General features: G+C 50.4%; 2 protein-coding genes across 2 annotated transcripts in view; both read left to right on the forward strand.

The window, feature by feature from the left end:
* LOC119097938 (bifunctional arginine demethylase and lysyl-hydroxylase JMJD6-B) overlaps positions 1-14,686 on the forward strand; it is a 19,881-nt gene extending 5,195 nt beyond the window's left edge. Inside the window, exons 2-7 of the mRNA XM_037220881.1 lie at positions 1,798-1,922; positions 4,471-4,632; positions 8,344-8,433; positions 8,917-9,052; positions 12,334-12,463; positions 14,544-14,686. Of these exons, the coding sequence (XP_037076776.1) occupies positions 1,798-1,922; positions 4,471-4,632; positions 8,344-8,433; positions 8,917-9,052; positions 12,334-12,463; positions 14,544-14,629 (729 nt within the window). The 3' untranslated portion in view covers positions 14,630-14,686. The remainder of the gene's footprint in view (positions 1-1,797; positions 1,923-4,470; positions 4,633-8,343; positions 8,434-8,916; positions 9,053-12,333; positions 12,464-14,543) is intronic.
* Positions 14,687-32,602: 17,916 nt separating this feature from the next.
* LOC119097939 (bifunctional arginine demethylase and lysyl-hydroxylase JMJD6-B) lies at positions 32,603-59,299 on the forward strand. The gene is made up of 7 exons (XM_037220882.1): positions 32,603-32,887; positions 42,565-42,689; positions 45,242-45,403; positions 51,632-51,721; positions 52,205-52,340; positions 55,625-55,754; positions 58,309-59,299. Exons 1-7 carry the CDS (start codon positions 32,603-32,605, stop codon positions 58,392-58,394), a joined length of 1,014 nt encoding a protein of 337 aa, XP_037076777.1. The 3' UTR covers positions 58,395-59,299.
* Positions 59,300-63,575: the final 4,276 nt, after the last annotated feature.

Consider the following 63,575-nt stretch of genomic DNA (forward strand, 5'->3'; position numbering starts at 1 on the left):
GCGTCACTGCAGCCCGTATCTCACCTAAGAGCACTCGGGCTGGGTGAGGAAATAAATACTGCTATTTTCGCTTGCAATCTGTGTGGACGGTAAAACGAATGCTGTGGGAGACCCTTCACCATTTTACGCGTGTTATTGGCCGGTCCATGGCGCCATCAACGAGCTAATGAATGCGCCCATCCGTGTCAGGTGCTACTAAACGCATTTGACTGGCGGGCGCCTGCTTAGAGACAACATTTCTGGCATCGATTATTTGTCACGGAGACTGCTTTCGCTCTCACAAAGGCGAAAACAGTTTTCGCTGCAGGCATGCCTGCGGCACCATCTGTATTTGTATTATAAGTGTTCACTTGTGTGTTCATTTGTATTATATAAGCACGAGCATCACGTAGCGATCTCGTGGGCCATGTCTGCGCACTCGGCCGAAAACCGCGTCACCGGTTTTCATATAACTGAATAGATGGTGAGCCGTGTATGACATTTCCGCGGTTTGACCGTTCCACACACTTCAGTGCCTCTGTGCGGGCCAGGTACACACAGCTCTGTAATGTAATGCATAACATTTTGGATTACGATGCGTATATATATATATATATATATATATATATATATATATGCAAGTTCATGTACATCAAGTACATATACATTCAAACATTTCAATTACCTTGCATATATATATATATATATATATATATATATATACGACCAAAGACAGTTTTATGGCAATATGCTCATTCTGCAGCTCCCAAACATCAAAGCTTGGTAGACGGCTTATAAGCTACACGAGATCCCAGTTATTTGAAGGAAACTGGGGAAATGATGGGGACCCAGTAAAGTGAATACTTACAGCCGATAGCGCCGACATACAAAGGAAAAACAGCAAAAGAAGTCTTGGGCTGGGAGGATAGCGAGGTCCACAGGGTGCATGAACACTCGGGCCACACTCTTTACCAATGTCAACACGCCGTGTTTGTCCCTGTTGTGGTTTTGCCAGGCCATAGGGCTCCACATATGATGCGATTTTGGAAACCCCATTTTGACGCCCTTGTCAGCGGACATGCCCTGGAGCCCCCCAAAAAAAGATCCTAGTGTCCGTTCCAGGGATGCCATAAGCCTGGAGCCCTATGGGATCCCGGACACGCCCGTAGGGTCCAGGCGCATACCATCATGTCAGTGCTGCCATACGCGCGTGTAGAGCTGGTCCCCACTCTGGAGAGCGGCCCTAATTGAGGTCACCGAGCTTGGAACTGGATGGGCTGGTCTTGCCTCAAACAGGTTTCCCCGTTTAAAGCACTAGTTGTGAAAGTCGATGGGATGGCATAAAGAGCCGCTGCACAGAAGGCCATGCTTACGGTCGGTACTACACTGAGGAAGTACACGCCGGCAAAACGGGGACTGCACCCTCGAGCACTGGAGACCTATTCATAGCACAAAGTGCGGTGACATCCGAGACCACGCCCACGGAACTGCAAAGGGAGCACGCTCATACCACACTCAGGGCTGCTATGGAGACCACGCCCAAACTCTTGGCCGCACCCCAGTTACACGGAAGGCCGTGCCTTCTCTAGCATCGCCGGCTCGAATTTGGGCTCACATGCAGGCAAACCGCCATGCAAGCGCATACTGGGTGTTTTTCGGCAATGCGCGGTCGCAATGCTGCCGCTACAACTGACTAGCGCAAGTGATGTCAGGAGTGTGCGCCGGGATGTTGCCGCTGCTCTCACTTGCACATGTGCTGCGGCCAGTTCGTGCTGGAGATGTTGTTACGGCTGCTGACGCGAGCTGTGGGGTCGACAGTGCATGATCGAGATGCATCCGATAATGGCCGACCTGACGGCGACGCCAAACAACTGCAGCAGGTGCTCAGATGTGCTGGACGTGGACCGGGTCTCCAACATCACTCCGCAAGAGTTCGAGCTCAAGTAAGCAAAGCTCAACTGTTGACATGGTAAAAATAGACACAAACGCCTTCCGTATTAGTAGTTCTATTCTGATCACGTCGCCTTGCCTCACGTCCAGAAACTCGTATGCGTACATCAGAAACCCGATCCTTGACCTATCATGTTGTGAATCACACCGGATGGTAAGCTATTAGGCCCTAGATACGTCTTGGAACTCACACAAATGTCTTTAATGTTTATAATCCGTTGTTCTCGAGGGCTTAGCACGCAGACTTATTGAAGAAGCGATCCCATCTTAGTTCACGGACCACACCGCCAAAAGCATTAAACCATTGGGTCTGGACAGGCTCGGCGATTTAGGTCTGCGAAACAAAAGATTACGATTTATGTTTTCGGCAACCGTGACCGAAATATTTCCAAAAGAAAACACTTTGCGCACATGCTGGGCAGAGCGAGCCTGACTACCCACCCCCGTAGTTTCACGGTCTACCTCCACTCCATCCCAGAGACGGCGCAGCTAGCGGCCCTCGAGGCCGCGAGGTCTCGGAAGAATTGACATTGAACTTTTCTCGATCGATTTCTGGCGTAGCAGTGGGTTGGACAGTGTTTGGAGCATATTGCGATGTATAGATTATGCATTTGTCTATGCTGTGCAGCTGAATTCATGCATTTTTCCTCTGTCGATATCCAACATTAATCAGGAAACATATTCAAAACGAGCGCATCGGTGGCCCGCGTCCGAACGTCCGAAACTGGCTGCGCTCGGGCCCCACACGTGGACCCACATATGAACTCACAAATTAACCCACACATGAGCTCACTTATGAACCCACACATTAACCCACGCATGAACCCACACATTAACCCACGCATGAACCCACACATAAACCCACACATCAGCCCAAGCAAACGACTTTTATGGCCTTCATCAAATGGTGTTGATCACGTATCGCCGGACTGCCTTGATTTGCCTTGCAGCCTGTTTTTGCTTCGGGCTTGTTTCCCGACCGTGTGGTACATCCTTTTGCAACAAAGAAATTTCACATCCCAGAGTGTCAACGGGAAATGTTCTACAAAGTCGGCAAGCGGCATTGCCATTAAGTACATGAATCCACGCAAAGCGTAGACCATCACACAACCCAGCGTCTTCCCTGTCCAACGTTTTTCTTCATCGTTAGGCTGAATATTGCGCTAGATGTTGCCGGAAGAATGCGCTCCGGTGCGAGTGGCCGGCGTGTGGCGCAACACCTGCACCAGTCCAGCTACCCTGGGGCAGCGAGCGTCGCTGCCTCTGGCGGGCTCGCGCGTAGTGCACCCGGAAGCGCTCACACGCCTGGTGGCTCAGCTGGCGCCCGGCGGGAGGTGGCGCCCCATGAGCGGAGAGCTGACGCTGACGGTGTGGCCACCCGCTGGACGACTTCCTGCACTTTAAGCTGGGCTTTCGCCTACGATCTGCAGTCGTCCCCCCGACTGGAGGCAGCGCTATTTCCGGCACTGGCTGCTGGATTGTCCGGTGGGGACGTCGGGCTGTTAGATCGCTTCATTGGGTGGTAGACGGCGATGAATCGTCTCGGTACAGATGAATGTGTCCGGGAAGGCGCTCAGGGCGAGTGCCTGTACGATCAGGGCGCGATTCCATGGTGAGGTTTCGCTCCAGAGCCCATTAGACCCAAGGTAAGAAGCTCATGACTTTCCCGGTGTTTTGTGGCCCATGACCGCACAATTTCCCTTCAAAACCGGCCAGTCACTCGAGGACCCCAAGGTGACTTTTGCATAACGCCACGTACACTCGTGCAAAATAAATATGTGGATTCCACCATCCAGTGCAGTTATGAAGGAACAGAGCGATCACCAGCTACAACGTGATGTGACGTACTCTGGCCAAACGCCAGCACACCTGCGGAGCGGTCTGGTCTGAGCGGAGCGGCGCAGGCCGGTCGGGACAACGACGACGATTAGGGTACTTATCTACGGCTCGGCTGGATTGCAAACACGAACATGCATTATCTGAGTCACGACAGCGACCAACGGGTGCCGGGTCACCGAATGCTTTGTCGCAATGTTATGGCGGGGGGAACTTACGCCACTTGTTTTGGCTTCCTCGCCTAGCTACGACTCTCAATTTGATGTCCGACTTTCGCCCTCATTGCCCACATCGTATCACACGTTAATACTATATACGCATCTTGTCCTGATCACCCAGTGTATATATATATATATATATATATATATATATATATATATATATATGCATACATATAGCTGCACCCACAGGTTTACGCCGGTTTCAGTTCCTATATCTGCGACCGACCTGTCGACCACGCACATTTACATATTCAGATGAGGAATCGTTTAGTACCAGCCGCTCCTCAAAAGCCCTTGACTGCGTCTGTCTATTTGTGCCATTGGGGCATTTGATATCACAGCATCGTGTTGAACGAAGCGGACTCACACAAAGGCAGTATGGCTGTTTACCATCCTGCTTTGCCATCCTGCATCACGCCAGACGAGTCGATATCGGGCGGTGTCCGGCGTGTGACCCGGCTGACCTTGACCCTTGGCGTCGCAGGTACGCGTACTCGGGCCGACCCGTCATCATCACGGACGGCACCGCCAACTGGACGGCCCCCGCCGTCTTCAACTTCCAGTTCTTCAAGGAGCTGTATGCGGAAAGCTCGGGGAGACTCGCGGCGGACAGCACGGAGAGGGGCTGCCAGTTCTTCCCATACAAGTGAGCCGCTCCCGGAGAGCTTCGGTTGGCGCTGGTCATGACTGCACCCCGGACAAAACTTCAGAACAGACAGTACAGGACAGATGGAACTTCAGGTTTGCAGCGGTCTGAACAGTTGGTAGAGTGAGATCACGCACGATGATTTTCTGAGACGCTGAAGTCATGATGTGGACACGTGATCATAACATGTTTGTGACAGAACCTCGGTGGTGTGGTTTGGACCCCGGTAAGTTCGAAAGGTAACAGAATGGTCGACGCAGGCGGTACGGTGAGAACTGACGCCCCTGCCGGTGATCCATGGACTTCTCATCCCCGTCATCCATCTCATCAATTTTTTACGCGCATGAATGTCCCTGAAAAACTGAAAATGCATGCAAAAAGAAGTGACAGATACGCAACAAAAATGAGATTGAAAACATGCAATTATGTTATATGCCCTATAAGCAGCTCCCATCACGCCAACGTAGATTTTCCGTGAGCGATTTTGAGTTGACCCCCCCCCCCCCCCTATTGCGATATCCTGCGTGCATAAGGACGCGGGAAGGGGGCTGGGGGCAGTGGGTGCAACTCACCTCCCAACTTGCAGGGCCTGTAGAGGCTCATGCTGGTCTGTCAAGGGTAATTCTGAACCGTAAAGAGATTATGGAAGCATGTAAAGGCTCATTCTGACCTGTCGAGGACTTATTCTGGCCTTTTTAGGACCCATTCTGACCAAAGAGGGCACTTCTGAGCCTATCGAGGGCCCATTCCGGCCTGAACGAAGCCCATTATTAGCTGTGAAGAACCCATTCTGGCCTGTAAAGGCCCAGTCTGATCCGTAGAGGGCCTAACATTAACTGGATGGCGTATTCTGGCCTATAGCGGGCCCATTTGACGTGTAGAGCGTCCTGTATTGACTGTCGAGGGCTCATTCTGGCCCGTACATGACGTATTCTGGCCAGCAGAGGGGCCCATTCAGGTTCGTAGAGAGCCCATTATTGACTGCAGTTCCCATCATGCTGGCCTGTAGGGGACCCATTTTGGCCTACAGATGGCCTATTATTGACTGTGAAGACCCAATTGTGGCCTTTAGAGGACCCATTCTGATCTGTCGATCTTCTATCACCGACTTTGGAGGGTTCATTATGACATGCGCAGGGGCTCCTTCTGGCTTGCACAGGGCCCACTATCGACTGTACAGTGCCCATTCCGGCCCGTAGAGGAGCCATTATTGGCTGAGGAGGGGCCATTCCAGCCTCTAAAGAGTCCACTCTGACTTATAGAAGGCATATTATCGACTATGGAGGCCCATACTAACCAGCCGAGAGTCTCTTTCTGGCATATAGAGGGGCCCTTTTGGCTTGAAAAGAGCCCGCTCTGGCCTTACACGGGCCCATTTTGACTCGTAGAGATCCTATGTTGAGTTGCTTTTTACGGTGGCTGCTGTAGGCACTGTAAATAAGGCCGTCAGTTTGAGAACCACTAAAGCCAGCCGTGAACACATTTGCGCGTCGGTGTGCACAGTGCAGTCGCGTTATTGGAATATCACTATTTGGTCACCTGGAACCTGGCTCCATTGGGTTTTATCAGACGCTTGCGAAACGATAGTTGAAATTATAGACGGATGATCATAAACAGGCAATAGGTTGGTCGTGAAAATTTTTTTCATAAGTATATATAGCACTCAGTTTGAAGGAATTAGTGAGACGAAGTAACCCGGATGGAAGAGTTGTTTGGACTATAGTCTTCATCTGTTGTGTCAGTATGTACGCAACGTTTAGGGCATTTCATTATCCGGCCGTGGTCAGGTTCGTCAGTCGCGAACCAAACTTGACAACGGCCAATTTTTTTTATAGAACAATTGTTTGTTAGCTAGATCCTGGATAGAATACACCGATTCACCCCAAGGAGAAGACTCGGGTTTTGATGCGTGAGTGGGTGGCAGCTGAACACCACCCAGACATCCTCAGAACTAATGACAGCTGACGCCGGCCTGAGCGGAAGCTGACCGAAGTGCTTTGTGCATGGGCTTTTATGCCAAACGATGACGATTGCACGAAAATTGCCATTTGGGATGAAGTCCATCCGCAATATTCGCCTCCTACCGGTACTGACTGACGCCGCCCTTGTTCGTGTGCATATAGCGTATACGCCTTTAAGGTGTGGTCATTCTCGATTTACATGATCCTGTGGGTTGGAAAAAAACGATGCTACTGGACGGCTATTCCAAATAATATGTATATATATATATATATATATATATATATATATATATATATATATATATATATAGTCTTCGCTACACCTCACTTCGGTCAAACACCTGTCGGGTGCAGTCAAAAAACATTGGACGAGACAACCGCCTTCAGCAGGCCGTGTTTCATTCAAACTTGTCTTCCAAACACCTGTCCTGGAGCTGACTCTGGATGATGTGGTGAACTCAAGCTTTGACAAAACGTATGCCATCAACCCCCCGATAAACTTAACCAGTGCCAGAGCGCCAGGCTCCGACGTTTTGAATGCGCTTGCAAAAACCGCTTGGGTAAACATGGAAAGTCATTATGACACCGCAATAAGATAGTCAGAGTTAATTCACTCGCAAATGAAGCATAGCATTGACTGACCGGAACTTTGGCGTCGAATAAGTGAGCAAGAGTGGTGTTAGCTCCTCAGAGCTATTTCGCTTATTTGTAGTTCTATGCTGTGGCCACGCCGAGCTGATGCCTCAAAGTACTGAAAAGGCAACACGTTTTCATGGTTGCGGGACCAAGAAATATAATTCAACGTGGTATGAAGGTAACGTGGTATCTTAACCAGGCCATGCAAAACTGCTAAGGATAGATTCTGGCATGACAGTCCTATCGAGAATACACCTGTGCGTACATGTGGAACAGTCCACAGCTGTTCGATTGTTGGCTCCGGCACAAGTCTCAAAAGAACGGGAAGGATAGTATTGTCCAATTCGTAGACTATCATATTTGAATACGTAGGCGGGGTAAGGACCTAATGAAACAACGATGATTAAGCATAAGCATAAACAACGGCCAGCGACGTCCGCGTAGCGGCACGCAGCACGATTACGACGTCTGTTTCACTGGGTGCCTGGAAACCCCGTACACCGCACAACGCAACTTGGTGCGCTCACGTGCTTACGCTCCCCTCTGGCATGCAGGTAGGATGATAGGTAGGTAGGCAGATTTTCGTGACACAGCATATCTCCTGACACCCGGCATTGTCCTGGTCAGCTCAGCATCTGAAGTCGTCGGGATGCGCTCGATGGTGGAACGCTTTGGAGCAGACCTCAGAATAGTTCAGATCAGGGACAGGAACCGGTGGTAGTTTGACCGTCACTTCCTCTGTCTTTACCTACGGTATCAGCCCACATGAGTGACCTACCCCATATCAACGACCTAACCTTGTTCAGCCTCGCCTGGATTTTCACACTGGTGGTGTAAAACATTGATATGTCGTTCGGTTGTACACATGCGTCTCAGCTGTTTCTGAATTGAACGGCTTTCATCTTTCCCGCAGCAGCAAGGCCCAGTCCCGTTATGTTTCAAACGTCAGTGCCATAGCCCCTTCACGTTACACCCCCACATGTTCACGGCTGTCGACTCCAAACACTCCAAAAATGGCCTCGGCCCCAGCCTGAAACACACCACGCCGCAAAACGGCAGCCGCTCCGTCCGCCGTCGACTCGCGGACGCTCATGTGCCGCTCTCCGTGCTGCAGGACTGACTTCGACGGCCTGAGTGACGTGTTCTCCATGTCGGCGGCCCGGGCCAACATGCAGAAGGGCGAGGAGCCGTGGTACATCGGCTGGTAGGGGTCACCTTCGCCACCGCAGCGGCGCCGGCGGGGCTGACCGCGGCCGTGCGGCCAGTTCTGCACGGCAGCTCAGGCTAAGCCCTGTTTTTACTTTAGAATTCAAGCCTGAGGGACACGTAGCTTAGTGGTTTGCAGAACAAAATCTGTGGTTGTGGGATTTCCAGTGGATGTTCCTTCTGAGATACAGCTGCACGCTTTATTATTAGTATCCTGAATTGGGGAAAAATACACCAACAAGGTAAGGAAATTGCTGTTACAGGTCTGTTTCAACGTTATGCTGACTGATGCGTCGGATATTGGAAGCATCTGTATGCACCTTAAGTGTGCCTCATGTGTGTCAGTAAATGCTTCGGTGAACACTTCGTGGGCGCATAATGCATGGTTAACGCGGCAACGTTGCCAATTTAGCGCTGCTTAGGGCCAAACCGAAATATTCATCCACCGGAAGATTCGAGCCCAAGACCTTCTGCTGGGCAGGTCTAGCTGCGACTCGGCGGCGGGGAACGAACTGCGCCGCCACTACACCCGGCCTTACTTCCTGCCGGAGACGGCCGAGTTGAGCCGACTCGACTGGATCTTCATGGGCACGCCCGGATTCGGCGCACATTTGCATGTTAGTTGCACAGTCACTGTTGTCCCTTTGCAACATGTGTTTGACACATATAGCAAAGGACTCCGCCACCCTAGTGGAATTTAACATTACTTCTATGGGCGTCGCATACAGAGACAGACCCTAAATCTCCGATGAACCCTCCTAACTTTGATCCAAGAAGGAAACCCAGATTTTTTTTTGTTTTGGGCAGCCGTAGCATGATAATAATCATGGACAATTACCATCCCAAGCAGCCCATCCTTAAAACACTTCCTACTAAGCCTACTTAAGAGACCGCCCTGTATCGACTGTCCGGTATTGCGGCAGCCATGCTGGATAAATTTAATATAAGCGCAAAAATGCCAGTATAACAATGAGCAGAAATGATGTTCCTTTGCTCAATCTGAAAGATCTATTACACATACATACCCACGCAAATGTACACATATAGCATATACATGTATACACACATCATATATATATATATATATATATATATATATATATATATGCATGCTTGCGTTTTGCTACTTTGGTATTGATAGTTGTACATGAAACATCCTATTTCTGGTGCGGTCCTTCATCAGAGATGGTAAGGACCAGCAAAACAAAGTCAGAATGCAAGACGTTTGGCAGTTTTGTTGACGAGTATAACAGTCCTCAATGATGGGTATATACGCATGCCACATATCGGTCGAAACAGCTTACGAATTCTTTAAATAAAACGTCGTCAGTGCAACTGGACAATACTTTCAGCTTGCGCGTATCTAATATGGTAAAATTGTCCACACCATCACTCGAGCTAAGCAATTCCGTAATCCTACAAGTCAGTCGCGGTTCGTGACGTATTTTTAATTTGTGTGGACTATCACAGGAAACAAACAATGCGATCAGTAGCTGAAGTCAGTTACGGTGCAGTGTAAGTTTAGTCAGCCTGCTGCGCATGCGTCTCCGCGGGTGTGTGCGTGAGTCTGCGTGTGAGACGTCTGTGTACTTCATGGCCGCCGGTGTGAGGGAGGGCAATGGGCGAGTGATTGTGCAGGGGTGTGGGTGCAGGCGTCTGTATGCTATTGTGCATGTCTTGTTTGAGTACTATGCCGTCTTGTATGGCACAGAGGCGACTGGGCGTCGGGAAGGGTTCTGAATGTTGTGGTTGGGCTAAGAGTTCTGTGTTTCTATTGACTTCGTAAAATTCAGTTTGCAACGTCTTTGCCATAGTAGGGGCATTTTTATACAAAGATCGGTGGTTACGGTACAATGGCGAAATCCATAAGGAGCAATGGCCGGAGGATTCTTGCCTCTTGGAATTGTCTTGAACGCCTAACGTGTCTTTTTTAACGATCGCTCTCTGCTGCTTTTTCCGATAAGCCGCAAGGTATCAACCTGGCAGGTGTCACAAGCTGTAGGGATGAACAACTGCTGAGCGCAACAACAACCAGCCAGACCTCAACTGCAAACGTTGCATCATGCGTTAAACGAAAGATCTTTTGACGAGTCTGAGCCATATTTTGGTGGCCATTTGAAAGCGTTGTACCGCTCTGTGATGCCACGAATTGGCAGCTCAGTAGATTTATGAGATGCATTTTCTCTTCCTGTCAATGTGCTGTCAATAAATGGAATGGAAACAGAGGTGACGTTGTCAGCATTAGGTGGATCCATTCCAGGCAAACTTCTTCATTGCCTAGAACGGGTGATAAAGCATGTCTAATTCTTGGGATAGGTCCATGGTAAGCATAGGTTTCATAAACTTTGCTAAATTTGTAAGCTTAATGAGTCTAATAACATTAAAATAGCTTAACGAATTTTGCTAAACTTAATGGGTTAAGTAATAAGCTTAACCAAGTTTTATCAGCTCTATTAAGTCTCATTCTTTAAAATTTATTCCGAATGGTTTATATGGGTGACTTCGGATTCAGAGTACCTGCTTAGCATAGCTTGTTGCGTATACCCCGAACCCACCACCCAAGCGTGCCGTCCAGTTCAACAGCTAATTTCGCCTCCACCCTTTCGCCAGACAGGAATGCGGAGGGTTTTACGTGCCACACAATGCTGCGACACGGCCGCCTCGGGTATGGGTTGAACCTCGTTGGCTTGTTGCCAGCTGGCCTTTCCATCTCAGTCGGGTTGAACAATGCGCCCACTCTGGGACTCGTAGCCAGTGCCGCTGGATTACGAATCCAGCATCTTTCCCCAAGACCACGGAGGCGGCAAAATTCATTAGCTTCATAAATTCCACTCAGTTTAATAAGTTTAATAGGCTTAATAGGCTTAACAAGTGTGGATATCCAATGTCAAAGAGAAAGTTGTTCGGCATGTCCATGCCTCTGACTTGTTTTGTTGGGCTTTTTCCTAGGCTGATCGTCCTTATGGGCTGTGAGGGTGACCCGAAACACTTTGTCTGTGCTTAAGGAAGAGAAAATGGATACTTTCATACGTTATGGTTTACGCCGTATGTTTTAAACATGCAGTGGAGGACATTTTGTGCTGTCGTCATCATTGTTCTGTCACCTTTTGCTGTCAATAAAGGGTGTCAGTGATCATAATGGCCAGAACTTCTCACAGTAAAGGACGGGATTGGGCGCAAGTCGTTAGCAAAAGCGGAAACTTGGCGGAAGCATGTGGTTCATGGTCCATCTTTGGAGAATGCTATCTATATGCCTGGTTGTGGACCTTGGGATCCTGGCAGGTCATCATCGGACCATCGTTTCAATCAGGTCCATAAATACTGTCGCGGGAAGGGATCAGCCAAGGGCGAGAGGGGTCTCATCTGCATCTCGCTTCTGATTGGTTGATAGGCTTGTAGAGCCCACCAATGTTTGCGTTGATAGATCTCATGACTTTATGCAACATTGCTGCGCAGAATAACTGTCTCCTCTTCTTATTGTTTGGAATGACATGCCCAAAAATTAAGGTGTTAGCCTGTTGAAATATCGACCTATTTAGATGCCGTGTGGTAACATGCAACTGATCAATATATCCCGTGGATCTTTCCAGGTTACAAGCTGTCAGTCTCTATGGCACAGGGCGTCAGAGAACCTCAGCCCGCTCGGACCACTGCTATCAATGCGCAGAGAAGCATGACACGGATTAAGTGTCGAAACTCGTTGAGCAGAAATACAAAAACAAAGAGAAGGCTTGAATTTTCATGACGTCTTGACCTGTGAAACTGCGAGCTAAACCCACATTTGTAAACTGTTTTTTGCCGGAGTATGGAGGCGTGTTCCGTTCTTTATAATGTCGCCTCATTGTTGTCGGCCGTTCACGTTGCAGGTCTAACGTCCTCCGGCGCCGTTTCACTGCAGATTGACCACGTGAAGCACCCGTCGTGGCAGGCGCAGCTGCATGGCCGCAAGATGTGGACGCTGGAGCCCCCACGCGAGTGTCTGTCTGTCTGCCGCAGCATGGACGTCACCGTCAACCAGGGGGAGATCAGTGAGTACGGTCCCATTGTTCAGGTCACCATCGACCAGGGGGAGATCAGTGGGTGAGGTCCCATTGCTCAGGTCACCATCAACCAGGGGGAGATCAGTGAGTGAGGTCCCATTGCTCAGGTCACCGTCAACCAGGGGGAGATCAGCGAGTGAGGTCCCATTGCTCAGGTCACCATCAACCACGGGGAGATCAGTGAGTAAGGTCCCATCGCTCAGGTCACCGTCAACCAGGGGGAGATCAGCGAGTGAGGTCCCATTGCTCAGGTCACCGTCAACCAGGGGGAGATCAGTGAGTGAGGTCCCATTGCTCAGGTCACCATCAACCAGGGGGAGATCAGTGGGTGAGGTCCCCATTGCTCAGGTCACTGTCAACCAGAGGGAAGATCAGTGAGTGAGGTCCCAATTGCTCAGGTCACCATCAACCAGGGGGGAGATCAGTGAGTAAGGTCCCATCGCTCAGGTCACCGTCAACCAGGGGGAGATCAGTGAGTGAGGTCCCATTAGCTCAGGTCACCGTCAACCAGGGGGAGATCAGTGAGTGAGGTCCAATTGCTCAGGTCACCTCATACCAGGGGGAGATCAGTGAGTAGGTCCCATTGCTCAGGTCACCGTCAACCATGGGGAGATCAGTGAGTGAGGTCCCATTGCTCAGGTCACCATCAACCAGGGGGAGATCAGTGGGTGAGGTCCCATTGCTCAGGTCACTGTCAACCAGAGGGAGATCAGTGAGTGAGGTCCCATTGCTCAGGGTTCACTGTCAACCAGGAGGGAGATCAGTGAGTGAGGTCCCCATTACTGAGGTCAGTGTCAACCAGGGGAGATCAGTGAGTGAGGTTCCATTACTCAGGTCACTGTTAACCAGGGGGAGATCAGTGAGTGAGGCCACATTACTGAGGTCACTGTCAACCAGGGGGAGATCAGTGGGTGAGGTCCCATTACTGAGGTCACTGTCAACCAGGGGGAGATCAGTGAGTGAGGTCCCATTACTCAGGTCACTGTCAACCAGGGGGAGATCAGTGGGTGAGGTCCCATTGCTCAGGTCACTGTCAACCAGGGGGAGATCAGTGAGTAAGGCCACATTGGGCAGGCCACTGTCAACCAGGGGGAGAGCAGTGAGTGAGGCCACATTGGGCAGGTCACTGTCAACCAGGGGGAGATCAGTGAGTGAGGTCCCATTACTGAGGTCACTGTCAACCAGGGGGAGATCAGTGAGTGAGGTCCAATTAGTCAGGTCACTGTCAACCAGGGGAGATCAGTGAATGAGGTCCCATTACTCAGGTCACTGTTAACCAGGAGGAGATCAGTGGGTGAGGTCCCATTGCTCAGGTCACTGTCAACCAGGGGGAGATCAGTGGGTGAGGTCCAATTAGTCAGGTCACTGTCAACCAGGGGGAGATCAGTGAATGAGGTCCCATTACTCAGGTCACTGTTAACCAGGGGGAGATCAGTGGGTGAGGCCACATTGGGCAGGTCACCTTCAGCGGGGGAGAGATTAGGAAGTGGGATAATGACGTTGAAACCATTGGCAGCAGGTAAGTCACATTGCTATGAAGCAAGGAATGTTCTGCCGCAGTGTGCATAATCAATGGGCTTAGCGACGGGGTTACCTCGCTTTTTACCACTTCTGGCCGATCATGGTGGTCAACTGCATGGTGATGTAAATGTAAAAAATGAGGGATTGTTTTCCACATTCAGGCAGGTTCCACCGGCGCTGCTCAACAAAGTATTTCATGGGCCGTTCACTAGGTAAAACCGACCTCCAGCTGCGTCTGTGCCAGTCGAAAACCTGGGGCCTTGGAACATCCCTGGGGCGTTTGATTATGTTGTCGATCGATAAACCGAACCCCGACTACTGACGCTTTGAACTCACGGTCCAGTATCCACAGCTGCACCAGTTCTGATTCTCCTCGTCCCTCCCAACCCCCGTCAGCAAAGTCGACGACCGCCTCGTTATCTGCAGCCCATTGTCCCAGCTGTCCGCTCAGTACTGAGCATGAGAACCGGTACGCCTCGCCGGCAGCGGCTGTCGAGCCCCGCTGCCACTACCAGCACTGAGCGGCGCTCTGGTCTGACTGTTTCAGTTGTGCTGGACACCAACATGTGGTACCACATGACGCAGATCGTGTCGGACGAGATCAGCATCACCATCGGGTCCGACTACGACTGAGCCCCGCGCCGCTGTCATCTGCATGGACGTGCGCACGCCCGCGCGATGCATTCTAGTCGCCCCGCACGCGGCACTTATTCCGGTGGATCTAAAAACGCCAATGGTGGAGAAAATCTGCTGCAAAGCTACAAAATGAGAGACGTTTTCTCGCTGGGCTGCTGGGTCCGCGAAATACCAAAGGCAACCATCATACACCGCCACGGGTACGCGACGTGTGGTAGCCAAGACCTTATAATAACAGCACAACAGCCCAGTGGCAGCGAAGTCGTAAGAGTTCTTGAACTCAACTCGAGGATCAGAAGGCAACGATGCTGAACGAGGTGATCGAATCGCACATAGTCAAAAATCAAGTACTTTCAAGTGAGCGGCTCTGGTTAGATTACCGCCACCGGACCCCCTCAAATTAATTGCTCGGAGTTTGAAATACGATGCGTTTTTTCCTACCTTGGTCAGCAATAGTTAGGATCTGCGAAGAGAGTAAAGATAAAAAAGCACGTCGTGACTCCTACATGACTCATCAAGAACAAACCTGCACAAAATATTTGGGTTTATTTCACAAAATTGGTTGATGGAGGTGGGCTGAACAGCGGGAAATGAGCTCAGTTACCAACACTGTTTTAAATCTTTCAATTCAAAATACAAATTTCAGCTCAGGTTGTCTCCTCTAAATTTCAGTCTCACCTCTCCAATCCTGGTTGTTCCCGCGATCTCAGAGTCGTAATCACGCCCACGTCCATGAGAGCCAAAGATTATTGCATAGTACACTGTCTTGAACGTGTTTATCATTGCATATTAACTGTTTGCTGCTCCCTGATTCGTTCTTGTTCCCTTCCGTTTTGCTTAAATTTCGACGGTGCCTTCTTCTTCACGCACGCGTCCTCTGTGTTTAATGCGTCTTTATTGTTCTCGTCAATTTTGTGTTCGCAGCAGTTCTTCCCTGTAAGCACAGCAAGAAAAATTCTCCAATTTGGCATCTTTGCAGCACATTTTTGCCAATATTGGCGTATTGTATCCGCCGGAATAAACATGCGCCCCGCGGCCGACATCGCGGCTCCGCGCGGACCTCGAGATACTCTCCTGAGCCAGATCGGCGATCGGGAGATGTCACCCTGACCCCGGAGCCGACCCCGGCTCGAGAGGTCTCACCCTTGGCCCGTGCATGTGTGGTGACGAGGTGGGCCGTCGCCACCTCCGTGTGGACTAGCGGTCGAGTCGCCGACCGCCATTCAGCAACGAGGCGTACACGAAACAGCTTAAGCAGTTGTGACCAACGTCGGCAGCACACTGTGTCGTGCCATGTGTCGCTGTTGTGAGGCTTTACCTGTGAACTGCGATGCGTTGTGTTGGCCGTATCCGTTTGTGGTACGGGTCCCATTCAAGCCGTGGGGGTTTCCGACCGGAGACCGTGGTGTTGCTTTACGTAAGTTGACAAACTTGTGACGTGCGCAGCGGTGACCTCAGGTCTACATCAGCGACTTAGAAGAATCGCAAGTGAGCCAAGAATAGCTCCCGCCGAGCGGGGGCGATTTCGCCTGGCGGCCTGGGAGCTCGGGTGGAGTTGGGGTTAGGGGTGTTCATGTCCTTCCTAGGTGCCCCTTGCCATTTATTCCCCACTTGAGCTGGAGCCGTGAAACAGGAACCAGTGGGCGGCCTGGCGTGCAGGGAATCCTCTGATGTTAGGGGGCTCAGCATCTAACGCCCTCGCCCGGCGAAGGGTAAGAAGTGCCATTCGTACGTGGGTTTAACGCCTGCATTGTGAGCCTGAGGCTTGCCCGTTGTTAGACCCCAATGGTGGTTTGATTATGAGACGGATCACCTATCGCAGCATCTTGCCTCACACAAGCGAGCACCAAATGAGCACGTCATTTTGTGTGCTGCCGGTCGTCTTCTCACTTCTTTCTATGACATTGCGTATCACGGCTCAGAAGCAATGCGTTTGTAGACGGATTGGGCGTTTCAAAAACTTTCCTTTGTTCAATATTTATAGAACTGAGCAAAAGCTGCGATTCCTAAACGAAGTTTTGCTAGCGAAAAAAAAATGCAGCGAAGAGCACCCCTAAGGGGTGGCGCGTTGGTTTCTCTTTCAAAGATTAACAGCCGGGTCACTGCGCAGCTGTCCACATGTTATAGAGCGCCGCTAGCCGACGAACGTGGAGTGCGACCCGTCTCCATTAGCATAGCTCTGTATGGCCACGAAGCCAGCTCGTCCTCTGCAGCCGTCAACTTCGGTTCTCGATCTTTCGTTGGCTTCAAGGGTGCTTTCCTTCTCGTGACCTACTGCGTATCATGATGATCCGCTATTTTGAGAGCCTATCGTGACATGGGTGTCGGGGTGATTTTATCTCTGGTTTATTAAATCAATCGGTGTCGTCATTCTTGCTTGAATGCACGTTGCAATATATGTAATCATTTTGGGAGCCAAATGCCTGAGCCCGAGCCTGAATGACAAGAGAGCGGGGTGCAAATGATACAAAGGTGGAGCAAGCTGCTTCACAAGAACAGAAGAATACACACATTCAGCTGCACCTCTACAACAAGATGCTTTGCTACCTACATCTCGTACTACATCATCTTTGCTACAGCGGCCTACATCTCGATCTTCAGCTTTCAGAGTACCAAACAATCGCCAGCAATCGCGCGGCTCAGATCGTGCACACTAGCCAGCTGATGGTCTGCTGGTCCCGCCAGTTGAAGGTCTGCTGATCCACCAGCTGACGGTCTGCTGATCCACCAGCTGACGGTCTGCTGATCCCGCCAGCTGATGGTCTGCTGATCCGTCAGCTGACGATCTGCCGATCCCGCCAGCTGATGGTCTGCTGATCCCGCCAGTTGAAGGTCTACTGGTCTCGCTAGCTGATGGTCTGCTGATCCCGCCAGTTGAAGGTCTGCTGGTCCCGCCAGCTGATGGCCTGCTGATCCCGCCAACGCGGACTGTCCACGTGCGCCTCAGCGGGCGGACGGGTGGAGCCGCCAGCCACCCGCTGAGTGCCGGATCGGGCGTGGGGTGGGAGATTACCACGCTACACCAGTGTTCTGCTGTCCTGGCTGCCCCTGCTGGACAGAGACCCGGGAGCGCCATCCGTAGCGCAGGGATTGAACCGCCGACCGCACAGATCCGCTTAGTACTTACAGATTTACAGACTTGATTAATAGTCAAAAGGAATACCGTTCCTGGCGGTATCGTGTTCAGAATGTGCTGTCATTACCCTAGGCTTCTAAAGGTCATTACCCTAGGTCATTACCCTAGGCTACATAAAGCACGATTGAGAACACAGTGAACGTTTTTATAGCATTTTGCTCACATTTTAAAAACCTCTCCAATATTTGATGATGGCCGTAAACACGGCAGCCGGGAGCTGGGGGGATGGGGGAGGGGAGCAGAGGGGGAGAGAGGCGACAAGACACGTGCACTTGGTTGACTATGATCCACTCATCTTGGAAAAGCACAACACCAGGCCGAAGGTGGTGAATTGGAAGGCACGACCCATAAATACACGCAGACGCCATTTATCTACTGGTATCTACCTAGTGCGCACGCCAACTTATCTCACGATGCAATCTTTCTGGCAGCAAAAGCACTGACATTATAAGGGGCGAAACAAATCATGATATCAAATTAACATCGCCTGGAAACATGGACGACTGTTTGAAACACATCACGTTCGTCGGTCGCAGTGAAGTGTGGCCCCAACTTTCCGCACACAGAACACAGACGTGCGCATCAAGTCAAACAGGCATTTCTTGTTGGCATCAATGCCGACATTCTACTGCTAAATAAATGTCATCTCTTAATCATCTCGGCTATGCTGACGCCTGGTCGTGACATGACCCCAGCGCGCGCAGATGACGTCTCTGCGGCAGGCGCCGAAGCTCATGCTCCTGCGGCAGCCAGTGGCGCACACCATAACTCACCCCCCCGCCGCCCCGTGACTGGTGCGGCTAAGCTTAGTCTCCTGCGAGCGTGGTTTACGCGACGCCGCTCTAGCTGGGGCGAGCTATCTGCGGCGCCACGCGGCCGGCTGCGGGGGCTGTGATAAACTGGGCCGTACACAGCCCGCCCGGCCGCGGGCTATCGCCGGCAACCAGCGGACCCGACTCTGGTGGTAAATCGCGCCGCCGCTGAAGCCAACAGCAGCTGATGCAAACAGCTGTAATAAATGGGGACTGCCTTCGAGACAGCCAACAACGTCTTCTACGCGGTCAAGGCGTTGAAGCCTGTTGCGGGTGGGGGACTTTGCTTGAATTGTATGAGGGCTAGGTATCCCCTTAGACTTAGTAATTTTCTGGGCGGATTTTGGCGCTATGACTGACAATCTTGCCTCTCGAGAGGAGAAAGACTGGGGTCATATATATTTGGCGTTGCGACATGTCTAGCGAGCCTAAAGCAGGACCTAACCTAATATAACATGTGGACTAGGGGGAGGCGTGGGGGGGGGGGGGTTTGGGCAGTCTAAGCCAGCGAACGCCGAATCCTCCTAAAATGTATATATTCCCCATCCTCGCTCAATCATTCTGCCAGCGACCCACGCCCAGTCTGGCCTTTGGCATTCTTTAGGGAGAGGCTGTATATATATGCGGTGAGTCGGCTGTTTATAGGTTAGCTTGATACATAACAAAGGAGGTAACAGAAAAAAGCTCACGGCTGTTTTTCAGTTTAAGCGACTTTCAGATCGAGTAAATTTGAATTTGATTGGTGGAGACGAGCGTCAAGATAGAGGCAGGAATACAATAAAAGCATGATGTGGTGTGGTCAAACATATCATGTCAACATAAAAATGGTGTTCTTCATACTTGTGGCTAGGTATTGCGCTGAAATATTGACTGGCTCATTCCATGACCTGCTGAAGTCCCAAGCGGGACGAAACAGCTGGACCAAAATATGGTGAACTTGCTAATGGACCCAGGTAAAGAATATAGCAAAATGCCGACACTGTTTAGTGCGAGGAAAATTCTGAGTCGCGTAAAAACCACCCATCCATACTGTAAGTGCAAAAACGTGTACCATTTGACGTGCTGCAGTCAATTTGCTGGTGGTAAAGATGCGTGGAATATGGGGGACGTGACCCTATAACCGATGTGTGATGTAAGTTTAAGAAAAACCTTTTTGACACACTAACACTCGTAATCAGCTTTTGGACATTTTTAGTCTTCGTGGACGCTTGAGTGACAACGCTAATAACCGATACATTCCACACTTGTTTGCTTTTGGTACATTTCGGTCTATGACGGGTGGATTGGCTAGTGGAGGCCAAGCTGCCCACTTCTCAAATTTCCGCTCAAGCGAGTTCACAAACAGGCCTTCCACCCTGTCCTTTTGGATTTCTATCTGTCTCAGTTTTTAAGATGTCATGGAGCCAACCTGAGCCCCTGACCCCGTCGTGTGGCATTCAACCCTGGGTGCGTGTTAATGGAGTTTATTTGTGCTCTTATAAATAGGACAGCGCTAATAGCCTTATTCCTTGCACAACAACCGGGAGAATGCGGGGATAGATGAAGAGATATTTCGGCCACATGTCTTCATCGAAAATAATATCAGTAGTGCAATACAATGTAACAAGATGACCGATTTCTAACGGCCACATACACAATATAGTGTATTGTTTCAATAAAGGCATGGAGCCGAATTACCAATCCATTTATCTCTCCCTTCCCCTGGCCATTCTACGAGGAATAAGGCTATTAGTACTGTCTTATGTACATGCATAATGCTCCTCGTAAATGCACTCAGCAACTTACCTGTACTCGTTTTACCTGGAGCTCATCCATCTATATTTCATGTCCAGTAGCCTCCTACAACTTCTGAGGCCTCCTCGGCACGTGCTTTATTGGTCACTTCATGCATTACGGTCGTCAGCGAGTATGGCATTGCATGGCAAGAAGAATGTGTGCCGGAACGAATTCTTGTCTCATTCGCATTGCAGCGAAACATAACCGGGTCCTGGGTCGCTACGACACCGGGATGTTGAATGTTTCCTCATACTTCGTCGCGCGGATATGCGATGCGCCGGGTGTGTAAGAGAACTGGCCAACCCAACTCTCGCACTGGGCAACCCGTGACCGAAACCGACCAGAACGGGTATGGACGCTGGCAGGATTCCACGCTACCATCTCAGCCGCGTTGTTTTCGGCCCGTTTAGCGGCGGCTCCGGCTGCTGAAGGCCTGGATAGATACGTCTGTGGTCACCGCGCAGATGCCTGCAGTGCACACACACTGAACGCGACCTGACGTGGCGTGCCGTAGCTCAAACACGTGTCGGGACACCGCGTCAGACCACGTGATCCCTGCCGTCTGCAGTGAACGGAAACAAACAGAACGAAGAGAATGTGAATTAAGGAGCGAACTATTGCTTCTCAGCTTGCAGAAATAGTTTGGGCAACGCAATAAGGAAAACAACCCTGCACTGAAGTAAATGCCTGGCGCTCTTAAGTCGAAACTGTCGGACGTTGGAACGCAGCATCGCCGTACACGTCATCTCCGGGTACAGCGCCGGAGCAGCCAACCTTTCAGCAAACCGGAGCCTAGGCAGACGAAGGCCCGGCAGCCGGGACCGGAGCCGATGACGCTCCGACAGCTGGGACCGGAGCCGATGACGCCCCGGCAGCTGGGACCGGAGCCGGTGATGCCCGGAAGTTGGGACCCCAGCCGGTGACGCCCCAGCAGCCGGGACCGGAGCCGATGACGCCCCGGCAGCTGGGACCGGAGCCGATGACGCCCCGGCAGCTGGGACCAGAGCCGATGACGCCCCGGCAGCTGGGACCGGAGCCGATGACGCCCCGGCAGCTGGGACCGGAGCCGGTGACGCCCCGGCAGCCGGGACCGGAGCCGGACGCCCCGACAGCCGTGATCAGGACAGTTATTGCAGGGACTGATTGCACGGCTCGCGCCGCGGCAGACTGGGCTGTCCGGCCCCGGTCGCGGAGCACGGAGTGGAGCTCTCCTTAGCATACTGAATGCGGGTTGGGTGAACGTTGGGTGAACTGAACACGCAAGGTCTGCAGGATGGCAGCCAACCCACCGACAGCTCTTCAAACGACCCCGATCATTGCGCTAGACCATCCACATGCTGCCGCTCCGCGCGACGGACGGGACGCGCGCATTCCGCAGCGGAAGGACTCGAGCCGGCCAGCGGGCACATTTGCACCGCTTGGGTTCAAGGTCGAGGCTGAGTCGAGAGAGAGAGAGAGAGAGAGGGAGAAGAGAGGGAGAAGAGAGAGAGAGAGAGAAGGAGAGAGAGAGAGAGAGAGAGAGAGAGAGAGAGAGAGAGAGAGAGAGAGAGAGAGAGAGAGAGAGAGAGAGAGAGAGAGAGAGAGAGAGAGAGAGAGAGAGAGAGAGAGAGAGAGAGAGAGAGAGAGAGAGAGAGAGAGAGAGAGAGAGAGAGAGAGAGAGAGAGAGAGAGAATGTTTGGCGAATGTTTTGTGCTTTTCGCCGGACGAATGGTCCTGTTCTACATTTCGCGAAATTGGAAGGAGCTCACAAAAGAGATGAAAGGCAACACTGTGAGGTTTGGCATAGTTGATACAATCATTGCAGATCTTTTTGAAAATATGAGCCCCGGCGACATCAGGCCATTGATCTTTGACGCCGTCTTGGGAGGCTGCGTTACCATTTTCACGACAAATGCTGGTATTTGGTGCTCATTGGCAGCAAATGAAACCCTTAGGTACCAACCCTATAAACCCTAGAAGGCCTTGAAAATGTTGTTCTCTAATCACGCATGTAACTCCTGAAGCCACAAGCGTAACAGCGTCTAAAACATCGGCAGGATCAAGGTCAGTTTAGAAGTTGATTTTTATCATGCATGACTATAAGATTCCCTTTACATATTTTCCCAAAAAGTTGGTGGCACGGCCCCCTGCTCCCTATCCTTACACTCATGCTTGAAGTCAGTAGTCTTTTGAAAGTTGACAGATACCAACGATCGATTATGACATTGTTTGACCATAGGGTAAACAACGTATACCGTTGTTTACCCTGAATCTGATTCAGGCCCCAATTTGAGCCCATCTGGTCAGAAAAGTGAAAATGCCTGAGACCTTTTACTTCTTCCGAAGTTGTGTTCAGAAGCATTACAATTGGCCGAATGTTGAGGCACACTGGTTGCCCTCAAGGGGTGAGACCCGACGCTGCTCTCTGTTTTTTCGGTGCCTTGCAGCACACCTCTCTCATGGAAAAGGCATTTATTTGGATTTAGCTGACGCCGAGAGGGACAATTTTTTCTGTTCCTTCGCTCGTCATCATGAGCTTCCCTTGTCACGGGGACACCCAGGTGCAGTGCGCGTAAATCGGAGACTGTCTGGCCTGCAATGGAGGCCCAAAAGGGACCAAGTCATAGGGGAGCCGACAAACGCCTTCCAGGAGAGCTCCGCAGCCCACACTGCGGCATTGCCACGTGCCGGGATGTCCCGCCGCTCCCCGGCCGTCACCTGGTGAGCTCCAGTCTAAACTTAGACTGGACTGGATCAGTGCTGCAGCCGCAACTCGGCCCTGACAGGGGTTTACAAGCGCCAGCTTAGAATACCTCGGAGCAGATTGCGGCGCTTGATGCAGCCAGCCGATGTCTGAAGCGGCCCTGCAGCTTATGTGGAGGCGGGCCTCTCGGTGAAGGGAGGAGGCCATTGCGTCAGCCTGAGGATTAGCTTGTACGTCGGTCTGCAGAGCTGCGGATGTCGCCCCAGCGCTCGCAGGCATTCGATCTGGCCGAACGAGCAATCAATACCGTCCGGGCCGCAGCCCAGACAGCTGGTCAGGAGAGGTCCGGCCGTGCTCAGGATCCACCGGCCGCAGCCCAGACAGCTGATCAGGAGAGGTCCGGCCATGCTCAGCATCCACCGGCCGCAGCCCAGACAGCTGATCAGGAGAGGCCCGGCCGTGCTCAGGATCCACCGGCCGCAGCCCAGACAGCTGATCAGGAGAGGTCCGGCCATGCTCAGCATCCACCGGCCGCAGCCCAGACAGCTGATCAGGAGAGGTCTAGCCATGCTCAGGAGCCGCTGATGTCCCGCCTCCAATCAGAACACGACGCCAGCGACTGCCGGCTGCAGCCCGGCTGGGGCGCTGAGTGTGAACAGCGGATGCGTGGAATGCTCAGCGCGGTGGTGGATGTTGGAGGAAGATCGCCGGCGACACCTGACGATTTGCGGGACCGTGTGGAGAAGAAACGGGCGCATCAGGAGGCCTGCTGGGACGGCACGGACCGCGCCGATGTACGGACTGCGCGATGAGGGTCCAGGCTCTGGTCGCCGGCTCCCGCCGCGGCTCCGAAGAGGATCCGGGAAAGGCACGAGGACGCGAGCCTCCTGTTCGATGATGACACCAGGGCGCTTACCGGGCGGCTGACCAAGAAGTCGCCGTAGTGGCACGGAGCAGCGTGAAACTGGAGCCGAGGCTGGCTTCCCCGAGTCGACACCGACGTTGGTGGGGGCGCCCGAAGAGAAGAGCGACATATCGCCAGGCGGCAACCAGCACACGCGTCGGAAAAGCAGACGCTGGTGGAGCAGCAGGCGTCACTGGAACAGCGGACGCTGCTGGAGCTGCAGTAGCAGACGGTGGAGCAGCAGGCGCCACTGGGGCAGCAGGCGCCAATGGAGCAACAGGCGCCACTGAAGCAGCGGGCGTCACTGGAACAGCAGACGCTGCTGGAGCTGCAGAAGTAGACGGTAGAACAGCAGACGCCGCTGGAGCAGCAGATGCCGCCGAAGCTGGGACGACAGTGAAGACGAGGAAAGGCCAGTTCTTGAGGCTCTCGCGCTCAACTGATTTGAACGGCGTGCTTTTGAGTAACAAGTTAGCGCTTTGTCATTTGTTTTGGCCAAACTGAGGTGCACTGATCGCGTCATAAGCTGTTTCGTACGCCACGTCGTCGGGAAGCAGAATACGGTGTTCAGTTAACAATTGTTTTTACGACCGATACCATCTGCTCTCATATGCAGTGCTAGAAGTGAATTAATGCGATACGTAGTCTTAAACCAGTGCCACATGTGTTGCGGGTTGACGTGATGCTCATGCGATTCGACAGGCGACAGTCGACGGCGGTGAAGACCTTTAACTGAATTTTTGGTTTTTTTGACTGTAACCTGGGAGGCTATCTTGGTGCAATATGCTGATAACAGTACAACTGACTATCTTGCTATTCACGAACCCCCCGTCACGGATTTAGCACACTTCTTTGTCGACACATTTTTCGGTGTTAACTCGCGCTCGAGTGGCCGGCTGGATACCCTTCGCTTGGGTGTGGGGGTTCAATTGTACCCCCATAAGATCTCAGGAACCAAGGGGGCAAGAGACACCAAATTCACAAGGTGTGTTGACCCGTACGCAAACTCACTTAGGTCAACGTTTCAGGTTCATAAGTCATGATCCCTGGGTCAAGTAAGGTCAAACAAGGTAACATTCCAGGCTGGTCTCCAAAGTGCCCTCGGAACCTAGACAAGTGTTTCTAAGCAAAAGATCACATGTTCATTTAAGGTCAGTGACCTTGTTTGACCTTTTGAAGGCCATGGTGAGCAAAATCCTAGAAGACTGCTCTGAGTTTTGCATTTGAATGAGCAGCAAACATTACTCTGTGAACTATGTTCCTAGAAACAAAATGTTGATCTAGGTCATTTTAGGCCAATAACATATTTTTACCTGTAAGAGGTCTATAGAAGATGTAAAATGTGGTTCCTGCTGTCAGCAAATTAGAAAAGGCCTAGAAGGAAGCCCTAGAATAATAAAACCGGGATGTTTTGGCCTTGATCTGACCTTCATACTTGACCTTAGATCAATGCAATTTGCTCATTCAATCGCTGTGCTGTCTAAGAAAGCATCTCAGAGATATATGGCTTTGTCTAACGCTCCGTTGTTGCATGATATTTAATTATTCCCTGGAAATTGACTTTGCTGAAACCATGGCCTTACTTCGACCTGCCATAGGTCAGTGACCTTACAAGTTCCATTAAAATTTTTGAATCAAACGATTCGCTATTCAATTGTCTAGAGCTTTGCAAAAGTTTGCACGGCTTGACCGCGCCGTTCGGAAACCGTCCTGAACAATTTTCGGGGGGGGGGTCAACTTGACCCTCACCCGAGCGCGTGTTAAATGCATGCATGTAAAAACATGCCACAATTCGTGCCACAAAAGTACAGAATTATTTAAAAGAAAACCTGTAAGATTTCTGGGTCGAAATCCCCCCGATAGGACAGTGCAGGACAAAGGCCATGACAGGCCAGCATACAGGCCAGGGCAAAGGCGGGCAGAAAGGAGAAATTAGCGAGCTAGAAGAAAGCGTAGGATATGAAATGGACACGACAAAGGACAGTGCATAGTGGATCGGACTCGGCACGACAGAGAGCTGACAGAACTAAGGACAAATTGTTTAGAACAGGGACAGAGCATGAGAGGCATGGAACAGAGGACAGGACCGTCGGAAGGGCAAAAGGCAAAAGAAGACAAGACCTGTCCTGTTCCGTCCAGCCAAGACCGGTCCTGGAAGTAACTGTAAACCTTATTTCGATTGTCCGATTGTCTAAGACACATTTCAAAAGAGGTATATGACATCCGGCACTCCGTTGCCGCATCAACTTAAATATTTTGTGAGAAGTGCCATGACTGATAACCATGGTCGGTCTCTGACCTGCTACATGTCAGCGATCTTTAGGGGCATATCAATTTTTGATTTTTTTGGCTATTCAATGTCTACAGATTTCCGAAGTTTGGCATTGCTGCATGGCTCCATTTGAAGTCATTCCCTAAGAAAGATCTAGGGGGAGGGGCAGCAAATCGGCTTCCCATATGGCATCCGAACACCTGTTAACTCATTTTGTCTTATATTTTCCGAAGTAGTGTGGTTCTTATGTCCCTGAGTGTGTCAAGCTTATCACTTCGTTTATTGACTCAGCTCAGGGGGTCATCATCGCAGCGTGAGAAATTGGTCGGGCTGGCGCCTGGTTAACGTTAGGCGGTGACGTCACAAAGTCGCAATGGCTCGCGCTGAGGCGTTGCATGGCAACGTCGACTGCGGGTGATTTTCGGGTGATATGAAGTTTTTTGTCGTTTGAGCCTAGATTTGATCTTGAAGAATGACCTTGAGAAGTCAGGACTTTTTCACGGACGCTAGCTGCTTTGTGGGGAATATTCTGATATTCGCAAGTTTAAAATCGGGCGGTAATTTTTGGGTGATATCGAATTCCCCATCCTCTGAGCCCGTGTTGGATATTGAAGGGCGACCTTGAGAAGTCAGATCTTTCTGACAGACTCTAGCTCTTGCGCTTTTGAATATTTTGATGCTTATGTTTTTTTTTAATCGGCCGGCAATTTTTGGGTAGTATCGAGTTCCTCGTCCTTTGACCTAGCTTTTGGCCTCGAAGATCACATGGTATTGGTAAAACAAGGGTCATTTTTATATTCTCACGCCACAATTGACCCGGGGACCTTTTTCAGGAAATCAAAGTTCATCGCTGAATAAAACGCTAAATAAATCGCTACCTTCACGGACATCCGCTCACTCCCACCACCCTGGAGATGGAAAGGGCTCAGCTAGAGCTGAAAGCCATACAGCGGGTCCTCGAGGCAATAGAATGCCATCCCGATTATGAACAGAAAACGAGGCCTTTCAGCGACGAAAACGGGTCCCTGCGCTGATAGGGTCTTCCACGCCACGATCTGATCACCTCCCGGATACGCTACTGCCCAACGGTATCATTTAATGTCACCATACAGCGAAGACCTGCCGTGAAACGCATCCATAAACGTTCAGGGATGACATCAGGGTTCTGTGACCACGGACAGTTCTGTGGGCATGACCGTGGACAGTTGTTTGAAAAACGTGCTTAATGCATGCATCATCAGCTGACCGAAGTTTCATGGCGTGGCCCTTTGCCGTTTTGTCATGACCTCTGAAATGCAGTCCAGTGGGCGGCAAGCATTTCACTGCAGCCCCACACAGGAATAATCAAATGTCCGCATGCCACACAGGGATTACAGTATCGCCAGATATGTGGACCACGTAGCTATCTCCGCAATAGTGAAACACCAGTAATTCTCGGTTCATTGATCGCAGTGAGATGAATTAAAACATGGCGTAGTTGCTGACCGCTAATCCAAATTAGACGGTCCACGTGAACTGTCACCACCACGACCACGAGAGATCCAGAACATCGCTTGGGGAGGGGTGACCCTAGCTTAGGGCCAAATTACAAAAGTCGACCGAGGTTTTTAAAAACTCATCGGATTTATCTTCCGCATTATTAGAGGAGTCTTCAAAAATCATTTTTCCGCTTAAAAGCAGCTTAAGTTTTCTTCAAAGTATGTGAATGTGCCATTTTACCCACTTGGACCATCCTGGAGATGGCATGGCAATGGCCCGGTCGGCGTCTTGCACGCAGTGGTATCTGCTGCCATACTCTCGCCAAACGCCTGCTCTACCAAACAGGCGTCTGGATTATCCGGCACCACGGCCGAGAGATACCGTCAGTCCGCGCTCGGTGATAAATGTCTCCGCGTGTCTTCCTCAGTCCAGTGGTCTGTCGGCTCACTCACGCTACGTCGATCTCCATGCATTATCGGGAGAGCAGGGCGGAGGCGGCGACGGTTTCGGGTATCAAGGCTTCCTGAACAACTGAAGAGGGGTAGAAAAGTTGGCGCTAGAGCGTGTGTGAATGAAAAGTGCATGCACGCAGCCTGCACGTAGTCGCTATGCCGCGGCGAAAATTGACCACGTGTCGGGAATTAAACTAAGCGATGGTGGCATGATCGTGATGTGTGGGTTTTCACGGCATGGCATACGTGCATCTTAAACAGCCTAAAAGCGCAGAAGCCTTCGGACATTTTCGCGCTCTTGCCATCTCTAGGGAAGGGAGAGGGGGGAGCATGCTCCCAAAAGCTGCACCCCCTTTGGCTACACCACTGCTGTTGAGAATGAAATTAGCATGAAAAAGCGGTTTAGAGGTACACAGCTCGTTTCTGGTACACCGACAATCACTTCAGACAGCACAACAGATATAATCCCCTACGTTAATCTCTAGGTTAACACGCGCCCGGGTGGCCGGTTAAATACCCTTCGTTCGGGTGGGGGGTCAATTTGCCTCCCCCCTGAGATCTCGGAAACTAGGAGAGCTAGAGACACCAAATTTATAGGGTGTGCTGACCTATGTGTTAACTCACTTAGACCAAAGTTTTAGGTTCTTAGTTTTTGACCTTCAGGTCAAATAAGGTCAAACAAGGTTAAATCCAGGTCAGTCTCCAAAGTGCCCCCATAACCTAGATAACTGTTTCTAAGCAAAAGGTCACATGCTCAGTTAAGATCAGTGACCTTGTTTGACCTTTTGAAGGTCATGGTGACCAAAATCATACAAGACTGTTCTGGGTTTGGCATTTGAATAAGCGACAAAGATTACACCAGGCAGTATGCTCCTAAAAAAATGCTGACCTGGGTCATTTCAGTTCAATGGCCTATTCTGACCTCTAAGAAGTCAATGGAAGATGCATAATGCGGTTCCTGCTATCACTAAATTTGAAATGAGCACCAGAAAATATCCCATACAGCAAGCCCTAGAGTAATAAAGCAGGTTGGTTTTGACCTTGGTCTGGCCTTGATAACTGACCTTAGATCAACGTGATTTGCTCATTCAATTTTGTGCTGCCTAAGAAATCATTTCAGAGATGTACGGCTTCGTCTAACACTCCGTTGTTGAATCAAACTGAACAATTCCCTAGAAATTTACTTCGCTGAAACCTTGGCTTGACTTTGGTCTGCCATAGGTCAGCGGCCTTACAAGTTACATCCAAATTTTGTATGCCAAACAATCCGCTATTCAATTGTCTGCAGCTATGCAAAATTGGGCGCCGCTGCGCCGTGCTGTTCGGAAACCATTCTGGAAAAACCTTTGGGGCGGGGTCAATTTGACCCCCACCCGAGCGTTTGTTAAATGAGTACAGGACCTTTTTCCAGTGAACCCGATTAAAAACACAGCAGAGAGCTGTGTTTTTTCCTCGGCAGAGAGCATGAGCTGACCTGTAGGCTCATCGTGACGATCCAGTCACAGGTCGTTTCGGGACATGAAATCAGGCATTGTTAGCATCTTTAGGCACCAGGCTATGCTTAGCTGCTTACGCCGTTTTTCGCAGCTTTAGCCACATTTGAGGCCAAATGGCGGTGGGCTGCTCGACATCATCAACTGCAGACAAAACCAAGCGCTACAGGTTGACGGAAAACTGCTTTGTAATTAAAGTCTTGGGATTAAGGTAACAACGGGGGCGTGGTTTCCCAATCAATTGGGAACTCCAGGCCCCCAACCTGCGCTCCAGCCCCCAGGGAGGATTTCGTCATCTTTCACTGTTCAACCGCCCCCTTGACACATTTTAGGAGATTACGCCCATGGCTGCATGCAAGAGAGAAAACAGTTTAAGCACGAGAGCATGAACACCACCGTTTAATCCTAGTATCATACTTTCATGATCCTCTTGCTTTTCAGCCACCTGTCAGTTTACTACACTGGCTTAAAATCTACCAGACAAGTTTCCCAACAAGCCAGCCGAGGGGGCGTCCGATTTTGCAGCTTCCAGACAGATATCACCGCGCGCCATGGTATGGTTCGTCCATCATGCCCTGTCACATTTCAAGAGGGGAAAATCGAAACACAAGCTTTTTACGCGGTGAGGAAATCGAAACAGTATAATTACAAAAAACGTGAGCTCATCTCCAAGTCTATTCATGGCTGATTTTATTCACGCGTTTTACATGCCGCTTCAATGTAATGTTCTAATACCCATTAAATGCTATTGAACTTTATTGGTTTCCGTTGCTTTTCCTTCATACAAGCAGTCTACCAAGCTCATTTGTCTACATACCAAGGATGAGATTTAAAGACGCTTATATCTATTGCTATTAACATCATTTTTGTAGGAGCGTAGTGTTATACAAACATGCCTTGTTGACATGATAAAATCGTCAGCTGTTTAGGTTATTGGCCGACATAATTACTTGGAAAATTCACCTTCGTATTCGTTGAAATGCAATTTGACAGCATCATAATCCAAAGCCAACTACTTGCTACCATTATTTGCTACATTTCAGATGTCCCAGCTTTTTGGCTTTCAGTTGGCGATTTCCATAACCAGCGACGAAACGTTGACTCTGCTCCATGTTTGGAGTTAGGCATGCAGATGCACACACCCGGCGTACCGGCGTACCACCGCCGTATCAGATAGTGTCCGGGTGTGCCACCGCTGCATCAGACAGTGCCCGGGCGTACCACCGCTGCATCAGACAATGTCCGGGCGTACCACCGCTGCATCAGACAGTGTCCGGGTGTACCACCACTGCATCAGACAATGTCCGGGTATACCACCGCTATATCAGACATTGTCCGGGCGTGCCACCGCTGCATCAGGCAGTGTTCGGGCGTACCACCGCTGTATCAGACAGTGTGCGGTCAAAGAGCCGTTTCGTAGCTTACCGAATGCCTCTTTGTCGACTGCTTTATGACGACTGCTTTATTGGTCAGATGTGAACTAATCGACGTGTGTCAAAAATTCGCGGGTGGTGATGGATTCATAGACGGTGCGTGTGCCTGCACGGTGCATTCGGTTTCACGTCGTTATCTACTCGGGTCGCCGAGAGCTGACATCAATCCTGAAAACGCTCCCAGACCGCCGAGCCCACGATTAGCGTACGAGTGCACGTGCACCCCAGCGCACATCGATTCATACTTCCGCCTGCACGATTGTGCGTGCTTTTCTCAGAGCAGCTGGGGCTATATGCCGTCGCCTGTCTCTCACCCTGGCAGGAAGGGCGGACGCCGTGGGGAATCAAATCCCGTACGCGCAGTTCCCAGACCCCCTCCAAAATCCCAGACAAGCAGTTCACCATGTGTCTTGGCGGTTTTTGTTAAGTTGCAAATGCCATGTTTCCCGTGGGCAACAAATGGGGCACGTTTACACGCACCGACGGCGCCCCTCCGGGCGGATCCGAGCACCAATCGATTGCAATGGATCAACCCGCCATGCCCAGTTGTGCGCCGGATTTCCGCTGCCAGCTGGCACCGGCGACCAGGCGCGAATGCACCTGTACATGACGGACGGATGGACATCCCGAAAATGAGAATATTGGTGTCGTGATACTGCCTGCTAGGAGGTAAAAGTCAAGAAATTAAAGTAAAATATTGCGTGGCGGAGCCGCTTTCATTGCCAGCTCGCTATCAATGTAAGTTACCACTGATATCTTGTCAGGGAATCTACACAACGGTTCTAACTTAATGCCCGAAAGTATGATCTGAAACCTACCTGTTGCTTACGTGAAAAACAGTTAGCTTTTTGGAATTCTTCCGCTATGATTTTAGTATTCGATTGTCTCGAATATTTCAACACTGATTCCGGTATTCAAATGCTCGCCGACTGCGAAGATTCGGTTGAACGTTCCCATATGCTGGATTTGAACCTCGCCTTTAGAAGGCACAGTGCTTTTCGAAATTGCAGTTTTATTACAGCCAGAAAGCATTTTGTCATGTCGTCGTTTTCCATGTCACCAGTTATTAAAACATGATCCCGTAACGACTCATCATTTGAACGCTCACCGTTTTGGCTTGCCGGCGTTTTGGTACGTCGCCATTTTGCAGCTCACGATATTGGCGTTCGCAAATTTGACATGCCGACTTTTTAACATGTCCTCATTTCGCTGTTCCCCGGCTCGCTTTTTGCCATTCTGGCCGGTCAGTTTCTATCCTTCACCTTTTTGCGGCCGCCTTCAAGTCGATTTGAATATTTTACGTGTCAAAATCCCACTGTCGTCTTTCAGCAGTCGACAAGAAGGCATTCGTTAAATGGTCCTTCCGGCTTTTTATTCCAGGTCCGTATCAGACCACATCGCCGATCGCCGCGCCGCCAGGGAACTGTGAGTTGGGCTTTTGTCGTCGGATGACGCTGCGATCGACTGCCGCGGGCAGGGGCTAGCGGGTGCCGCTCGGGCGCGGGACCGGCCGTGCCCCCAGTATTCGTGATGACCCGCACGGAGCCGGACGGGAAGGAATTGGGCGGCCGCGTGGCGGCCATCCTGGCGCGCTGCCGGCAGCTGCACGTGGAGCCGGCCCAACTGCGCAGCCTGTCCGGCTACGACCGGCTGCAGCAGGCAGCGAGCGGCAAGCAGCCCCGCTGGCAGCCCTGGCTGCTACCCGGCCTACTAGCCATCCTACTGGCCGTCTTCGTCCACCAGGAGCTGTACACAGTGCAAGGCCTGTCGCGGCTCATCTTGTGGGTGGAGGGTCTCAACGTGGAGAATGAGCCGGTGGGTACAGTGGCGAGCATGCAGGGCTCCAGGGTGCGCGTTCGTCGTGAGGTGTTCGCTTGTCGTGTTACAGTGCTGCTCGGTCAGGAGGGCCGCTGCCGGTGTCGTGCTACAAATACGTCACGCGCTTCAAGCGGCGTGCTTCAGGCAGCGTGATTGAAATGTGCGCACCAATTAAGGCGGCCCCTTGCGCAAAGCGGCACATCCACGGTCTGTCACGATCGCCGTGCAGGCTCACATCCTTGCTATGCTGAGGCGTAAGCCGAGCGCTCTGAAGCATGCGTGTAATTTGCAGACAGCTTTCTTTCAGAACGACGATCTGAAATTAAGAACGTTGCTAGCAAGCATCAACAATCCCATAAGTTTATGTTTTTAAAAGCGATCTACAGAGCTGTTTACTAAAAAGTTAGACGAACGAGGGTCCGGATTTCATCCAGCCTGGCTATCACTGGATCATGCCACATGCAGATCACGCTGCCACCGGGTCATGCTTCAGAAGAGCACATACATACATGCATACATAGATACATACATGTAGGCATGCATGCATGTACACATATATACATACATACATGATACATGCATGCATGAATACAAACGTGCATATATATATATATATATATATATATATATATATATATATATATATATAGACTGAATTGTTGCGTGTTAATGTATTACCCCTAAATGGCGATTGAGTAGGAGGCCGTTCATAAATTGCGTTAAGAATTGTTGACCATCTTTTATCATTACTTCCCTTGGTTACGCACATTTTGCGCTGGTTGAAACATCCTCCCTGGTAACCCTCAGTTAATTGCAACGAACCAGAACAGTAACATTCGTTTAGCCTATAAAACTAAGCTAGAGATGCGAAACAAATAAGGGACGTCTTGCTGGCAATGAGAGGTAGCCAACGGGATCGTACTGTAAGATTTTGATTATTTTTAAACATGTTTTTTAAATGATTTGCAAACGCACCTGAGCGTAACGTCACTCTTTAACAGTCCCACAACACTTTCTAAAATCTTCAACACCCTCCCTTGTTATACTTCCGTTACACTTCATCAAAACTCTCCCTCCCTGCATACGTAATGTAAGTTATGGACGGCTCCTGAGACCTGGAATTATATTTGTAGGCATATATATATATATATATATATATATATATATATATATATATATATATATATATATATATATAACTACATATTTATTTGAACCTAATATACGTGCCATTTTCCAATTTTAAAGCTATGTTATCATTACGTTACCACTAATTTCTCGTGCATAACCATGACATGCACTCGCATGTGCACTTGCGCTTAACCCCCCATGCACTCAGCCAATAGACGTACGCACCCTGCGTCCGAGCTTACTTTTGGACCCCACAACACCCAACGCCGTTCGAAGTTCTGGCCCAATCACGGCGAAATGCCCTCCCCCCCCCCCCCCGCCCTTATGGGCACACAGCCCGCGTCTGTCCCAACATCGCCTGGTGCAGAACAGTTCACTGAGTTTGCATCAGATCTGAATCTGTTGTATGGCCGATGTTAACATCAGGCTGGGATCTACATTTCGATCTCTTTTTTATGGAAAGAAGTAAATGCGCTTTTTTGGAAAGGTTATGCTCTCAGCACCAATCCACACAATGTAACATTGCATAGACACGCGCCCGGGCGGCCGGTTGGATAACCTTCACTCGGGCAGGAGGCAATTTGACCACGCTAAAATCTTAAAAATTCAGACAGCTGGCAATACCAAATTCGTGGGATGGGTTGGCCTGTACGTGAACTTACTCGTGTCAAAATTTGAGATTCATACCTGGGGACAAATAAGGTCAAACAAGGTTAAACTCCAGATTGATGTTTTAAGTGCCCCCAGACCTCATGCAACCGCCGCGAAGCTGCATAACTGTTCTAGCAAAAGGTCACTAATGTCATTGGCCTTTCTGACTTTTATGAGGCCAAGGTGACCAAACACCTACGACATTGCTCCTGTTTTGTCATTCACCAGGGATTTGTCAAGCACCAGGGATTACGCCAGGCGATATATTACTAAAATATTATTTTGGCCTGGGTCATTTTTAGTCAGTGATCTACTCTGATCATTAAAGAATCCGTGGAACGTATTGGTGCGGTTCCTGTTGTTAACAAATTGGAAATGAGCATCAGAAACTACCTTTTAAAACGAAGCTCTCGGGTAAAAAAGCAGGCTAGTTTTGACCTCGTTCTGACCTCAATACCTTTTGTCGCCTAAGAAACTATATCAAATACCTACGCCTTTGTCTAACATTCCACTGTTGCATCACATTAAGCTATTCCCTAGAAATGCCCTTCGGTGACAGCCATGGCCCGTCGTTTACTTGCCATAAGTCAACGACCCTACAAGGTATATCAATTTTTTACCGTAAAATATCCGCTATTCAATTTTCTATAGCTAAACAAAGTTTGGCGTTTTGCGCTGTTGCGCTTCGACCTCCGGAAATCATTCTGGAAAAAAACCTTTGGGGACTCAACATGTCCCTCACCCGAGCGCGTGTTGAAATATATCTGACAACCAAGACTTCGTTCTAAAAGACGGCTATACCAAATTCGGCGAAAGACTCTTGGCGACCTTTTACCTGATGTGAGCGCCTTGCACTCGGTTCACTCCGTACCATGTCGTACCATGGTGTTGTGTTGCGCGTGAGTGCCGCCGCCATTAGCTATTGGAACCTTTCGTCCTTTTGCGGAGCCCTTATCGTAGATGCTATCACGTGCAATTAAATGTGTTTCCTGTGTCAGACAGCGGCCGAATGTATGCTCGTCAAAGGGGACGATCTGATTCACATGACTGCTTCCGGTGAATTGTTTATTTGGGGAATCGCAGTCAAACTTGTGATGAATTTCAGGAGAGCAGAGTGAATCTAACTGACTCACCGCATTCTGAACAGCTGACTCCAGCTGACGTCTACAAAAAAGGGCAACAACTGCGCACAGCATCTATAGCGCTTTACCACAGAATGTCTGGAAAGATGACGTCAGGTCATGTAAAACGAACCCAAGCAACATATTTTCCATCTCTGTGTACCTTCACGCGGGACTTCCGAGTGGGACCGATGCAGGCAGAAGCGTTTCATCCTTCACTTCCAAGAGATAATTTGAGGCGACTAGTTCTCGTTGTCTTGGTTCATGACGCGACGGTTGGAGGGCTAATTTGACTCAGTTTTCTACTTGACTTGTTGCTTGACATTGTCCAGGAATACTTTCGCAAACGTCGTGGGCTTTGATGGCGTGTTGTACGTAGCTACTTCACACCTCCATCACCACTGGACTAAAACAAATATGCGCCGAGCTCATGATACGTGACGAAGTTTTCATTTTCCACATTTTTACACTGCAGGGCTTTCGGAACGAGGTCATTGGCCGTTTACCTGACAGGAACCTGGCGACCCGACACGAATTTTAAACTTTACGTTCTGGAGAACAGTGGTATCAAATCAAGCTAGCCTAAATTGCATTACGACGCATCAAAATATCGGAGATGCACCCGAAACACTGAAGCTGGTTGCAACAAACTATGCTGTTGGTGGTGGTGGGGGGGGGGGGGGGGGCGTTCTTCAAACGGCGAGATGGACCGAGGTGTGTACGCAAATGGAGCATTTGCCACCTGATCTTGCAGGCCATATGCCAGCTGCACTTTGTGTTCAGTAACTGTTAGTCATGCCTTTCTGTCGTCATTCTGTCGTGCTGTGTCGGCTTGGGCGCCTGCTGTTCACGGTGTGCTCTGATTTTGTGTCGTGCCACTCCGGGGAGGCTCGGTGGAGCATGCGGCATTAGTACACATACAGCAGGTAAATGCTAGCAAATACCAGCCATACGCACGTTGACTGCTGGAGAAGAGGTGCTGTAAATTGCAGCGTGTCAGATGCGTGAGGCAAAGTCATACGAGCCTGTTCGCAGGGGCGCATCTCCATCCTTGTTTTCTGACTTCAAGTCAACCATCCACGACTCGTGAGACACTCCTTGCGTGATGTCGTTCCGGAAACGTTGCGTGCTCCTTTATTTAACCAATGCCTAATGGTCGTCTTTTTTGCCTGGAGGTATGAAAAGATTACCTTGCCGTCTCTGACACCTCATTAATGAATACAATAACATCGACAGATTTTTTCGCTCCTTCATTGGTTTTTCTTCAGACATACCGACCAAACAATGAGCCGTTCAACACAACAACCAGCATTTCCTCAGTGCCTGTCAGACTTGGAAGGCTGGAGAACATAGGAGGAGAGCACCAGCCGTATCAGCTGTAATATTGTTCCAAGGTCGAGAGCTGTCAGGTCCCCGAGTTCAGCGAGGGCTTAAGGCATGAGCCGTGCCTAAAACCGTTTGGTTCGAAAGTTACGGAAAAATCTCCTGATTTCCTTGATATGTTCTGCTTTATCAGTAGTTTTGCCTGCCTATCTTACAACCCCGAAATTTGAGGTCTTAGAATGGGGTCCTTTTTCATGCGAGTATGTGATAGTGAAACCTTTCTTATCGCATTGTAGTAGTTCATAGCCGTACGGGCGAAGATGAAACAGAAAATAAACAGCATTTTGTTAGTTCAGAGCTTGCTGAGTTTAAAAGCCGCTTTTTGAAAACGCACTGTCCTGTCCTTCAGTAATATCCTATATAATTTATTCTAATTCCCTCTGAAGAATAAAGAGGCTTTTTTGCCAATTATTTCAAGCTACATATGCCATAACGCTATCGTGGGAAGAGCGCCAGGCGCTTGACTACTGAAGTAAAGGGAAATAAACTTTTTTCTCTAGGGGAGTACGCTAATTCGTAGCATGCTTTGCCGAAAACCATGCAACATGTCAGTTTCATTCCGTTAAGCGTATTCTATCTTCGAAAGTTTGCTAGCGTTTCTAGCGTCACTGCAGCCCGTATCTCACCTAAGAGCACTCGGGCTGGGTGAGGAAATAAATACTGCTATTTTCGCTTGCAATCTGTGTGGACGGTAAAACGAATGCTGTGGGAGACCCTTCACCATTTTACGCGTGTTATTGGCCGGTCCATGGCGCCATCAACGAGCTAATGAATGCGCCCATCCGTGTCAGGTGCTACTAAACGCATTTGACTGGCGGGCGCCTGCTTAGAGACAACATTTCTGGCATCGATTATTTGTCACGGAGACTGCTTTCGCTCTCACAAAGGCGAAAACAGTTTTCGCTGCAGGCATGCCTGCGGCACCATCTGTATTTGTATTATAAGTGTTCAAGCATAAAGCAGCCATCCGATGCGCTGCGTTTCCCCAGGCGAAGCATGAACCCGGTAATGATGCACTGCATAGTTAGCGTTTGCCCAATCGTTAAGTGTCTAACCGACCCTGGTTGTTCGTGCCGCCGGATTCATTCTGACGATGTTGCACACGTCAACTAACCAAAGGCATTATTAAACTGGTCAGATAATGCGTGAGTGATATAATGCTTGGAATGACAATATGAAGAATTGGATGTTCACCCAGATCATTGAAGAAAAACACAATTTGGCCATCTTCACGACAGCATTAGAAGGCAGGGGCGCAGTTTGATACCAAATATAAGACACACGGAACTCAGGGTAAAAGGGCTTGAACAAATCGTTTGCCGTCAGGCCTATAAAAAAGTCTTGAAAAGTTTTGTAACGTAAGTGATATTGTTTCGTCGCAATCCATCAATTGGTCGACGCTTGCTTTTTTAGGACAAAAAGAAGAAGTACGTCAAACGTAAAATATATGCAAGTAAAACACTTTTGAAAGGCTTGTGATCTTGAAATATACAAGTAGGCAGTGACGAGGGAGCACACAACAATGTCAAGGAAGATAAATGAAAAATGCGTAGCAATACATACCTTAAACTGACTCAATCATACATTCATCACGCTGATGCCTCGGAATGCGTGCGCATTTTGCTGCATGGGCAGCATTAACATCGTCGACGATATCGATAAATACAAAATTAAACGAAAACGGTGCATGGCAAAAGTGTTAAAGATAGATGCACTGGAAGGCGCCGGGCGATATAGCACACTGGGACAATCACTCTTTCCGTGACCCAGCCCACGCATGCAGAATAGGTACATGACATGGCGTTACCTTTGGAGCAAACTTGCGTTTTCAGTTCGATGCATGCCGTGCATCTGCGACGTTGAAGTCACGTATTTACGAATGGGGTTTCCGGGCCCCTCCAGTTCAACAATGTTTCGTTATGCTCAAAATAAGTACAAATTTCACGACGTGGGACACACGCTGCGAGACCCAACCGGTACAACTCGTGGAGGCACGGTGTCACGACCGCGCGAGACTAGCATTTTCACTTTCACAGGGATAGTGCTTAGGAATGCGGCTGCCAAACCATGCTGAAGAGCGGGGCTGTTTAGTATGCCGGGCAAGTGGGTATCTAGTATTGGCCTACCGCGGCCGTCTTCCTCAGCCGGTCTCTGGTTGATACCAGCTCAGCGTCCGCCACGCAGTCCGGTGACGGCGCAGCGCACGCGCGCCGGCGGGGCTCCGTCGTCCCGGCCGGTCGGGCGCGCGAGCTCCGATCGGCCAGGACGTGCAGCCCGTGCCGACCTTGGACGCCGACCGTGATTGGAAGGGCAGCCGGCACCGCTGAGACTTCCCAGGGGTACGCCCCTCCCCCGGACAGTCAGCGGAGTATCGGTCACCCCTTCCCCTGGTCGTCCAGCTGATCAGCGGAGGCCCTCTCACTTTCGGGTGAGACATCAGCCGCTTTCCTCGCTCCGGGCCGGCCCAGTGTCAGGCCTTGTTCGGCTCACGAAGCGCCTTACGAAGGGAGCTGAGAGGAAGTGTTCCACATTTGAAGGGGATTTTGAACTGAAATAGCCATCTTGAAGACCATTCGGTGCGGTTCACAGCCCTGCCATTCTTAAAACCTGAACCACTCTAGTTTTTGAGTTACACGCCTGCGAAAATTTGCAGACTTTTACGAGGAGACTATTTCAAGGCCACCCACGCATCTATGACGCCATAATAACCTTACTTAAATAATCCCGGTAGCCGTGCAGGGGCCAAGACTAAGCAAATATAATTGTCGAGTCGCTCATATTTGGCGTTCGCGAGCATGATTTTCAGATATAACGGCCGCCAATTGGCCCTCAACCAATGTTGTGCAAGGTGCGATGACGCAATCAATTACTGTTGCATTGATGAGCATATTTACTACACTGAGAAGTTTTGCCGCCTAGGCTAGTCTTTTCCACTTATACCAAGATATGCTGATGTATATATATATATATATATATATATATATATATATATATGTATATATATATATATATATATATATGCATATATAACTACGCATACGTATTCATGTAGATAATATATCATATGATGTCTATAACGTACATATGATGCAACATACATATACATATAACATACATATAACATACATATAGCATACATATAACATGCATAACATATATACATAATACCATATGATGTCTATAACATGTATGATAATATAATGTAAAAATATAGTAATATACCAATAGCTATAAGTGAGCTGATTTCATACTATCTCATGTTTGCTTCGGTATCTCCAAATGAGGAGTATTCCCTTGAAGCCGACCCACTCCCCCAGGGCCTTGGTCCACCCCCCCCCCCCCCGCCCCGTCACAGACGCCCCGCCGACTGGCGTGACCGGTTCCGCTCCCGCCGCGCAGCCGCCGTCGCCGAACGCCGCGCGACCTCGGTTTGTTTTTACGCGGCGAGGCACGTGACTGGACCTGGCGGAGAGCCGCCGACTGTGCGGCCCGCCGCTGTCCCAGGGGGCGCACCTGTTGAATGCAGAGTGTGCGAGCCCCGCGCTGGACGGCCGTGAGAGGCGCGGCGAGCCGCGGATCGCGCGGGCGGGCGCCGTCGGCCCCGCCTTTCTATATGGCGTTGCGTCACGGCGCTCGTCGGCGCTACTACTTTCCTGCCGTGGACCGGGGTACGGGCGAGCCGTGGCCGACCCCACGCTGGGGACGTGCGGTTGGCGGCGCCGGTGGCAGCAGGCTCGGCCTCAGCGTTAGACGCTTGGTCCCCGGCACCGGGAGGCTCCCCCCGGGTGGCAAAATGCTGGTCCTGGTTTTCAGGACTCTCACCAGCGGCGCCAGGAACGCACGAGCCGTTCCCCGCTTTATCACCGTCGCTCCAGGCCCTCGGTGGACGTCGAACGAATGCTAGAAGACAGTTTTTTCAGCTCCGAAGCACGAGCATCACGTAGCGATCTCGTGGGCCATGTCTGCGCACTCGGCCGAAAACCGCGTCACCGGTTTTCATATAACTGAATAGATGGTGAGCCGTGTATGACATTTCCGCGGTTTGACCGTTCCACACACTTCAGTGCCTCTGTGCGGGCCAGGTACACACAGCTCTGTAATGTAATGCATAACATTTTGGATTACGATGCGTATATATATATATATATATATATAGATATATATATATATATATATATATATATATATATATATATATATATATATATATATATATGCAAGTTCATGTACATCAAGTACATATACATTCAAACATTTCAATTTCCTTGCATATATATATATATATATATATATACGACCAAAGACAGTTTTATGGCAATATGCTCATTCTGCAGCTCCCAAACATCAAAGCTTGGTAGACGGCTTATAAGCTACACGAGATCCCAGTTATTTGAAGGAAACTGGGGAAATGATGGGGACCCAGTAAAGTGAATACTTACAGCCGATAGCGCCGGCATACAAAGGAAAAACAGCAAAAGAAGTCTTGGGCTGGGAGGATAGCGAGGTCCACAGGGTGCATGCACACTCGGGCCACACTCTTTACCAATGTCAACACGCCGTGTTTGTCCCTGTTGTGGTTTTGCCAGGCCATAGGGCTCCACATATGATGCGATTTTGGAAACCCCATTTTGACGCCCTTGTCAGCGGACATGCCCTGGAGCCCCCCAAAAAAGATCCTAGTGTCCGTTCCAGGGATGCCATAAGCCTGGAGCCCTATGGGATCCCGGACACGCCCGTAGGGTCCAGGCGCATACCATCATGTCAGTGCTGCCATACGCGCGTGTAGAGCTGGTCCCCACTCTGGAGAGCGGCCCTAATTGAGGTCACCGAGCTTGGAACTGGATGGGCTGGTCTTGCCTCAAACAGGTTTCCCCGTTTAAAGCACTAGTTGTGAAAGTCGATGGGATGGCATAAAGAGCCGCTGCACAGAAGGCCATGCTTACGGTCGGTACTACACTGAGGAAGTACACGCCGGCAAAACGGGGACTGCACCCTCGAGCACTGGAGACCTATTCATAGCACAAAGTGCGGTGACATCCGAGACCACGCCCACGGAACTGCAAAGGGAGCACGCTCATACCACACTCAGGGCTGCTATGGAGACCACGCCCAAACTCTTGGCCGCACCCCAGTTACACGGAAGGCCGTGCCTTCTCTAGCATCGCCGGCTCGAATTTGGGCTCACATGCAGGCAAACCGCCATGCAAGCGCGTACTGGGTGTTTTTCGGCAATGCGCGGTCGCAATGCTGTCGCTACAACTGACTAGCGCAAGTGATGTCAGGAGTGTGCGCCGGGATGTTGCCGCTGCTCTCACTTGCACATGTGCTGCGGCCAGTTCGTGCTGGAGATGTTGTTACGGCTGCTGACGCGAGCTGTGGGGTCGACAGTGCATGATCGAGATGCATCCGATAATGGCCGACCTGACGGCGGCGCCAAACAACTGCAGCAGGTGCTCAGATGTGCTGGACGTGGACCGGGTCTCCAACATCACTCCGCAAGAGTTCGAGCTCAAGTAAGCAAAGCTCAACTGTTGACATGGTAAAAATAGACACAAACGCCTTCCGTATTAGTAGTTCTATTCTGATCACGTCGCCTTGCCTCACGTCCAGAAACTCGTATGCGTACATCAGAAACCCGATCCTTGACCTATCATGTTGTGAATCACACCGGATGGTAAGCTATTAGGCCCTAGATACGTCTTGGAACTCACACAAATGTCTTTAATGTTTATAATCCGTTGTTCTCGAGGGCTTAGCACGCAGACTTATTGAAGAAGCGATCCCATCTTAGTTCACGGACCACACCGCCAAAAGCATTAAACCATTGGGTCTGGACAGGCTCGGCGATTTCGGTCTGCGAAACAAAAGATTACGATTTATGTTTTCGGCAACCGTGACCGAAATATTTCCAAAAGAAAACACTTTGCGCACATGCTGGGCAGAGCGAGCCTGACTACCCACCCCCGTAGTTTCACGGTCTACCTCCACTCCATCCCAGAGACGGCGCAGCTAGCGGCCCTCGAGGCCGCGAGGTCTCGGAAGAATTGACATTGAACTTTTCTCGATCGATTTCTGGCGTAGCAGTGGGTTGGACAGTGTTTGGAGCATATTGCGATGTATAGATTATGCATTTGTCTATGCTGTGCAGCTGAATTCATGCATTTTTCCTCTGTCGATATCCAACATTAATCAGGAAACATATTCAAAACGAGCGCATCGGTGGCCCGCGTCCGAACGTCCGAAACTGGCTGCGCTCGGGCCCCACACGTGGACCCACATATGAACTCACAAATTAACCCACACATGAGCTCACTTATGAACCCACACATTAACCCACGCATGAACCCACACATTAACCCACGCATGAACCCACACATAAACCCACACATCAGCCCAAGCAAACGACTTTTATGGCCTTCATCAAATGGTGTTGATCACGTATCGCCGGAGTGCCTTGATTTGCCTTGCAGCCTGTTTTTGCTTCGGGCTTGTTTCCCGACCGTGTGGTACATCCTTTTGCAACAAAGAAATTTCACATCCCAGAGTGTCAACGGGAAATGTTCTACAAAGTCGGCAAGCGGCATTGCCATTAAGTACATGAATCCACGCAAAGCGTAGACCATCACACAACCCAGCGTCTTCCCTGTCCAATGTTTTTCTTCATCGTTAGGCTGAATATTGCGCTAGATGTTGCCGGAAGAATGCGCTCCGGTGCGAGTGGCCGGCGTGTGGCGCAACACCTGCACCAGTCCAGCTACCCTGGGGCAGCGAGCGTCACTGCCTCTGGCGGGCTCGCGCGTAGTGCACCCGGAAGCGCTCACACGCCTGGTGGCTCAGCTGGCGCCCGGCGGGAGGTGGCGCCCCATGAGCGGAGAGCTGACGCTGACGGTGTGGCCATCCGCTGGACGGCTGCCTGCACTTTAAGCTGGGCTTTCGCCTACGATCTGCAGTCGTCCCCCCGACTGGAGGCAGCGCTATTTCCGGCACTGGCTGCTGGATTGTCCGGTGGGGACGTCGGGCTGTTAGATCGCTTCATTGGGTGGTAGACGGCGATGAATCGTCTCGGTACAGATGAATGTGTCCGGGAAGGCGCTCAGGGCGAGTGCCTGTACGATCAGGGCGCGATTCCATGGTGAGGTTTCGCTCCAGAGCCCATTAGACCCAAGGTAAGAAGCTCATGACTTTCCCGGTGTTTTGTGGCCCATGACCGCACAATTTCCCTTCAAAACCGGCCAGTCACTCGAGGACCCCAAGGTGACTTGCATAACGCCACGTACACTCGTGCAAAATAAATATGTGGATTCCACCATCCAGTGCAGTTATGAAGGAACAGAGCGATCACCAGCTACAACGTGATGTGACGTACTCTGGCCAAACGCCAGCACACCTGCGGAGCGGTCTGGTCTGAGCGGAGCGGCGCAGGCCGGTCGGGACAACGACGACGATTAGGGTACTTATCTACGGCTCGGCTGGATTGCAAACACGAACATGCATTATCTGAGTCACGACAGCGACCAACGGGTGCCGGGTCACCGAATGCTTTGTCGCAATGTTATGGCGGGGGGAACTTACGCCACTTGTTTTGGCTTCCTCGCCTAGCTACGACTCTCAATTTGATGTCCGACTTTCGCCCTCATTGCCCACATTGTATCACACGTTAATACTATATACGCATCTTGTCCTGATCACCCAGTGTATATATATATATATATATATATATATATATATATATATATATATATATATGCATACATATAGCTGCACCCACAGGTTTACGCCGGTTTCAGTTCCTATATCTGCGACCGACCTGTCGACCACGCACATTTACATATTCAGATGAGGAATCGTTTAGTACCAGCCGCTCCTCAAAAGCCCTTGACTGCGTCTGTCTATTTGTGCCATTGGGGCATTTGATATCACAGCATCGTGTTGAACGAAGCGGACTCACACAAAGGCAGTATGGCTGTTAACCATCCTGCTTTGCCATCCTGCATCACGCCAGACGAGTCGACATCGGGCGGTGTCCGGCGTGTGACCCGGCTGACCTTGACCCTTGGCGTCGCAGGTACGCGTACTCGGGCCGACCCGTCATCATCACGGACGGCACCGCCAACTGGACGGCCCCCGCCGTCTTCAACTTCCAGTTCTTCAAGGAGCTGTATGCGGAAAGCTCGGGAAGACTCGCGGCGGACAGCACGGAGGCGGGCTGCCAGTTCTTCCCATACAAGTGAGCCGCTCCCGGAGAGCTTCGGTTGGCGCTGGTCATGACTGCACCCCGGACAAAACTTCAGAACAGACAGTACAGGACAGATGGAACTTCAGGTTTGCAGCGGTCTGAACAGTTGGTAGAGTGAGATCACGCACGATGATTTTCTGAGACGCTGAAGTCATGATGTGAACACGTGATCATAACATGTTTGTGACAGAACCTCGGTGGTGTGGTTTGGACCCCGGTAAGTTCGAAAGGTAACAGAATGGTCGACGCAGGCGGTACGGTGAGAACTGACGCCCCTGCCGGTGATCCATGGACTTCTCATCCCCGTCATCCATCTCATCAATTTTTTACGCGCATAAATGTCCCTGAAAAACTGAAAATGCATGCAAAAAGAAGTGACAGATACGCAACAAAAATGAGATTGAAAACATGCAATTATGTTATATGCCCTATAAGCAGCTCCCATCACGCCAACGTAGATTTTCCGTGAGCGATTTTGAGTTGACCCCCCCCCCCCCCCTATTGCGATATCCTGCGTGCATAAGGACGCGGGAAGGGGGCTGGGGGCAGTGGGTGCAACTCACCTCCCAACTTGCAGGGCCTGTAGAGGCTCATGCTGGTCTGTCAAGGGTAATTCTGAACCGTAAAGAGATTATGGAAGCATGTAAAGGCTCATTCTGACCTGTCGAGGACTTATTCTGGCCTTTTTAGGACCCATTCTGACCAAAGAGGGCACTTCTGAGCCTATCGAGGGCCCATTCCGGCCTGAACGAAGCCCATTATTAGCTGTGAAGAACCCATTCTGGCCTGTAAAGGCCCAGTCTGATCCGTAGAGGGTCTAACATTAACTGGATGGCGTATTCTGGCCTATAGCGGGCCCATTTGACGTGTAGAGCGTCCTGTATTGACTGTCGAGGGCTCATTCTGGCCCGTACATGACGTATTCTGGCCAGCAGAGGGGCCCATTCAGGTTCGTAGAGAGCCCATTATTGACTGCAGTTCCCATCATGCTGGCCTGTAGGGGACCCATTTTGGCCTACAGATGGCCTATTATTGACTGTGAAGACCCAATTGTGGCCTTTAGAGGACCCATTCTGATCTGTCGATCTTCTATCACCGACTTTGGAGGGTTCATTATGACATGCGCAGGGGCTCCTTCTGGCTTGCACAGGGCCCACTATCGACTGTACAGTGCCCATTCCGGCCCGTAGAGGAGCCATTATTGGCTGAGGAGGGGCCATTCCAGCCTCTAAAGAGTCCACTCTGACTTATAGAAGGCATATTATCGACTATGGAGGCCCATACTAACCAGCCGAGAGTCTCTTTCTGGCATATAGAGGGGCCCTTTTGGCTTGAAAAGAGCCCGCTCTGGCCTTACACGGGCCCATTTTGACTCGTAGAGATCCTATACTGACCTATAGTGGCCCAATCTAACCTATAGGGGCTCCGTTATGGACTGCGGAGCATCTCGCTGTAGCATCTCGAGCATTATTTAACACCTAATCTCCTCAAAATGGTACGTTTAGTTTACATCTTCAGGTACGTCTCTTACCGCTTATGCTTATGAGGTGGCGCGGCCAGGTACCAGGTGAGGAAGACTCAGGAACTTAAAATGCCGCCACCAGGATTGTCTCTGCTATTAAACACGGCCAGCTTAGCTCACCGACTCTGGGGCCTCTGGGCTGGCCCGGATTGCTGATTGTGTAGGAAAGAGGAAAGTCATGAAAGCGTGTAAAGCTCTGAAAAGCAAGGGATTGCCCTCCCCCTCCACCAACCCTGGCCTCTCAATCTCTTTTAAAGCCGCGTTCCTCTGTTTTATTGAAAAAGGCACCTCTCCCTGTCAGGGTCTCTCTGCCTGGCCAGTGCCGACGGACAGTCAGTAAGGGGAGATATCCTGATCGCGCCACGACAGCATGCGTCCACCTGCTTCTGGCCACCGCACCGTGACGTCATCTGCAGTGGCTCAGAATCTCTCATTTCAAAACGAAAATGTTAGGTCCTCTGGCTTGGTTTTGAGCCAAGGTGGTTTTTTTCCACACGCGTAGGTAGCTTGTGTAAATATATGCACTTATCCTGCACGCAGTCCTGTATGGCATTGCTGTGTTCCGTGTACTTTTACACGTGGTATCTTTATTTCGAATGCAAATATCTATAAAATTTATCGTTTCGACTTCGTGCGTATGTTAGTATCGTGCGTTATTGTATTATAATGGACCGAAGACCGGAAAAACCGTCCTCTGGATGGGCTGCGAGTAAATGGAAATACAAATGCATAATATTATATGCATAATGCAATGTCTGGTAAGATAACGAATGAAACGTTTCTCTTGCATGGGTTGGATTTTCCAACAGGGATTTCCAGCGATGAGTGATAACGATTGGGTGCAAAAGAGCATGCAATTAATTCGTCCTGGAATTTCCAACGAACTAACCACAAGCAGTGGAACACGTCCCTGAAGCCTGTACATGCTAGGAATTCTCCGGACAAAGAATATGGCGAACGATGTCCATTCCGGCGAACATAAGAAAAAAATCCGTAGGCCAGAGGGGCGGACGCCGGCATGGGTTCTTCCCACTCGGTACCATGGTGAGACGACTGAATTTATTTATTTGTTTTTGGAAGCTTGAAGAGACCAGTAGCTGAACGGGCTGTGGTGCGTAACAGCATCCGCTCGTGCCTAGTTCGCCACGGATCTGCACTCTCCACGGGTCACACGGGTCACTGAGCGCCGGGCTCGACTTTCGGCCGCCCGGCTGTCGAGCCGCGCTGTTTTGCCCGCGGAACGGAATGTCAGAGGTCACCGAATGTGAGAGGGGTGCGCAGGCGTTCCCCGGCACGGGCCGTTTGTGACCGCTTGACTCACCTGGTCCGGGGTGCCGGCGCCGGGCCGCGACCTTTGGCAGACAAAGTGACGCGCAGCGGACACCGGCAGGCACAATCGCGAGCGCAGTAAGCGCGTTCCGCATCATCCGCTGATGACGTCCGCGCGTGCATCGGGTGGGGGCGGCGCAACGTCGGCGGCCAGGTCGGCTCACGTGTGGGGGAGGGGGAGGGGGGACGAACGCTCGCCATCCGGGCTGGCTCGTTGATTGGCAGCGCTGGTGATTGGAGGCACGACCGAGCTTTCTCCTCAGGTCGAGGGCAACGAATGCGATAGGGTTTAATTGCGCTTTCGTACTCGTTGTTGCGGGGACTCGGGCTGGGAGTTTTGCATGACCGGCGTGGGTGTTAACGCAAGGGTCTGCCGGTAAACTTGCAGCAAATTTTGGCGGCTCATGCGCTTCGAAATGGGTGCATTCTCGGGCATTACAAGCCAAAAATATCTAGACCCAAAGCCTTATTTTCATGTCTCAATTTCAGTTGAACTTCATGGAGGTCAATTTAACTCCGAAATCAAAATTTGCAGGATTAATATGGAAGTTCAAAAAGCTCAGTCTTGCGGCGAAAGCATAAATTCTCCTGGGATGTATACAAGTTTTCCAAATGTTGTCAATAGCGTGCTCAGAAGACAAACCTGGTAGAAACATGCTTTGTAATGTCGCGTTTTTTGTGGCCCAGTACGACATGTTACGTTACAAAGATGGAGACAAGCACGTGTGCATAGAATCTTTAGATGCTCAGAAGCATTTTGTTTCCGTGGTAGATGCAGGAATTGTGCCTCCGGTAGAGGCCTCGCAATCTTCTCCACCCGTCTTATATAGAGACGGCTAACATTGCAGAACTCAGAAAGGAGAATAAAAAGGTGGCTGTGGAACTGCAGGCAGAAAATAGGCTCAGACGGGAATTGTAGGGAATATGGACACAAACTGTCAGATTTTATCTTTCTGTTGTAGCAATGCTACGATGAACATGAACCCATGTCTAAAGCCGAAAAGACCGTAAAAACGCAAGTTGCCTAGTTGCTTTTTACGGTGGCTGCTGTAGGTACTGTAAATAAGGCCGTCAGTTTGAGAACCACTAAAGCCAGCCGTGGACACATTTGCGCGTCGGTGTGCACAGTGCAGTCGCGTTATTGGAATATCACTATTTGGTCACCAGGAACCTGGCTCCATTGGGTTTTATCAGACGCTTGCGAAACGATAGTTGAAATTATAGACGGATGATCATAAACAGGTAATAGGTTGGTCGTAAATTTTTTTTCTCATAAGTATATATAGCACTCAGTTTGAAGGAATTAGTGAGACGAAGTAACCCGGATGGAAGAATTGTTTGGACTATAGTCTTCATCTGTTGTGTCAGTATGTACGCAACGTTTCGGGCATTTCATTATCCGGCCGTGGTCAGGTTCGTCAGTCGCGGACCAAACTTGACAACGGCCAATTTTTTTTATAGAACAATTGTTTGTTAGCTAGATCCTGGATAGAATACACCGATTCACCCCAAGGAGAAGACTTGGGTTTTGATGCGTGAGTGGGTGGCAGCCGAACACCACCCAGACATCCTCAGAACTAATGACAGCTGACGCCGGCCTGAGCGGAAGCTGACCGAAGTGCTTTGTGCATGGGCTTTTATGCCAAACGATGACGATTGCACGAAAAATTGCCATTTAGGATGAAGTCCATCCGCAATATTCGCCTCCTACCGGTACTGACTGACGCCGCCCTTGTTCGTGTGCATATAGCGTATACGCCTTTAAGGTGTGGTCATTCTCGATTTACATGATCCTGTGGGTTGGAAAAAAAAACAATGCTACTGGACGGCTTTTCCAAATAATATGTATTATTCCAAATAATATGTATATATATGTATATATATATATATATATATATATATATATATATATATATATATAGTCTTCGCTACAGCTCACTTCAGTCAAACACCTGTCGGGTGCAGTCAAAAAACATTGGACGAGACAACCGCCTTCAGCAGGCCGTGTTTCATTCAAACTTGTCTTCCAAACACCTGTCCTGGAGCTGACTCTGGATGATGTGGTGAACTCAAGCTTTGACAAAACGTATGCCATCAACCCCCCGATAAACTTAACCAGTGCCAGAGCGCCAGGCTCCGACGTTTTGAATGCGCTTGCAAAAACCGCTTGGGTAAACATGGAAAGTCATTATGACACCGCAATAAGATAGTCAGAGTTAATTCACTCGCAAATGAAGCATAGCATTGACTGACCGGAACTTTGGCGTCGAATAAGTGAGCAAGAGTGGTGTTTGCTCCTCAGAGCTATTTCGCTTATTTGTAGTTCTATGCTGTGGCCACGCCGAGCTGATGCCTCAAAGTACTGAAAAGGCAACACGTTTTCATGGTTGCGGGACCAAGAAATATAATTCAACGTGGTATGAAGGTAACGTGGTATCTTAACCAGGCCATGCAAAACTGCTAAGGATAGATTCTGGCATGACAGTCCTATCGAGAATACACCTGTGCGTACATGTGGAACAGTCCACAGCTGTTCGATTGTTGGCTCCGGCACAAGTCTCAAAAGAACGGGAAGGATAGTATTGTCCAATTCGTAGACTATCATATTTGAATACGTAGGCGGGATAAGGACCTAATGAAACAACGATGATTAAGCATAAGCATAAACAACGGCCAGCGACGTCCGCGTAGCGGCACGCAGCACGATTACGACGTCTGTTTCACTGGGTGCCTGGAAACTCCGTACACCGCACAACGCAATTTGGTGCGCTCACGTGCTTACGCTCCCCTCTGGCATGCAGGTAGGATGATAGGTAGGTAGGCAGATTTTCGTGACACAGCATATCTCCTGACACCCGGCATTGTCCTGGTCAGCTCAGCATCTGAAGTCGTCGGGATGCGCTCGATGGTGGAACGCTTTGGAGCAGACCTCAGAATAGTTCAGATCAGGGACAGGAACCGGTGGTAGTTTGACCGTCACTTCCTCTGTCTTTACCTACGGTATCAGCCCACATGAGTGACCTACCCCATATCAACGACATAACCTTGTTTAGCCTCGCCTGGATTTTCACACTGGTGGTGTAAAACATTGATATGTCGTTCGGTTGTAAACGTGCTAATGAAGTCTCAGCTGTTTCTGAATTGAATGGCTTTCATCTTCCCCGCAGCAGCGAGGCCCAGTCCCGTTATGTTTCAAACGTCAGTGCCATAGCCCCTTCACGTTACACCCCCACATGTTCACGGCTGACGACTCCAAACACTCCAAAAATGGCCTCGGCCCCAGCCTGAAACACACCGCGCCGCAAAACGGCAGCCGCTCCGTCCGCCGTCGACTCGCGGACGCTCATGTGCCGCTCTCCGTGCTGCAGGACTAACTTCGACGGCCTGAGTGACGTGTTCTCCATGTCGGCGGCCCGGGCCAACATGCAGAAGGGCGAGGAGCCGTGGTACATCGGCTGGTAAGGGTCACCTCCGCGACCGCAGCGGCGCCGGCGGGGCCGACCGCGGCCGTGCGGCCAGTTCTGCACGGCAGCTCAGGCTAAGCCCTGTTTTTACTTTAGAATTCAAGCCTGGGGGACACGTAGCTTAGTGGTTTGCAGAACAAAATCTGTGGTTGTGGGATTTCCAGTGGATGTTCCTTCTGAGATACAGCTGCACGCTTTATTATTAGCATCCTGAATTGGGGAAAAATACACCAACAAGGTAAGGAAATTGCTGTTACAGGTCTGTTTCAACGTTATGCTGACTGATGCGTCGGATATTGGAAGCATCTGTATGCACCTTAAGTGTGCCTCATGTGTGTCAGTAAATGCTTCGGTGAACACTTCGTGGGCGCATAATGCATGGTTAACGCGGCAACGTTGCCAATTTAGCGCTGCTTAGGGCCAAACCGAAGTATTCATCCACCGGAAGATTCGAGCCCAAGACCTTCTGCTGGGCAGGTCTAGCTGCGACTCGGCGGCGGGGAACGAACTGCGCCGCCACTACACCCGGCCTTACTTCCTGCCGGAGACGGCCGAGTCGACCCGACTCGACTGGATCTTCATGGGCACGCCCGGATTCGGCGCACATTTGCATGTTAGTTGCACAGTCACTGTTGTCCCGTTGCAACATGTGTTTGACACATATAGCAGAGGACTCCGCCACCCTAGTGGAATTTAGCATCACGTCTATGGGCGTCGCATACAGAGACAGACCCTAAATCTCCGATGAACCCTCCTAACTTTGATCCAAGAAGGAAACCCAGATTTTTTTTGTTTTGGGCAGCCGTAGCATGATAATAATCATGGACAATTACCATCCCAAGCAGCCCATCCTTAAAACACTTCCTACTAAGCCTACTTAAGAGACCGCCCTGTATCGACTGTCCGGTATTGCGGCAGCCATGCTGGATAAATCTAATATAAGCGCAAAAATGCCAGTATAACAATGAGCAGAAATGATGTTCCTTTGCTCAATCTGAAAGATCTATTACACATACATACCCACGCAAATGTACACATATAGCATATACATGTATACACACATCATATATATATATATATATATATATATATATATATATATATGCATACTTGCGTTTTGCTACTTTGGTATTGATAGTTGTACATGAAACATCCTATTTCTGGTGCGGTCCTTCATCAGAGATGGTAAGGACCAGCAAAACAAAATCAGAATGCAAGACGTTTGGCAGTTTTGTTGACGAGTATAACAGTGCTCAATGATGGGTATATACGCATGCCACATATCGGTCGAAACAGCTTACGAATCCTTTAAATAAAACATCGTCAGTGCAATTGGACAATACTTTCAGCTTGCGCGTATCTAATATGGTAAAATTGTCCACACCATCACTCGAGCTAAGCAATTCCGTAATCCTACAAGTCAGTCGCGGTTCGTGACGTATTTTTAATTTGTGTGGACTATCACAGGAAACAAACAATGCGATCAGTAGCTGAAGTCAGTTACGGTGCAGTGTAAGTTTAGTCAGCCTGCTGCGCATGCGTCTCCGCGGGTGTGTGCGTGAGTCTGCGTGTGAGACGTCTGTGTACTTCATGGCCGCCGGTGTGAGGGAGGGCAATGGGCGAGTGATTGTGCAGGGGTGTGCGTGCAGGCGTCTGTATGCTATTGTGCATGTCTTGTTTGAGTACTATGCCGTCTTGTATGGCACAGAGGCGACTGGGCGTCGGGAAGGGTTCTGAATGTTGTGGTTGGGCTAAGAGTTCTGTGTTTCTATTGACTTCGTAAAATTCAGTTTGCAACGTCTGTGCCATAGTAGGGGCATTTTTATACAAAGATCGGTGGTTACGATACAATGGCGAAATCCATAAGGAGCAATGGCCGGAGGATTCTTGCCTCTTGGACTTGTCTTGAACGCCTAACGTGTCTTTTTTAACGATCGCTCTCTGCTGCTTTTTCCGATAAGCCGCAAGGTATCAACCTGGCAGGTGTCACAAGCTGTAGGGATGAACAACTGCTGAGCGCAACAACAACCAGCCAGACCTCAACTGCAAATGTTGCATCATGCGTTAAACGAAAGATCTTTTGACGAGTCTGAGCCATATTTTGGTGGCCATTTGAAAGCGTTGTACCGCTCTGTGATGCCACGAATTGGCAGCTCAGTAGGTTTATGAGATGCATTTTCTCTTCCTGTCAATGTGCTGTCAATAAATGGAATGGAAACAGAGGTCACGTTGTCAGCATTAGGTGGATCCATTCCAGGCGAACTTCTTCATTGCCTAGAACGGGTGATAAAGCATGTCCAATTCTTGGGATAGGTCCATGGTAAGCATAGGTTTCATAAACTTTGCTAAATTTGTAAGCTTAATGAGTCTAATAACATTAAATTAGCTTAATGAATTTCGCTAAACTTGATGGGTTAAGTAATAAGCTTAACCAAGTTTTATCAGCTCTACTAAGTCTCATTCTTTAAAATTTATTCCGAATGGTTTATATGGGTGACTTCGGATTCAGAGTACCTGCTTAGCATAGCTTGTTGCGTATACCCCGAACCCACCACCCAAGCGTGCCGTCCAGTTCAACAGCTAATTTTGCCTCCACCCTTTCGCCAGACAGGAATGCGGAGGGTTTTACGTGCCGCACAATGCTGCGACACGGCCGCCTCGGGTATGGGTTGAACCTCGTTGGCTTGTTGCCAGCTGGCCTTTCCATTTCAGTCGGGTTGAACAATGCGCCCACTCTGGGACTCGTAGCCAGTGCCGCTGGATTACGAATCCAGCATCTTTCCCCAAGACCACGGAGGCGGCAAAATTCATTAGCTTCATAAATTCCGCTCAGTTTAATAATTTTAATAGGCTTAATAGGCTTAACAAGTGTGGATATCCAATGTCAAAGAGAAAGTTGTTCGGCATGTCCATGCCTCTGACTTGTTTTGTTGGGCTTTTTCCTAGGCTGATCGTCCTTATGGGCTGTGAGGGTGACCCGAAACACTTCGTCTGTGCTTAAGGAAGAGAAAATGGATACTTCCATACGTTATGGTTTACGCCGTAGGTTTTAAACATGCAGTGGAGAACATTTTGTGCTGTCGTCATCATTGTTCTGTCACCTTTTGCTGTCAATAAACGGTGTCAGTGATCATAATGGCCAGAACTTCTCACAGTAAAGGACGGGATTGGGCGCAAGTCGTTAGCAAAAGCGGAAACTTGGCGGAAGCATGTGGTTCATGGTCCATCTTTGGAGAATGCTATCTATATGCCTGGTTGTGGACCTTGGGATCCTGGCAGGTCATCATCGGACCATCGTTTCAATCAGGTCCATAAATACTGTCGCGGGAAGGGATCAGCCAAGGGCGAGAGGGGTCTCATCTGCATCTCGCTTCTGATTGGTTGATAGGCTTGTAGGGCCCACCAATGTTTGCGTTGATAGATCTCATGACTTTATGCAACATTGCTGCGCAGAATAACTGTCTCCTCTTCTTATTGTTCGGAATGACATGCCCAAAAATTAAGGTGTTTAGCCTGTTGAAATATCGACCTATTTAGATGCCGTGTGGTAACATGCAACTGATCAATATATCCCGTGGATCTTTCCAGGTTACAAGCTGTCAGTCTCTATGGCACAGGGCGTCAGAGAACCTCAGCCCGCTCGGACCACTGCTATCAATGCGCAGAGAAGCATGACACGGATTAAGTGTCGAAATTCGTTGAGCAGAAATACAAAAACAAAGAGAAGGCTTGAACTTTTCATGACGTCTTGACCTGTGAAACTGCGAGCTAAACCCACATTTGTGAACTGTTTTTTGCCGGAGTATGGAGGCGTGTTCCGTTCTTTATAATGTCGCCTCATTGTTGTCGGCCGTTAACGTTACAGGTCTAACGTCCTCCGGCGCCGTTTCACTGCAGATTGACCACGTGAAGCACCCGTCGTGGCAGGCGCAGCTGCATGGCCGCAAGATGTGGACGCTGGAGCCCCCACGCGAGTGTCTGTCTGTCTGCCGCAGCATGGACGTCACCGTCAACCAGGGGGAGATCAGTGAGTACGGTCCCATTGTTCAGGTCACCATCGACCAGGGGGAGATCAGTGGGTGAGGTCCCATTGCTCAGGTCACCATCAACCAGGGGGAGATCAGTGAGTGAGGTCCCATTGCTCAGGTCACCGTCAACCAGGGGGAGATCAGTGAGTGAGGTCCCATTGTTCAGGTCACCATCAACCACGGGGAGATCAGTGAGTAAGGTCCCATTGCTCAGGTCACAGTCAACCAGGGGGAGATCAGTGAGTGAGGTCCCATTGCTCAGGTCACCGTCAACCAGGGGGAGATCAGTGAGTGAGGTCCCATTGCTCAGGTCACCATCAACCACGGGGAGATCAGTGAGTAAGGTCCCATTGCTCAGGTCACAGTCAACCAGGGGGAGATCAGTGAGTGAGGTCCCATTTCTCAGGTCACCGTCAACCAGGGGGAGATCAGTGAGTGAGGTCCCATTGTTCAGGTCACCATCAACCACGGGGAGATCAGTGAGTAAGGTCCCATTGCTCAGGTCACAGTCAACCAGGGGGAGATCAGTGAGTGAGGTCCCATTGCTCAGGTCACCGTCAACCAGGGGGAGATCAGTGAGTGAGGTCCCATTGCTCAGGTCACCATCAACCAGGGGGAGATCAGTGAGTAAGGTCCCATTGCTCAGGTCACCGTCAACCAGGGGGAGATCAGTGAGTGAGGTCCCATTGCTCAGGTCACCATCAACCAGGGGGAGATCAGTGAGTGAGGTCCCATTGCTCAGGTCACTGTCAACCAGGGGGAGATCAGTGAGTGAGGTCCCATTACTGAGGTCAGTGTCAACCAGGGGGAGATCAGTGAGTGAGGTTCCATTACTCAGGTCACTGTTAACCAGGGGGAGATCAGTGAGTGAGGTCCCATTGCTCAGGTCACCATCAACCAGGGGGAGATCAGTGAGTAAGGTCCCATTGCTCAGGTCACCGTCAACCAGGGGGAGATCAGTGAGTGAGGTCCCATTGCTCAGGTCACCATCAACCAGGGGGAGATCAGTGAGTGAGGTTCCATTACTCAGGTCACTGTTAACCAGGGGGAGATCAGTGAGTGAGGCCACATTACTGAGGTCACTGTCAACCAGGGGGAGATCAGTGAGTGAGGTCCCATTACTGAGGTCACTGTCAACCAGGGGGAGATCAGTGAGTGAGGTCCCATTACTGAGGTCACTGTCAACCAGGGGGAGATCAGTGGGTGAGGTCCAATTAGTCAGGTCACTGTTAACCAGGGGGAGACCAGTGGGTGAGGTCCCATTGCTCAGGTCACTGTCAACCAGGGGGAGATCAGTGAGTGAGGTCCCATCACTCAGGTCACTGTCAACCAGGGCGAGATCAGTGAGTGAGGCCCCATCACTCAGGTCACTGTCAACCAGGGGGAGATCAGTGAGTGAGGCCACATTGGACAGGTCACTGTCAACCAGGGGGAGATCAGTGAGTGAGGCCACATTGGGCAGGTCACTGTCAACCAGGGGGAGAGCAGTGAGTGAGGCCACATTGGGCAGGTCACTGTCAACCAGGGGGAGATCAGTGAGTGAGGTCCCATTACTGAGGTCACTGTCAACCAGGGGGAGATCAGCGAGTGAGGTCCCATTACTCAGGTCACTGTCAACCAGGGGGAGATCAGTGGGTGAGGTCCCATTACTCAGGTCACTGTCAACCAGGGGGAGATCAGTGGGTGAGGTCCCATTACTCAGGTCACTGTCAACCAGGGGGAGATCAGTGGGTGAGGTCCCATTACTCAGGTCACTGTCAACCAGGGGGAGATCAGTGGGTGAGGTCCCATTGCTCAGGTCACTGTCAACCAGGGGGAGATCAGTGGGTGAGGTCCCATTGCTCAGGTCACTGTCAACCAGGGGGAGATCAGTGAATGAGGTCCCATTACTCAGGTCACTGTTAACCAGGGGGAGATCAGTGGGTGAGGCCACATTGGGCAGGTCACCTTCAGCGGGGGAGAGATTAGGAAGTGGGATAATGACGTTGAAACCATTGGCAGCAGGTAAGTCACATGCTATGAATCAAGGAATGTTCTGCCGCAGTGTGCATAATCAAGGGGCTTAGCGACGGGTTACCTCGCTTTTTACCACTTCTGGCCGATCATGGTGGTCAACTGCATGGTGATGTAAATGTAAAAAATGAGGGATTGTTTTCCACATTCAAGGCAGGTTCCACCGGCGCTGCTCAACAAAGTATTTCATGGGCCGTTCACTAGGTAAAACCGACCTCCAGCTGCGTCTGTGCCAGTCGAAAACCTGGGGCCTTGGAACATCCCTGGGGCGTTTGATTATGTTGTCGATCCGATAAACCGAACCCCGACTACTGACGCTTTGAACTCACGGTCCAGTATCCACAGCTGCACCAGTTCTGATTCTCCTCGTCCCTCCCAACCCCCGTCAGCAAAGTCGACGACCGCCTCGTTATCTGCAGCCCATTGTCCCAGCTGTCCACTCAGTACTGAGCATGAGAACCGGTACGCCTCGCCGGCAGCGGCTGTCGAGCCCCGCTGCCACTACCAGCACTGAGCGGCGCTCTGGTCTGACTGTTTCAGTTGTGCTGGACACCAACATGTGGTACCACATGACGCAGATCGTGTCGGACGAGATCAGCATCACCATCGGGTCCGAATACGACTGAGCCCCGCGCCGCTGTCATCTGCATGGACGTGCGCACGCCTGCGCGATGCATTCTAGTCGCCCGGCACGCGCACTTATTCCGGTGGATCTAAAAACGCCAATGGTGGAGAAAATCTGCTGCAAAGCTACAAAATGAGAGACGTTTATTCGCTGGGCTGCTGGGTCCGCGAAATACCAAAGGCAACCATCATACACCGCCACGGGTACGCGACGTGTGGTAGCCAAGACCTTATAATAACAGCACAACAGCCCAGTGGCAGCGAAGTCGTAAGAGTTCTTGAACTCAACTCGAGGATCAGAAGGCAACGATGCTGAACGAGGTGATCGAATCGCACATAGTCAAAAATCAAGTACTTTCAAGTGAGCGGCTCTGGTTAGATTACCACCACCGGACCCCCTCAAATTAATTGCTCGGAGTTTGAAATACAATGCGTTTTTTCCTACCTTGGTCAGCAATAGTTAGGATCTGCGAAGAGAGTAAAGATAAAAAAGCACGTCGTGACTCCTACATGACTCATCAAGAGCAAACCTGCACAAAATATAAAAACCTGCACAAAATATTTATTGTTCTCGTCAATTTTGTGTTCGCAGTAGTTCTTCCCTGTAAGCACAGCAAGAAAAATTCTCCAATTTGGCATCTTTGCAGCACATTTTTGCCAATATTGGCGTATTGTATCTGCCGGAATAAACATGCGCCCCGCGGCCGACATCGCGGCTCCGCGCGGACCTCGAGATACTCTCCTGAGCCAGATCGGCGATCGGGAGATGTCACCCTGACCCCGGAGCCGACCCCGGCTCGAGAGGTCTCACCCTTGGCCCGTGCATGTGTGGTGACGAGGTGGGCCGTCGCCACCTCCGTGTGGACTAGCGGTCGAGTCGCCGACCGCCATTCAGCAACGAGGCGTACACGAACAGCTTAAGCAGGTTGTGACCAATGTCGGCAGCACACTGTGTCGTGCCATATGTCGCTGTTGTGAGGCTTTACCTGTGAACTGCGATGCGTTGTGTTGGCCGTATCCGTTTGTGGTACGGGTCCCATTCAAGCCGTGGGGGTTTCCGACCGGAGACCGTGGTGTTGCTTTACGTAAGTTGACAAACTTGTGACGTGCGCAGCGGTGACCTTAGGTCTACATCAGCGACTTAGAAGAATCGCAAGTGAGCCAAGAATAGCTCCCGCCGAGCGGGGGCGATTTCGCCTGGCGGCCTGGGAGCTCGGGTCGAGTTGGGGTTAGGGGTGTTCATGTCCTTCCTAGGTGCCCCTTGCCATTTATTCCCCACTTGAGCTGGAGCCGTGAAACAGGAACCAGTGGGCGGCCTGGCGTGCAGGGAATTCTCTGATGTTAGGGGGCTCAGCATCTAACGCCCTCGCCCGGCGAAGGGTAAGAAGTGCCATTCGTACGTGGGTTTAACGCCTGCATTGTGAGCCTGAGGCTTGCCCGTTGTTAGACCCCAATGGTGGTTTGATTATGAGACGGATCACCTATCACAGCATCTTGTCTCACACCAGCGAGCACCAAATGAGCACGTCATTTTGTGTGCTGCCGGTCGTCTTCTCACTTCTTTCTATGACATTGCGTATCACGGCTCAGAAGCAATGCGTTTGTAGACGGATTGGGCGTTTCAAAAACTTTCCTTTGTTCAATATTTATAGAACTGAGCAAAAGCTGCGATTCCTAAACGAAGTTTTGCTAGCGAAAAAAAAATGCAGCGAAGAGCACCCCTAAGGGGTGGCGCGTTGGTTTCTGTTTCAAAGATTAACAGCCGGGTCACTGCGCAGCTGTTCACATGTTATAGAGCGCCGCTAGCCGACGAACGTGGAGTGCGACCCGTCTCCATTAGCATAGCTCTGTATGGCCATGAAGCCAGCTCGTCCTCTGCAGCCGTCAACTTCGGTTCTCGATCTTTCGTTGGCTTCAAGGGTGCTTTCCTTCTCGTGACCTACTGCGTATCATGATGATCCGCTATTTTGAGAGCCTATCGTGACATGGGTGTCGGGGTGATTTTATCTCTGGTTTATTGAATCAATCGGTGTCGTCATTCTTGCTTGAATGCACGTTGCAATATATGTAATCATTTTGGGAGCCAAATGCCTGAGCCCGAGCCTGAATGACAGGAGAGCGGGGTGCAAATGATACAAAGGTGGAGCAAGCTGCTTCACAAGAACAGAAGAATACACACATTCAGCTGCACCTCTACAACAAGATGCTTTGCTACCTACATCTCGTACTACATCATCTTTGCTACACAGCGGCCTACATCTCGATCTTCAGCTTTCAGAGTACCAAACAATCGTCAGCAATCGCGCGGCTCAGATCGTGCACACTAGCCAGCTGATGGTCTGCTGGTCCCGCCAGTTGAAGGTCTGCTGATCCACCAGCTGACGGTCTGCTGATCCACCAGCTGACGGTCTGCTGATCCCGCCAGCTGATGGTCTGCTGATCCAGTCAGCTGACGATCTGCCGATCCCGCCAGCTGATGGTCTGCTGATCTCCGCCAGTTGAAGGTCTACTGGTCTCGCTAGCTGATGGTCTGCTGATCCCGCCAGTTGAAGGTCTGCTGGTCCCGCCAGCTGATGGCCTGCTGATCCGCCAACGCGGACTGTCCACGTGCGCCTCAGCGGGCGGACGGGTGGAGCCGCCAGCCACCCGCTGAGCGCCGGATCGGGCGTGGGGTGGGAGATTACCACGCTACACCAGTGTTCTGCTGTCCTGGCTGCCCCTGCTGGACAGAGACCCGGGAGCGCCATCCGTAGCGCAGGGATTGAACCGCCGACCGCACAGATCCGCTTAGTACTTACAGATTTACAGACTTGATTAATAGTCAAAAGGAATACCGTTCCTGGCGGTATCGTGTTCAGAATGTGCTGTCATTACCCTAGGCTTCTAAAGGTCATTACCCTAGGTCATTACCCTAGGCTACATAAAGCACGATTGAGAACACAGTGAACGTTTTTATAGCAATTTTGCTCACATTTTAATAACCTCTCCAATATTTGATGATGGCCGTAAACACGGCAGCCGGGAGCTGGGGGGAGGGGGGGAGGGGGGGGGGAGGGGAGCAGAGGGGGAGAGAGGCGACAAGACACGTGCACTTGGTTGACTATGATCCACTCATCTTGGAAAAGCACACCACCAGGCCGAAGGTGGTGAATTGGAAGGCACGACCCATAAATACACGCAGACGCCAATTATCTACTGGTATCTACCTAGTGCGCACGCCAACTTATCTCACGATGCAATCTTTCTGGCCGCAAAAGCACTGAACATTATAAGGGGCGAAACAAATCATGATATCAAATTAACATCGCCTGGAAACATGGACGACTGTTTGAAACACATCCACGTTCGTCGGTCGCAGTGAAGTGCGGCCCCAACTTTCCGCACACAGAACACAGACGTGCGCATCAAGTCAAACAGGCATTTCTTGTTGGCATCAATGCCGACATTCTACTGCTAAATAAATGTCATCTCTTAATCATCTCGGCTATGCTGGCGCCTGGTCGTGACATGACCCCCAGCGCGCGCAGATGACGTCTCTGCGGCAGGCGCCGAAGCTCATGCTCCTGCGGCAGCCAGTGGCGCACACCATAACTCACCCCCCGCCGCCCCGTGACTGGTGCGGCTAAGCTTAGCTCCTGCGAGCGTGGTTTACGCGACGCCGCTCTAGCTGGGGCGAGCTATCTGCGGCGCCACGCGGCCGGCTGCGGGGGCTGTGATAACTGGGCCGTACACAGCCCGCCCGGCCGCGGGGCTATCGCCGGCAACCAGCGGACCCGACTCTGGTGGTAAATCGCGCCGCCGCTGAAGCCAACAGCAGCTGATTGCAAACAGCTGTAATAAATGGGGACTTGCCTTCGAGACAGCCAACAACGTCTTTTACGCGGTCAAGGCGGTTGAAGCCTGTTGCGGGTGGGGGACTTCGGCTGAATTGTATGAGGGCTAGGTTATCCCCTTAGACTTAGTAATTTTCTGGGCGGATTTTGGCGCTATGACTGACAATCTTGCCTCTCGAGAGGAGAAAGACTGGGGTCATATATATTTGGCGTTGCGACATGTCTAGCGAGCCTAAAGCGGGACCTAACCTAATATAACATGTGGACTAGGGGGAGGCGTGGGGGGGGGGCATGGGCAGTCTAAGCCAGCGAACGCCGAATCCTCCTAAAATGTATATATCCCCATCCTCGCTCAATCATTCTGCCAGCGACCACGCCCAGCCTGCCTTTGGGCATTCTTTAGGGAGAGGCTGTATATATATGCGGTGAGTCGGCTGTTTATAGGTTAGCTTGATACATAACAAAGGAGGTAACAGAAAAAAAGCTCACGGCTGTTTTTCAGTTTAAGCGACTTTCAGATCGAGTAAATTTGAATTTGATTGGTGGAGACGAGCGTCAAGATAGAGGCAGGAATAACAATAAAAGCATGATGTGGTGTCGTCAAACATATCATGTCAACATAAAAATGGTGTTCTTCATACTTGTGGCTAGGTATTGCGCTGAAATATTGACTGGCTCATTCCATGACCTGCTGAGGTCCCAAGCGTGGACGAAACAGCTGGACCAAAATATGGTGAACTTGCTAATGGACCCAGGTAAAGAATAAAGGCAAAATGCCGACACTGTTAGTGCGAGGAAAATTCTGAGTCGCGTAAAAACCACCTATCCATACTGTAAGTGCAAAAACGTGTACCATTTGACGTGCTGCAGTCAATTTGCTGGTGGTAAAGATGCGTGGAATATGGGGGACGTGACCCTATAACCGATGTGTGATGTAAGTTTAAGAAAAACCTTTTTTGACACACTACACTCGTAATCAGCTTTTGGACATTTTTAGTCTTCGTGGACGCTTGAGTGACAACGCTAATAACCGATACATTCCACTTGTTTGCTTTTGGTACATTTCGGTCTATGACGGGTGGATTGGCTAGTGGAGGCCAAGCTGCCCACTTCTCAAATTTCCGCTCAAGCGAGTTCACAAACAGGCCTTCCACCCTGTCCTTTTGGATTTCTATCTGTCTCAGTTTTTAAGATGTCATGGAGCCAACCTGAGCCCCTGACCCCGTCGTGTGGCATTCAACCCTGGGTGCGTGTTAATGGAGTTTATTTGTGCTCTTATAAATAGGACAGCGCTAATAGCCTTATTCCTTGCACAACAACCGGGAGAATGCGGGATAGATGAAGAGATTT

This window comes from Pollicipes pollicipes, unplaced genomic scaffold (genome assembly GCF_011947565.3).
Source record: "Pollicipes pollicipes isolate AB1234 unplaced genomic scaffold, Ppol_2.1 Scaffold_4740;HRSCAF=5597_pilon_pilon_pilon, whole genome shotgun sequence".
NCBI classification, from domain to species: domain Eukaryota; kingdom Metazoa; phylum Arthropoda; class Thecostraca; order Pollicipedomorpha; family Pollicipedidae; genus Pollicipes; species Pollicipes pollicipes.

Excerpts from the sequence above, each read along its gene's own strand:
- LOC119097939 (XM_037220882.1), top strand. The coding sequence starts at position 32,603 with ATGACCCGCACGGAGCCGGACGGGAAGGAATTGGGCGGCCGCGTGGCG. Across the intron at positions 51,722-52,204 it reads GAGCCGTGGTACATCGGCTG|GTCTAGCTGCGACTCGGCGG; the intron begins GTAAGGGTCACC and ends TCTGCTGGGCAG. Across the intron at positions 55,755-58,308 it reads CGTCAACCAGGGGGAGATCA|TTGTGCTGGACACCAACATG; the intron begins GTGAGTACGGTC and ends TGACTGTTTCAG.